Source organism: Nelumbo lutea, chromosome 2, assembly GCF_056320005.1.
Source record: "Nelumbo lutea isolate HS-2025 chromosome 2, American lotus-T2T, whole genome shotgun sequence".
Classification (NCBI taxonomy): Eukaryota; Viridiplantae; Streptophyta; class Magnoliopsida; order Proteales; family Nelumbonaceae; genus Nelumbo; species Nelumbo lutea.
In genome coordinates, this window is record NC_142685.1 from 14,383,924 (window position 1) to 14,441,780 (window position 57,857).

Sequence of the window (57,857 nt, forward strand, 5' to 3'; positions counted from 1 at the left end):
TTGTGGTTTCGCATTTTATATTTTTATTTTGATGGGGGCATTCACTCTCTCTGCAACCTCATCTCATCTTCCCATGAGCCCATGATCTCTCTCTCTCTCTCTCTCTCTCTCTCTCTCTCATATACCAATACCAGTCTAACTTTGACCAAGTAGACTGGTTTAATAAGGAATTCTAGAACAATTGACCCAGGTTTTTTCAATATTGTTATAAACATAGTGTGAACAGTGTACTAACCTGAAGTGGCACGGCTTAAATATAATGGCCAGTGTCAGAACATGGCTCACATGACAGCATGTGGGATTAAAACGTTAATGTGCTCATATCACATGACTACCAAATAATTAATTGACTTCAGAAAAGATGTATGAGTTGGAAAAAACTCGTTAATTTCTGTTCTGATCATCACCCTTCTTTTTCTTTTTTATACTAAGCCCCTCAAATTTTTCGTGTAAAAGTAGGCCTTATTCACGGGTAATCTCCTGCTGTGCCAGTTTTTATTATTTTTAAAAAATAAAAAAATGGTGGTGGAGTATAGTAATAGTATCCCTTTTCTTCCCATTTTGCTTGAGTTAAAACAAGTGGTCGAGCCCTGATCCATCAGCTAGGAATTGGTAGGTACATGTACCCAAAACCATTATGATTATAGAATTTTCTGCACTAGTTCAGGCCCAGCCCATTATGAGGCTGGATAAGATCATAAGACCCTAAAGGCCTGACCTAGTCCAGTCTATGTTCCTAACACTAGGGGCATGCAGGATTGACATACCCATCCTCAGCAGGATAACGCTCACCACTTGAAGAACACCACAACACCCAACTCGGGGACTAAATAAACTGAAAAGAAAAAGGCTTAATCGTGGCCGGTTAATCATCGCTAACACCAAATTATTGTTCAGGTAGAAATACGATCATTTGATGTAATCTGGGTGTGCTCGTCGAAAGGCAGGCATATTGTTAGTGAAAGGGAATGTGATGAAAAAAAAATCGTCATTTAGATCTCACAGAACACTCAGGACAAGACCGTGTAACGACATATCTTATCTACTAATCCTTGACATATCTCATATGGGGTCGTAGGTCGTTGTGCTGGAATCAGAGTTGTATCTAATCCAACTTATCTTAAAGCTCAATGGTTGAAAAACCCAACCCCATGGACCCAATATCGTGGCTTCTTTTCTTATTTTAGTTGTTTATATGCATTGGTCTTTTTAAGCCTTTCTTTATCATTATTAGTTGCTTTATATATATATTTGGGTTGGTAATATGGAAGGATTTATTCTCATGAAGGAATCCAATTATTACAGTTAGAAGCATTTTGACGAGTCAAATCATCTAATCACATGGCATGAGACCAACTAAAGAAGTTTTTAAATCAAAGAATCAAAGTGATGAAAACATGGAAGATGAATAGTTATATATTGAAACAGAAAGCCAGAACAGAAAAGAGCCTCCCTCCATTGAACATGGCGTATTTAAAGGGGCACTGCGTTTGAATTTTCAGGGTATCCAAATTAATTTGTTTTTTACTATAAAACCTGGTAGCTTAACTAGAATTGTTAGGTGACCCAGTGTGAATTGGTGTTCTAAAACCATTAGAGGTTATTGTATGAGACCAATCTTTTTCAAGCTTCAAGTAGTGTATCTACACAAGGAGACATGACATATAATACATGTCTTTCTTTCTGGGTTTAGACTTGGAATCATCTATTCTAATCAATTTGTGAACTGCATCAAATTTGGTTAGAGCTTTTGGGTCTGTGTGTGTGTGGTAATGGGTTTCTGATCAGTAGGTGACTGCATTGACAGGTTGGTTCAGGTTGCAACAAGATCAAGATCCACCATCACATGGACAAAACTTAGGATTCATATAAAACAAAAACAAACACAACAAATTGACAAACGATCACTTTATCATTGTGCTTTCAGTAATCCAATTTCTTGTTTCTGCTGTAGCTGTTCTGTAAGGAACAAGATATTGTGTCGCTTGATCTGGTACGTACTGAGACTGGGCTACATTCATTGTTGCTATATATCACTCAAAAACAATGGATTTTGGAGAATTTATGTCTCGGACCAAATCAAATTAAACCCCTATACATAAGAGATCACAAACCTCTTACGTACGTACTTGAGTTTTCTTATGTTCTATTTTAAATTTGAAACGACGATAACAATTCAGAATTGGGGTACCGGATAATAAGAAACTTTGGTTTGGTGTTTCCAGAAACCCAGAAGCCTTATGGTCCACATGGTCCTTGTGCAGGCCATTCTGAATGCTCCAATTTGTGAATTTTAATTAGCTCTTAACTCATACAGCACCCTCTTAATGCATATATAAATAAAGCTGCTCAGTGAATCACCGACCCATTCATTGAATGATCCTCAGGCATACATCACCATCCAGATTTATTTTTCAATTTTTTTTTTAAATAAACCACTTAAAGAGAAGCTAAGAATCATCTTCTGATTAACTTCTTGTACTGAAATGGTAGGCGAGGCGGCTGAGGTAGTCCGTAGCCGTACAAGTACAATGCAAAGCTGCACTGATACTCTAGTACTCTACTGTCTACAGTTCACTGTCCACAGTCCTGCCTCCTGGGTTCGTTCGGAAACTCATTTCCATGCCATTAATCGCGCTTCCACAAAAAAAAAAAAAAAAAGCAAATGGACTTATTGGACCCAGTCCACATCTCCCCCGGAACCAGATTCCTAGTGAGTTAGTTCCGCAAGCACCCCATATCCAACCCTACTAGTAACCAGTAAGCATTTCAATCAATGGTTTCGATTCTTCTGAATCCTGGTCTTACAGATGCAGAGTCACACCTCCAGGTCCAGGTCCACCACCCGTGAGGAGCACTAATCCATTAAGAGAATCTCACAGGGAGGGGGAGAGAGAGAGAGAGAGAGAGAGAGAGAGAGAGAGAGAGAGCAAAGCTTTATCGTGTGGTGAGTGGTGAGTTGTGCTTTCCGCGTTCCAGGTAACTGTTTGATGGTGCAGTGTACCCTCTCCAAACATTGAAAGTCTTGTTCTTTCGACTGGCGGGTGGACAGAGAAAACGTTAAAAGCTTCACAATAACAATAACAAGCGTGGTAAAGACTAAAGCAATGTGTTCTATGATTTTATCAACTGCGAGCGAGCGAACGATCGATCAGCGAGCCAAGGCCATACCCTTCCCTCCCTCTATCTTCTATGTTGATTGTTGACCACAACTGATGCTAGTGCTGACGAAGACGAAGACTTTTGGTCCTACTGACCACAGACACAACTCCCCCCCTACTTTACCGACCAACACGTGTGTTAAGCACGTCAGCATCTCTAAATTGGGAATATTATTAACCCACGAGGATTCCGTGCTTGCCCCATCTGTCAACCGTCATTTCCGAATCACGACTACTCCATCTGCTGCCAGAATCTCGATCTGGTTCTAATCAAACGGTTAACGAATCGACAACCTTCTCATCTATGTGCTTTCTGTCTCACTACTCTAGTCACTCCCCCTCGTCCTCCAAGTACATCAATTAATAAGCAAGCCCTTTATCTGTCAACCGCTTTCTACCGAGCGGTTCAAGCCGGAACAGTGGTGTCCTTCACTCCTTCCCCCATGCAGTAGGCCAGTACTTAAGTTGGAGGGAATAACTGGAGAAATTTTTTTTTTTTTCCTTGGGTAATGTCAATGCAAGAAAGAAGCGGTGCATAAAAGAGGGAATAAACTGGTCCCCAGCCAAGGGTCTTGAATGATGGATGTATCATCAAGATAGGCCCCGGGCAGCTCTCCTCTCTAGCTTTGACTTCAATGTATCGATCGAACTGCCTCGCGGCATCACTTTGCTACTTTTCCTTTTTGGCAATGGCAAACAACACTGCACAGAGACTCCACCACACCCGAGCCCACAACCCCCATAAACCGTGGGCATGCATTTGCAACCCAAACAAGCTGGTGGGTGGTGGCTACTGGCTATCCCATATCAAAATAACAACAGCCTACAGGTTTTGTTTTCACACAAACGCCCAATATTCAATTGTTTCCTTGTTAACTTATGTGGATGTGGGTGCAAGTTTCCAACATTCAAATCCAACGCCATAATGTCGTCAGTATCATTACTTCATCACCTACCTTAGGTAGCAGGTAAAGACCACAGGGAATTGGAATTTCATCGGGTGCAGAGACTGAGACATAGAGAGAGTTGAGTTGAGTGATGTGCGGGAGGCATTTCGTTACAACTTACAATAGGGGTACCTGTCCCTGTTCCATAGGCAAAGGCAACTATAAAGGATTAAAGACCGAACCCGGCCAGCTAGCATTGGCCATTGGATCATTTCCCCATCTCATCTGATCCCCCTTACTAATAATCCATCTAATGGGCAACAGCCACCCAACACCAAGTGTATTATGTTGTAATACAACCAATTAATTGTAGGGTACTATAATCAACATTTGGGATTTGGCGAATTAATTCTTGGACAGTCCGCTACTCCTGAGTTACTTACGATAGACGAACGAGGTGATTGACATTATCAGACGGTACCCGTTTCGCAAGCGATTGGCCGGTGGCCCAGCAAAATGACAAACAGTGAGATCCTTTCTTTTGTTGTGCTGACATGAGATCTCACCTCGAAACTAGATAACTACGTCCATACTGTTACACAAGAGTAGATATGGTGTGAATTCGGATCCCATACCCTTACCCCACTTTCTGATGTACGCAACATCTCTGCCATCCACTACCAAGATGGGCCGGGGATTTACCAAAAAATTCGCACTTGGCACTCATCTTAACCCTTGGACGGCTCTTCGAAATTCGAATGCAGCTGCATTGAATCGTTAATGTGGAGTTCTACTACCGGATTGGATTACCTTGCTTTCAAGTTTCAACTTTCAAGTGTGAATGTAATGTATATCAAGTAAGAAAAGCAGCTTTAAAGCTTTAACTATGTAACACAGTGGAATCAGAGTGTCTGACCTGACTTTAAGCTTGATTCGGTAACGGTTCGTCTTCTTCGAAGGCGGCAGGCCAGACATGTACACATGTTCATGACTTACCCGGTGAGAGATGTGACACCGTGGCACTGTGCCTGTAAAAAGGTGAAAATATTTTCCTCTACGCGTCATTCGTATTCTGCAACTGGTTAATGCGTTGCCTTGCTTACCGTTACTCACTTTCTCTTCTCTACACTTAATTTTTTTTTTCTTCTCCATTCTCCAATCACCATTCCCCACCATTTTCTATTTTTCTTTGCTTTGCAGTCAAATTCAAAATTTACACCTATTCGCCAATGTGGGATGCTCTGTAAGGAGTTGCTCTAAATTAAGTAAACTTCCCTCCTAGTCCTAGCGTGTGTGGACGTTGGTGCTGTGCATCGGGAACATTGATATTTTTTTTAATAAAAAAATAATAATAATTTTAATACGCATTAGAATTAAAAAGGGAAGAAAAAACAAAGTGGGCCTCCCGAGGCAAACCGAGAAGGCCCAGATGATGGCCACTGCCACACGGCCCACACACCCCACCAATCTGCAAACTCTCTCCTTTTCCTTGTTTATAAATACCCATTTTCAGCCTCATCAGTCTCATACTGTGCCCCTCTCCGTGCCTGTTTTCCTCCCCGTCTCCCCTTTCCGCTGTGTGTTATTTATTTTTGCTTTTCTCAGGCAAGAGAAAGAAACGAAAAGGAGCAAAGAAAGCCAGAGGTCAAACAGGATCCTGGAAGGAGGAAATCTACCGTTCGAGAATTCTTTGTTTTGCGCTCATCCATCTAAACAGTCTCTGTTATCATGGCTGCTGCTGCTGCTGCTCCTACTCAGTTCTACTTTGACGAGAAATGGAAACTATCGAAGAAAGAAATGTCAAGGAGCCATTCTTCTACCACCTCAACCTCTCCCTTTATGAGCAGTACATCGCAAAGAAGGTGCTCTTTTACCAGGAAGTGTGCGAGCTTGGTGAAGGAACAGAGAGCTAGATTTTACATCATGCGACGCTGTGTTACCATGCTCATCTGCTGGCGCGAGTATGGCGACTCTTAGAGGAAAGAAAGATACAAGGATGGAGAGTGACAAAACTGGGACGATCTACTCTTTTTCTTCTACCTTCCTCTCCCCTCTTTCTTTTCTTCGAGATGGATTTTGGGTTCGCCTGCAACTCGGTGAAGTTTTTTGCCGTCCGAAGACGAGGAGGAGATAGAAGAACCACCGGAACAGAAAAACAAAACAAAGGATCCACACATGTATAGATTTTAAATTCCTTTTGTTATTCATTTTGAGATTTTTTTTTTTCTTTTTGCCTCCAACGGAGGAGTTGGATTCTTGATGTTACTGTTATTCCAAGTGATTACCCATTTTAGAAGAGAGATTACAATGCAACGTTAAAAGAGATTTACATCACAAGCCAATACTAGAAAGATTTGAGGTTTTCGTTTTGGTGAATAGAAAGACTTGATTTTGATCTCTATCGTTTTCTCTTCTCTTCTTTTCTTGGACTTTTTGTTCTTCTGGTCTTGGTGCTCTGGATGAATGAAGTGATGGGTCTGGTCTCTCTGATCTCTGTGTTAGAAAGATTCCCCTCTTCCATCCTGCTGCCCACTGCTCTTCAGTGGAATCCGATATGCTTTGGCTGATGGAGACAATTTTTTAGTTCGTTTTTTTTTTTTTTAATTTGGAAATGTTATCTTTATTATAATCATGTCTGATCGATGACGAAAAATTAATGAAGTGAACCGCGTCGGTGGACGCAAGTGCTGAACAGGAAGATGCACCATCGATGGCTGCTCTCATACTCCGTTGGCTGTTCATGAATATTTTAAAAATTAAACCCCAATAAAAATTTTTGATTATTATGAAACCCTCCTCAACTCTCAAGTCTCAAGTCTATTATCTCTGTCATTTCTACAAAAAAACTAGGCCGATAGTGGTAGCTGGAGCAGTAAGCAACGCTAAATGACCAGAATACCCTGCCATCTTGCCAACTTGTTTTCTTTTCTAATCCCTGCAACTGCAAAAGCCATCTGTTGACGAAAGATAGCAACAATAAATTTGAACCCGCACTTACATGATTTCGAGGGCAGTGGCGTCATTATGTCACCAAAGATTGTGTCATCGCGGATGTGGAAGATGGGATCCGACTCTTGACTCTTCGTTAGCGATGGATACCTTTGGAATTTTAGGATCTGCTACGACTGGACACTGGTGACATGGGAAGAAATTAAAAAAAAAAAAAAGAGTTATAGAAATAAATAAACATATAACAAGAAGCGAGAGCGTGAGGACTGAGGAATGGCAAGTGGGTACTATAGCTGACTAGGCAGCACGGGTGGAACACATGGGAAGGTCTCGATAGCGCCAACGTTCACAGAAACCCAGTTGTTTCTCTGTACTTTTTAATTTATATTTGGGTGTAATGAGTACAGAAATTAAGGTAAAAAAATGGGTAATAGTCCCGAGAATTTTTTTTATTAAGCTGGGCCTTAAAAACTTGCCACGTACCACTTTTCACGAAGGCTGACGCGATTTTGTAACTTGTGATCCATTGTCTTCTGGCAATAATACAACCCCCCGGAATTAAGGGTTTAAAACTGATTCACTGGATCAGAACAAATGGTTTAATCGCATTGGTTTGGATGGTTGAGATTGAAAGGTGGCGGGCAGGGTTGAGATTCCATGAATTAGTCACAGTGGTAATTAATTGCATGTGATCCATCCATCATCTTTTGACCTATAACATCTGTTTAATTAAGGTGGGCCATAATGATGATTGGTGATTTATTTTCTATTCGGTACAGTCTACGGTCTACATGTTGTTTCCCATGCGCAATTGTAATAGTAGTTGATGAGTACAATGCCAAGACAGTCTCACGTGAGCTTGCCAACCAAGCAAGGGCGAACGCGAATTCCTTTGTTCTTGAGTCTTGACCGCTATTGCTTAGGACTAGGACAAAACTCTTTTTATATGGCTAGGGCAGTGGATCAGAACTGGGCCCAATGGTTTCGTAAGCAGTTTGAGGTGCTTCCGATAAACCGTCTATAGAAATTGAAGCAGAAACTATCGGGTTGCTCATGATCCAGCTTACCAGTCCTGTAATATAAACAAAACCGTGGTTTTTAAAATCGACCCGGAGACTGAACCGGTCAGGGGTCTGGTTATCAGGTCGAACGGTCTAGCCGTTTGAACCAAATGATTAGCCCGTTTTGACAAAAAATAAAAAAGTAAAAAAAAAAGAAAATTGGTTAAAATCGTTCGAACGGTTAATCGCCCAGGTCAGCGGTTTGCTGACCAAAATCAACAGTACTTGTGAAAAATTCGGTTTTGAAAACCAGAATCGATTACCTGACCGGTTCCCAGTTTTTCTGATCCGATTTTGAAAACCGTAAACAAAAGTTACAAAATTATTACTTTACAGGACAGCCACCATCCTCATTGTATATCTTAATGTTTTATCAATGAATGCTTATTGAGTTTTCTTTTGGAAAAATCTGCCCTAGATTTGGAAAGAGTTACAAAAATGTTAAAATTTGAGAGCCATAATTTTGATTACATTTGTTTATTGAAAAGAATGAATAACATAAAAAATTATTGCTTGGGATGATAATATTGTGGTTTCAGTCATGAATCACCGAGTATATTTAAAAAAAAAAAATCTCCATCAGTTTCCAATGTCACAAAAATGCTAAAATACTAATAATCGGTGAATCATGACCGAAATCATAACTTGAGAATGGTCATTCTAATTAGCATATATTAGAATGAGTATTAGTATTTGAGCTCTTATTTGGCATTTTAATAAGAGCTCAAATACTAATACTCATTCTAATATATCTTAGTTTTGAATTTACCAAACCGACAATGGCCAATCGCAAGGTGCTGGTTGGCTGCAGGTTCTCCAAATGCAAGGTGACCCATATTTGTTGCTCGGGAAATAAGTGTTGGAAAATAGAGTCACTGAAATTTGGAGGAGAAGTTTTGAGGTGCTTCTGAAGACATTGTCTTTAGAACGTTATTTGCCCTCACTCAGTTTCACTGAATTTGTTGTTAGGTTGCAGGCAACCGTTTCCAAGATATAACAGAGCCTTAAGCAAAAATCTTTAACCAACAAAGTTGAAGAGTCTTCGAAGAAACCTTTTGTGAGACTGTAGTAGACTAGATTAGAGAGAGAGAGAGAGAGAGAGAGAGAGAGAGAGAGAGAGAGAAAGTGATTTTCGTAAATGTTTTTGTGTGTGTACAGATGCTTGATTTGTGCTCCTTAAATAATCTCTGAAGAATCATGAAAGTGCTGGTTCAAAAAAGGCACATTGAACAGTCACAATTTCAAACATTGTTACTGTATAAAAGGTAGTTAACAATTAATGACTGTTAACTTTGAATTGTGCTCTTAATCACACTCGATTGAATCGTGGTCGTTGATCACATCAACGGTGCAACGAAGCACTTTGGAGGCATACATTGCTTGCACTTCGTGTGCCGCAAAGGGCGGGATGTGCGGTAGCAAGCCTCCATACTCTCATCTTCTATTTTTAAGGAGTGTAAATCAGTTATTATTAAAAAACCCGAAACAAAACTTGAAATTTTTCAATGTGGGACAAGTTAAAAATTGGTTTTTGTAAGAAAAAAACTATTTTGTAAAACAATTGTGCAGGTGTAACTTCTCATATAATTGACCAATCAAACCCATTGGGTTTAATCTCTAATGAGATTAAAATCCGACAATAAAGTGCATGGACTGGCGTCATACTTTGAATTATATGTTACAACTCACAATGCACTTGGGTGCTATTGAGTGACGAGATCTGCTACTCACAAATGGGCGCCTCACAAGCACATCCATTGTGCATTGGGAACATTTCTCGAGAATAATAACTAATAAGTACCCAATGCATGGTATGATGTGCGTGTAAGGTGCCTATGAGGTGCTAGGTGTGAGGAGTAGATCCGGTCTCTGCTGTTGTAACTTGAGCCCAGATCTTGGCACAATATTGTAGGCACATCAAATGGACATGCAATAAATATTAGGGTATACATTTGTGTAAAAAGTTGATTTTGATTTTTTTTTTTGGAAAAGTATGGATTTGTCCAATGCAGATTTCTTATTTACACTACAGGGCTATAAACATTCAAATGGATTGATACCCACACTCTATGCTCCCATGATCGCCGTGAATTGGCATCAATTCCAAACTGACACCTACCCCGACTATACATTGAGCCTACAAATTCTGACACTGGATATTGGTCATTCTCCTTTTTTTAATGGAAAGTAGGCATAGGCTGGGGTATTTTAAGGAACACGTGTCAAAAAAGTCTTTTTAAATGCTTATTCGGCGTGTTCATAGTGTGTAACCATCTGATCTGGACGGTGTAACTTTGTGTCTTCTGATCTGGACCCATAATGCATTATGCCATCATCTGTTTCTTGTCGTGACACATGGACTTCTATCATATGCCTGATTTTCTAAGGAATGTAAATGAGTGAAAGTACGACTTCAGGGATAAATTGTTGAAACTCTCTCTGGAACACTTTGAATCACTGATCAATAGAAAATGCTAAACCATATCGGCATGGGCAAAGCAACGATGGCAATACCTAGAATTTAGGGAATCCGGCCTAAATGTGCACTGGGAGGAAAAAGTTTTTGGCGTGGCTCATGGGAGGATAAAGTTTTCAATCTCTTGTTCATCCTAACCGGACCATATGCATCAAGGTTTGGATCGACTTTTGGACTCTACTTTGCATGTCAAGTTGGTCAAGTAGTGGTTTTCTAATGTTACACTTACACATTCAGCTCTAATAACGAGGGGAAAATTATAAAACAAAGTAACGTTGCAAAATAAGGCGGCCTGGCGGGAAAGAAACGAGTCTACCAAGTTAGGGGACCGATCCCAAGAATTGAACAACTGTCTGCTACCTAGGAAATAGAAATTGGTTTTACAGTTTTACACTGTCAGTGTATGAAACCTTTTTTTGGGTAAAATACAAAAATCTCCCCTGAAATTTTTGACAATTATAAAATCCTTTCGTAGAGTTTTACTTTAGCAAAAATCTCTCCTAGATTTTTAAATAATTCAATAAAAACCTTACTTCCATCAATGACCATCACAGAAAATGTTAAATCGATTAATCATTTTTCTCAAATACCTATTTTACCTTTTACAAATTTATTTACATCTATTTTTATTGAAATAATACCCTTCTTGGCATGTTAAGCTCTTTCCTCTTCCGTCGACCTCTTTATCCCTAAGCTCCACCGTCTAAAGTACTTATGTTTCATATCTTACATTTTGTTTTTGTGTTTTTTACATGAACCTTGATCAAAACCATGTAAGCAAAAACCAAGAGGAGAGTTATTACTGAGAACGGGGATGGTGGAGAAGACATGACCGTCCTTGCACAACACCAAACCCACTATTCATCTCTCTCTATTCTTTTCCTTCCTCATCACTGTCCCTATACAGCACTGAATCGCTCCCATACAGCCTGAATCTCCACCGTCACAATTACAGTTGGAATACTACTGGATTAATTTCATGTTCTTGGGGTAAAACTAGAGAGCTGGATTAATTTCATGTTTCCTTTGGAATACAGCACCAAACCACCCCCACACAGTGGGGGTTCCTGATGTTGCTCAATCCGAGGTGGTGCACGAACTGAGGAGAGCAACCAGATAGTCTTGGCTGACAAGGCGGGGCCGACTTACAAGGACAGGGCTGCGCTTTAAGACCTATGATCAAGGAAGAAGAAGTCAGAGGCCCGAGGAGTTATCCCCGAGTAAGTACTCTGACGCTTATGTCAGTAGGAGGTGATAGGTGGTCGGGCCGAGCTATAAGGATGTTCGTCCGAGCTAAATAGCAGTGTGGGTCTCAGAAGTTGGGATCCCTTACCATTTTATAGCCGAAGATCCGTGTCTTGGTCGGATTGAGCTTCTGGGGTTGTCGGGATGAGGTTAGCCGCCAAGGTATTCGGTATAGAGTCCCATTTCCCTGAGGAGTCGTCTTCCTTATTCCTCTTTATCCGTAGTTGTGTTCGTGTAGTTGATGTGGCTGAAAGATGGGGGCCAAAGTAATAACGTAACTCGACCAAGCTATGTTGACATGACCGAGCTATGCCGACGTGGCCGAGCTAGGGTGACATAGTCGGGTGATAGCTAGGTGGCCATGTGTCTCGTAGGGCCAACTCAGCCATGACCCAAACAGTTTCAATGGAAGTTCATAGTTTGTTGTTGTATAGGGATGGTGAGGAGAAAGAAGAAAAGAGAGATCAAAACTAAAACTTAGCTAGCTTCTTGATACCCATCAAAACTAAAACCTTCTTGAGGAATCCTTCTTCAAGTTTAATGAGGCAACTTCAAACATGATTACCATGAGAGCACCCTTACCATGAAACCATTCATAATGAAAAGAGATCGGTTTTTACTTACAGCTACAGGTGGCGAAAAAACTATTTTTGATAAGATCTATTAGCAAAAATAGATTTCTAGACCAAATCAACACAGGAAAGAAAATCATGTTAGAACCAGCCTTCCTCCTCCCTGTTGGGAGAATCACGGAACCAAGAAAATTATAATCAAGTTTCAAAAATAGCGGAAAAAATATTTTTCTCCCTCTTTGTGTGAATCTGTTAGGAAACAATTTAATAGAGCTTAAACCAAAGAACAAGCACACAAGAGCACAACCAAATTACATGGAAAAACCTTCCCGGTGTAGGAAAGAAAAAACCACGGTTACCCATAAACTTTCACTATCAAGAAAATGATTGTACAAGGGTTCTCTCTAGATAAAACTAGAGGCATACAATCAGCAAATCATCAGGAAAATCATCAAGAAAATACCTTTCTTGGAAACTAACAAATATCTCAAGATAATGGAGAAATCTCACCCAAAATGGAGATACTGTTCGCGGACTCAGATCTCACAAACTAGTGATACAAACCAGATCTTCACCGTTCAGATTGAAGAACATTAAGTCGTGAATATGCCTGCAAAATTTCAGCTCAATCGGACCACAAACAACCTTCGATCGGAGCACATGATGAAAAACTGCGTAGACTGGAATTTAAAGAATCCGCTCATTTTCTCTCTCCGTTTTTGCACGGGATTCTCTTCCCTTTTCTTCTCTTATTCTCCCAATCTTTTTGGCAACTAACACTCCTAAAAGGTTATTTCCTTTTCCTATTTTCATTTTGTACTCTGACCGAAGGTCGTTTGTGGTTCGATTGAGCTAAAACTTTGTAGGCATGTTCGTGACTTAAGGTTCTTCAATCTGAACGGTGGAGATCTGGTTTGGCTCAATGGGTTGTGAGAGCTGAGTCCGCGAACAGTACCACCGTTTTGGGTGAGATTTCTCCATTATCTTGAGATATTTGTTAGTTTCCAAGAAATATATTTTCTTGATGATTTGCTGATTGTATGCCTCTAGTTTTATCTAGAGAGAACCCTTGTACAACCACTTTCTTGATAGTGAAAGTTTCTGGGTGACCGTGGTTTTTTTCTTTTCCACATCGGGAAGGTTTTTCCACATAAATTTGGTTGTGTTATTATGTGCTTGTTCTTTGGTTTAAGCTCTACTAAATTGTTTCCTAACAGATTCACATAGAGGGAGAAAAATATTTTTCCATTGTTTTTGAAACTTGATTATAATTTGCTTGATTTTGTGATTCTCCCTACAAGCGGTATCAATCATGAGCAGAATGATGCCCATCAATCATGAAATATACGAGAATTTTCTTTTCATGAAACCCAACCATTAGTAGGCAAAGAAAATTTGAGTTGTTAATACTAAGAGAGCAATAAATTAGTAAAAAAAGAAAAATTAAAACAAAAAAATGAGAAACAAGGGTTTCTTCTTTCGGGTTCATTGACTACTATTAGGCGAAGGCAACAGACAACGATCCTATCTTCCAAGCGAGAACATTTAGAAACACAAAGTGGAAAAACCGCCCAATGAAGAGAATCTCTTGTTGAACTACTGGTCCTCTACGCACATGCACATACTCCTTTGCCCCAACACCCAAATCCTCAGTATTTGCCTCTACAAATGGAGCTTCTTTTATGTTCTAATCACAAATACTAAGAGCTTATCCAAATTAGGGTTTTGAAGTTGAAGAAGAAAGAGGTTGACTAGAGAAGAAAAGGGGATAACATGCCAATAGAGGTGTTCTGATAAAAATATATGCAAATAAATTTGTAAAAGGGTAAAATAGGCATTCGGGGAAAGTGATTAATCGATTTAATGTTTTCTGCCATGGTCATTGACGGAAGGGAGGTTTTTGTCAAACTGTTTAAAAACCTAGGGGAGGTTTTTGCTAAAGTGAAACTGAAACTATAGGGGTGGTTTTTATGATTATCAGAAACTAGGGGAGGTTTTTGTATTTTACCCTTTTTTTTTAGTCCCGTGGAATTATTCAACATAAGCAACGTAAGCAAGTATGCTCAACCCAAGTAAATCAGTTGGCACATGGCAAGCTATATGCTTGATTGTAGCAGTGACTGCGATTGATTCCTTCCTTCACTTCTTTTGAATAAAATGACTTTAATTTTTAGATTTAAAATTGACAAACCAAGATTAATTTATTTTAGAGAAAATTTCCGTTGAGTACCCTATACTTTGGGTCTAGTGCCACATTGGTCCCCAAACTATAAAATGCAACAATTTAGTACTTGAATTTTTAAAACGTGACAATCCAATACCTACCGTTAAATAGTTGTTAACCAACCGTTAAGTGGCATTTGAAAAAGACACAAATGCCCTTCCAGTGTTACTTAATTTTCTTTATCAACCATATAAACGTTGATAAAAAAATTAATAGTCTCAAATCCTTGCATTTTTCATGCAAGAAAGCTGGGGTCACGTTTGAGTGGGCATTCTGGTGACCCCAACTTTCTTGAATAGAAGAGGCAAGAATTGAGATTGTTAATTTTTTGTCAATGTTTAGATGGTTGATAAAGAAAACTAGATAACACTCAAAGGGCATTTGTATCTTTTTCAAATGGCACTTAACAGTTGGTTAACAACAGGTACCGGATTGCTATATTTTGAGAGTTTGGGTACTAAATTATCGTATTTTAAAATTCAGGGACCAAAATAGCACTAGGCCCAAAGTATAAGGTACTAATCGAGAATTTTCCCTTTATTTTAAATAAGACTTGTATAACCATTAGACACATGGTGGCCACACTCTCAACCTTAATCTAATCTAAAGTTAAAGTCTAATTCAGTTTTTTTTCTTTTTTCCGATACAAACCCTAACTCCAACTTCAACTCAACTTTTTCGGCTCAAAACTTCAGGATATCCTGGTCCAATAATTATGATGTTTTAGGAGACGGGCTACATCATTTACATTATAAAAAACAAAGAAAACAGTTTCAACCAGGTTTTTCTTTCTTCCGTTCGTCAGTTGGCCTCCATGCCGATGGCAGCCCAGGAACTAGAAGATCCATTCAGGTCCTGTTTTATCAGATGCCCTGTGGAGTATTATATGGTAGAAAATACTCGCATATTTTAACCCTTTTCTCTTGAAACAATAATCTCTGTAACAAAAAAAAAAAAAAAAAAGAGAGAGAGAATGGCTGTTTTGCCAGATGGCAAATGACAAATGTGGTGTAAGAAGTGGGTTATTTAAGATGTGTTAAATCACATTATCTGCCACCTTACAAACCATAGACAGAATTGAGTAGAAGAATATGATTCCCTATGTGAAGAGTAGATGCGTGAGGACAAATTAAACTTGGGCCCGGGACCCTTGTGTTGGTAGGTATATACGTGAATTTATCTTACTAGTGATCGAGTTGGGATCTCCTCTCAACTAAAGTCGTCCCAATAGGAATATATCTATACTAGTAATTAAGTACATATATTGCATGTAAACAAATTTCTTCATATTAATTACTTGAATTTCAGATGTATCATAGTTAAGATAGAAGTTGAAATTAACAAAATTAATAATGAGTAAAAATAAACGTAAATGATTGTAGTAAATATGCATGTGCATTGCACATGTAAAATTTAAATTACATGAAAAATTATTATTATTATTAGTAGTAGTAGTAGTAGTAATAAAACTCCCAATTAGTACCCTGTACTTTTGGGTCTAGTGCCACTTTGGTCCCCAAACTTTGAAAAGCGACAATTCAGTGCTTGAACTTTTAAAACATGACAATCCAATACCTTCTATTAACTAGTTGTTAACCAGTCGTTAAGTGGTATTTAAAAAAAACACATTTGCCCTTCAAGTGTTATTTAATTTTCTTTATCAACCATCTAAATGTTGATAAAAAATTAACAATTTCAAATATTTGCCTTTTCCATTCAAGAAAGTTGGGGTCACATTCGAGTGGGCATTCCGGTGACCCCAAGTTTCTTGAATAGAAGAGGCAAGGATTTGAGACTATTATTTTTTTGTCAATGTTTGGATGGTTGATAAAGAAAATTAGATGACACTCAAGGGGCATTTGTGTCTTTTTCAAATGCCACTTAATGGCTGGTTAACAACTAGTTAACAGTTGGTACTGGATTTTCATGTTTTGAAAGTTTGGGTACTGAATTGTTGCATTTTAAAGTTTGGGGACCAAAGTGGCACTAGGCCCAAAGTGCAGGGTACTAATTTGTGTATTCCATTTGTGTCCATTTTAAAATTGTTAGAGCAAAAATTATTTTTATTTAATATGATATATATAACATTAGAAATGTTCTCAAATGTTTTTGACAATTTTTTGTACATTTTCATTTTTTTTATGTTTTATCTTTTTTAAAATATTTATTATTCAATTATGGCATCATGAGTTTCTTTGAAAATTTGGATCATTGACACCATCTAGATAAGAAAATAGCTTTGCTTTCAAATCAGTTCTAAATTATATAGTTCATCTATATTTTATAAATATTGTTTACTTATTACACCTAATTTTTGTTTGACATTATATATATATTCAACCACCCAAAAAGGAAAATACTTTAATTTCTAAGTTGACATTAAATTTTATATTACATTTCCATCATTGATAAAATTATTTCTTATGTATAATTCTTATTTTTGTTCAATATAATGAATTTATAATAATAGAGATGTACTTAATATTTTATTTTATTTATAAATATATAACATTAGATATGTTCCCAAATTTTCTGTTTTTTTTGTGATTCTTTATATTTTCTATTTAAAAAATTATTATTTAACTATGGAATCATTTCATTTCTAAGTTGATTTTAAAATTGGTATTCCATTTTCATCATTAACAAAGCTACTTATATTTTATACTTATTTTTGTTCAGTATAATGAATATACAATATTAGAGATATGCCCAATTCTTTTTTATTTTTTGTATGATATTTTATATATTTTAATTCTTTATTATTTAATCATGGTATTATTTATTAACCTATTTGACCCTAAATGGTTTATTGTTTACTGATGGAGGGTGATTTGGCCTGACCTCGAGGCTCAAGTACACGTAGGCGTGACCTAGCTCAAACAGTGACTCAACATGACAGCACAACGGACAAGAGCACAGCTCGGTGGGGAAGTCCCACCGAGTTCATCACGACAACTCGGCAGGTAAACTACTCGCCGAAAGCCGCCTCGCCCGCACCTCCTCCCCGGGGTCAAGGGACTTTGAGGGGCCCCGAGTTCGGGCCACCCTGACCCCTTTTGAGACCCGAGCTCCTCCCAATGGACCTCGGGCCACTCCCAAGCAAGAATGCATTGATTCTTCTTTGGATGCCCCGAGGCACAAAGAACTCGGGTCGGCTAGCTCAGCATAGCCGGCTGCAGGCAGTTCGTCAATTAAGGGATGGCCTAACTCAGGGCAATTTGCAGGAGAATAGCTCGGTATACCATAGGAGGGCTTCCTGCGCGACCGCCGTACCTGACAAACCTACGAATTGCAGGCATGTCCCCTCGCCGCGCCTGCCACCTTTAGGAAAGCGTCCCACACCTGACAGACATGTATCATGCACGACGGCCCCGTGCGTGCCACCTCAGCCCTGCCTGGAGTGACTATGGTAGACTAACAGTGGCAGTTATACCTGCCCTATCAGAAGTCAGAGGCCCGCGAGCAACGGAATTCAGCTATAAGGAACTTACCCTCAAGGAACAAGGTATCTGAAAATCACTAGCGCAACCAACACTCTTAGCCTTCGTTCTCTCTTTTCTTCCTGTATGTAATACTAACTTAAGCATCGGAGCGTTCCCGCTGGGAAACCCCCCGGGAGTTCTTCCTCCTTCCTCTCGTTTCAGGTACATCTCAGGAGCCACACGAGCGCCAGTTAGGAGTGACCAAATTGTGCTACATCATTTGGCGCCGTCTATGGGAATCGCTTCAAAAAGCCTTTCTCTCTAAACTTTTCTAGTTCCATCTTCTTCCTTGAAACAATCCAACGCTCAAGGCTTCCTCTAGGAATGTCGGACGAAGCACGGAGATAGATAACTCTAGGTAACAACCCCAACTCCCTACTGTCTATATCGGATAGTTCACCATCCCCCTCTCAGCGGACGGAATCCCCAGCTTGAACGTGCCTCTCACAATGGCACCTGTCATCGCCCCACTCCCCGCTACAGTCGAAACGACGTTTACCGAGTCTTCGGTCATGCCCCCAGCGGTCAGCCCGAACCAGCTGGAGGACCTGGTGCAGTGCATGTGGGCAATGCAGGCTCAAATGCAACAGTTCCAACAACTTCAACTTTACCAACAGCACGTACTGCACCAGGTCTCCCAGCGACAGTATCAGCAGCAGTTCCCCCAGCTGCCCCAACCTTAGCTTTAGCAGCCTTAGCTCTTGCCTCACCGTCTAGCTCCGCAGTAAGCCAAATCTCGCCGCCAGAGCGAGCACTCAGGCCGAGGAGAGGTCCCCCAAAATCTCCCAAAAAACCAAGCCTCCCCGCACGGCAGACAGGATAGACCGGCTACCCCAATCTCACCGCGGGCGGACAGGTCGGGAGGACCTCGGCCCGGCCGGTAAACGTCGCCCTGACAGTCAAAGTTTGGAACCCCGATCCTTGAGAATCGGTTCGAAACCCTAGCAGCAGACTCCATGCACGCCCCTTGTGTCCATAGCCATCACCGGCGGATCGGGCTAGCCTCGGTGCAAACTGTTCTGGATAGCGCGGAAGTGAGCAGCACAAATGTCGAGCTTGTTAGGAAGTAGAGGCGCCGATGCCGAACTTGCCGATCTGTCACCTGCGATTTGCCCGAACTCATGGGCAAAGAAGAGGTAGGCTCGGCCGAAGCCAAAGCTCCCCTTCTCTCAGTTCCGTCCCCCTGTCTTTCGAACTCATGGTAGTCCCGATGCCCAAGGATTTCAAGCTCCCCCCTCTTGATAAGTACGACGGGTCGTTCGACCCAAATGATCATGTAGATGCCTTTCAGCCACAGATGCACCTAGCGCGAGCTAGTGAGTCGTGCATGTGTGTGGCCTTCTCCACTACGTTAAGGGGAGCAGCCCGCACGTGGTATCGGAACTTGGCGCCCGGGTCAATAAGAAGTTGGGCGCAGTTCACACAAGCCTTCACGTCGCACTTTGTCACCAGCAAGCGGTGCCCGCGAACTGAAGAAATCATCTTCAACATAGCACAAAGGGAGGGAGAGCCCATCAGAAGTTATGTCAAGCGGTTCAATGACGCTTGTATGCAGATACCGCACCTAGATCCCGTTGTATGCCTTGCAATGGCCAAGAAGGGCATGAAGCACAAAGAGTTCAAGTGGCACATGGTCGTCAACCAACCCGCGACCATAACCGAGTTTCTAAAACTTGCGGATAAGTTCATAGCCACCGAAGAGGAGATCAACCAAAAGGGTGAGGGCGCACCCCAAAAAAAGAAAAAGAGAAGAGCCTTCCAGTCAAGGGGACACCCGAAGAAAAAAAGGAAACAGTTCGGGGTGCGAAGCCGGGTCAATTGTTTCGAGCTCCTGCACTGGACCGAGCTGATTACACCCCACTAAACGCGAAGCGGGCCAAAATCCTGATGGAAATCCAGGACGCCCCATACGTGAAGTGGTTGCCCCGTCTAAGGGGGAATCCCAATGAAAGAAATAAGTGTTTGTATTGTAGTTTTCACAAAGACCACGATCACAGTATAGAGAGTTGTAAAAACCTCCACGACGAGATAGAGGAGCTCATCTGTCGTGGATGTTTGAGAAACTTTGTACAAAATAATAATAATAATAATAGTAATAGAACAGGTCGGCAAGGGGAGCACGATAAATATGCTCCCGAGTCCAGCAGCAGGCCGGCTGAACAACCGTAGAGGCAGCCTCTAGAGGAGAGGCTAGTTCGGAGGACTATCCACATGATAGTGGGAGGTTCGATCGTTGCGGGTTGCACCTCAGCAGCAGCTTGGACGTCAGTTCGTGAGGCCACCCGGGAAGAGCAGAACCCCCCAAAGCGGCTGAAGACGGGAGGTCCAATTTTCTTCACAGAAGACGATGCATGAGGGGTCCACTCCCCACATGATGACGCACTCGTAATAAAGCTAAGAATCAACGACTTCGAGGTCAGGCGCATACTCGTGGACTCAGGCAGCTATGTCGACATCCTCTTCAAAGTTTCATTTGACCAGCTTCAGTTGCAGAGAAGCGATTTGAGGCCTACGGACACCCCTTTTGTGGGCTTCAGCGGAGAGGAAGTCCGCCCCCTTGGGAAAATAACAGTACTTGTAGAGGTCGGCACATGGCCTTGTGTGGCCAGATTCGAACACAACTTCCTGGTGGTAGCGACCCCCTCTCCCTACAATGCCATAATAGGCCGACCGATCACCCATGTTCTACGGGCGGTGATCTCCACTTACCACTTGGCTATGAAGTTCCCAACAGATTTTGGTGTGGGAGTAGCGCGGGGCGACAAGCTCGAGTCTCGCAAGTGCTACGCTGCTGCCCTAAAGGGGAAAACCAAGGTGGTCGATGACCTCGAACTGGAATGACCCACAGAGCAAGGCGAAGAGCGAGCCGTGCCCATAGAAGAAACAGTCGCGATCTCAACATCAACAGCAGACCCAGCTTGGATGCTTCAGATCGGCGCTTCCGTCCAGAAGCCCCTATGATCCGAACTGGTAAGTTTTTTACTTCAAAATTTAGATATTTTTGCATGGTCCGCGGCTGAAATTCTCGGTATAGACCCCAAAATCATAACTCACAAGCTAAACATTAATCCTATAGTTAGGCCCGTTAGACAGAAGAAACGCAACCTAGCCTCGGAACGGTGGAAAGCGGTCGACGAGGAAGTCGAGAAGCTCCTCGCAACGGACTTCATAAGAGAAGTCCACTACCCGAGCTGGGTAGCCAACCCCATCTTGGTAAAGAAGGCCAATAGCAAGTGGTGCATGTGCGTCGACTACACCGACTTGAACCGGGCTTGCCCGAAAGACTGCCTCCCGCTCCCCAGAATCGACCGTTTGGTGGACGCGACCTCAAGGCATGAGTTGCTAAGTTTCTTGGACGCCTATTCGGGCTATAACCAGATCAATATGGACCCGACAGATGAAGAAAAGACTGCCTTCATCACGGAGTTCAGCCTATACTGTTACAAGGTTATGCCCTTCGGGTTAAAATACGTAGGGGCAACCTTTCAAAGACTTGTAAATAAATTGTTTGTGCCGTTAATCGGCAGAAAAGTAGAATGCTATGTAGACGACATGGTCGTCAAAACTCAATTCTCACATGAATTAATAAAAAACTTGCATTATGTTTTTGAAATTTTGCGTAAGTTTAACATGAGATTAAATCCGAACAAGTGTGTGTTCAGTGTGACCTCAGGTAAATTCCTGGGATACCTCGTTAACCGGCACGGCATTGAAGCCAACCCGGATAAGGTTAAGAACATCTTAGACATGAGATCACCCCGTAAGTTGAAGGAGGTTCAGAGGTTGAATGGCCGCATAGCCGCCCTGAGCCGCTTCATGTCTAAATCGGCGGACCGCTGTCTGCCGTTCTTTAAGGAAATCAAGAGCAAAGGGATTGAGTGGACCCAAGACTATCAGCTCGCATTTGATGAGCTCAAGAATTACCTCACTAGCGTGCCAATCTTAACCCGACCCGAGGAGGGTGACATTTTGGAACTGTACCTCTCGGCGAGCGACGAAGTGGTCCGTTTGGTACTAATAAAGAAAGTACATCGGGTCCAACGACCCTTCTATTATGTTAGTAAAGTATTGTAGGGAGCAGAAACGAGATACCTAGAGATGGAGGAGCTAGCATACGCATTGATAATTGCATCTCGGAAGCTCCGCTCGTACTTCCAAGCTCATACTATTATCGTCCTTACCGACAAACCTCTGAGGCAATTCTTGCTTAAGCCCGAGGTCTCAGGTCGGTTGACAAAGTGGGCCATTGAGCTCAGCGAGTACGACCTCCAGTACAAGCCGCGAACTGCCATTAAGGCCCAAGCCTTAGTAGATTTCATAGCCGAATGCACATTCACCTCTGAAGTTTCCAGTCTGGTTGAGCGCGAGGCTCCCACCTCAGGAGACCCTGAAGCTCCCGGATCGGTCGAGTCCGAACCCCGTGAAGTAGTAGCCAGTGTGACACCTCTCCTAGCTCGGCCAACCGTGAGCTGGGATGAGTAGCCCTGAATCCTTCACGTAGATGGCTCCTCAAACCAATAGGGCAGCAGTGCTGGAATAGTTCTGCACGGACCAAGTAGCATAAAACTGGAGTACACGTTACGCTTCGAGTTCGAGGCATCCAACAATGAAGCAGAATACGAGGAGTTGATAGATGGACTAGCTCTAGCCATAGAAGTAAAAGCCAAGCACATCGTTATCTGCAGCGACTCCGAGCTTGTGGTCAACCAGGTCACCGCGCGAGTACGAAGCTCGCGAGCCAACCATGATCGCTTACTTAGCTAAAGTCAGAAAGGCCCTACTCAACTTCTAGTCACACTTTATCAGACAAATCCCTAGGTCAAAGAACGCTAAGGCCACCGCCATGTCCAAGTTAGCCAGCACCAGCGACATCACCATGAGAACCGTATACATAGAGGACCTGTCTTGGCCCAGCATTCTCAGGGGGGCAGAGGAGGTCGCTCCCGTCGTTCAAGCAGAGCCGAGCTAGATTGATCCGCTCGCGAGCTTCTTACTACACGGGACCCTCCTTGCAGACCGCAATGCGTCTAGAAGGGTGTAGCGCTAGGCAGCCAAATATGTCATGATAGACGAACAACTATATCGGAGATTTTACACGCTCCCCTACTTGCGCTGCTTGTGACCTACCGAAGCCAAGCTCGTACTCCGCGACATCCATGAGGGTCTGTGCGGTGGGCACTTGGAGGGCAGGGCCCTCGCCCAAAAGGCACTTCAACAAGGGTACTATTGGCCAACATTGAAGGCAGACGCTATTGAGCTCATTAGAAAATGTGACAAATGCCAGAGACATGCCAATATTCACCACCAACCCGCTGCCGACCTCAAGTATCTCACCAGCTCGTGGCCCTTTGCACAGTGGGGCATCGATCTATTCGGGCCATTCCCACCAGCAACGGGTGGAAGAAAGTTCTTAGTAGTGGTGGTGGACTATTTTACCAAGTGGGTAGAATCCAAGCCCCTCGTGACAATCACAACCCGAAATGTCCAAAAATTCTTTTGGAAGAACATTATATGCCGCTTCGGACTACCTCGGGTGTTGATTTTCGACAGTGGCAAACAGTTCTAGGACATCAAATTTCAAGATTGGTGCCAAGACATGGGGATCCAACAAAACTTTACTTCAATCACGCATCCTCAAGCAAACGGCCAGGCAGAAGTAACGAATAGAGCCATCCTCCACGGACTAAAGGCATGGCTGTACCGAACTAAAGGATTGTGGGTAGATGAACTACCCAGTGTCCTGTGGGCCTACCGAACCACGAAGAATACCGCTACGGGAGAAACACCCTTCAATCTCTCCTACGGCACCGAAGCAGTGATCCCCGCAGAGATCGAAGTACCTGCGCTATGACTAGAAGAATATAGTGATCAGACAAACGAAGATGAGCTACGTACCAACCTCGATCTAGTTGACGAAGTAAGGGACCTCGCGTACATTAGGACCGCAACCTACCAGCAGAGAGTAGCTCGGTACTATAACGTCAGGGTCAAGAAGTGGAACCTCCCCGTTGGCGACCTGGTCCTTCGTAAAGTTATGGTACCTGAGCCCGGCGCTGGCAAGCTCGGGTCCAACTGCGAAGGTCTTTACCGAGTGAAACGAGTGCTCGGGGAAGGAACATACGAACTCGAGACCCTCAAAGGGAAACAAATACCTCGAGTTTGGAATATTATCAACCTAAGACAATATTATTTGTAAGAATCGAGTAGGCCACGGGCCACTCCCCAAGCCTAAGGGCCAGAAATACCGAGCTAACATGACCTCGACACATAAGACCCAGCCACCACTTTGGCCTGGGTGAAATCTAGGAGCGGACTACGGGTCCCTCCCTAAGCCTAAGGGCCACAAGAAGACCCCAGTCGCCACTTTGGCCTGGGTGAAACCTAAGAACAGACTACGGGTCCCTTCTTAAGCCTAAGGGCCACAAGAAAACCCAAGCTTTGGCATAGCAAACTGACAAAAACCTGGTTATCTCTAACCCTTAAGGGAAAGACAACTCGGGTGTGAATCCTACGGTGTCTATACCCTTCCTGCTCTTACTCAGCTCGGTAACCCGCGCAACCTGAAGTAACACAACTTCACTCAGTCACCCTTACCGCCAACTCGGTGGCTTGACAACTCGGGTAACCCATACATTAAATTGACCAGCTTGGAGTCTGCTCACACTTAGAAGTATTTTTGCACTCAGAGATACTCGAAAGAAACTATATTTCATTAAAAAGAGAGTTTAGGTACAAGAGTTTTTACCTGAGCTCGAAGGCTCAGGATGGTACATTCACAGTTCATAAAGAAAAAAAAATTAAGTTACAAATATAAGGAGCAAACTACTTCGGGGACTCGCTGCCTCTATCAAGGACCCCCTCGGGGACAGTGTCTGGACCGGCGTCCTCTGCTCCATCTTCGGAACCTTCATCCTCGAAATCGGGGTCATCTTTTGACTGACGCACGATGTCATCAGTGATCCGCGAAGTAGTGATGGCGCTCGTGTCTAGCTCGGGGTAGAGCTGCCTAATCAGCCACCGGTTGAGCTTGAAGCCCTTATGGTAGGCCTCCATCATCACATCATCGAATCTCGAAAACTTGACGTAGTCAATGACGACTTGAGTCTTGGCCTCTTCAAGATAACTTTCAAAGATTGCAGTCTTCTCCCTTATGTCCTCCTAGAGGTACCCCACTTCATGCTCCAGCTTCCCCTTCGCTTCCTTGAGGCCTTGCACCTCGAGCTTCAAGGCATCCCCCTCAGCCTTGAGGCTGCTCACCTCGAGCCCTAAGGCCTCCTGACCGACCTTAAGGCCGTTCACCTCGGCCCTCAACTTGTCCTTGTCTCGGGCCAGCTCCCCCTTCTCTGCCATTAACATCTCGATGAAGCTCTTTTGAGCCAATGCGTCACTCTCTAGGCAATGAACCTGACAACGAGCTGCCCTCAACTCAGTATGGGCTACGCGATACGACTCCTCAGCCTCCAGAGCCCGCCTCAGGTGCTGATCTGATTGGAGGGTCAAGGCATAAATGGCGGTGTTCACTTGCGAAAGGGAAACCAGTCAGAAAAAAAAGAAGAGAAGGAAAAAGAGAAAAAAGAAGAGAAACTCACCACCATAGTATGACTGGCAGCTCGGGCGCCGAGCTGACCAGGAGTGAGTTCGGCCCACTCGCTGACCTCCCCCGGGTATGCAGCAAGTGTACTCTTCTTCAGGCTACACTTGGGGTTCAGGACGGATTGGCTCCCTTGACCCTCCGAGCTGGAAGTCGTCATCTCCACATCACGAGTGGAGCTCTCGGAGGTCTCAGCAGCATCTTCAGCAGGATGAGCCCCGGTAGTAGCGGCGTTAGCCTCGGTGACGCTTTCCCTGGCAAGTCGGGTAAGCTTAGCAACGGGCTTCACCGTCACCTCGGGCCCCTTCGGCACAGCCCCCTCTTCCAAGTCTATAAAGGGCACGGCTGCCACCTCGGGCCCCGAGGCGGAGGTCTGCGGAAGTCGAGGCTCTACTGAAGCTGGCAGGGACCCAATGCGCGCCTTCTTTACCACACGTTTCTTCCTCTTCATCTGGTGGAAGAGTCTCTGGTTGTCTATCTTTTCCGCCTCCATAGGACCTGCGGTGAAATACGACATCAGTAACTCGAAGCAAATATATGAGCGGAAAAGCCAAAGTGGGAAAAACCTACCCGGACTCAAGCCCGCTCGGACGAGCTTCGCCAATGACTGGAGCTCCTTCTTGGTCTTCCCGTCCAGGATGACACCAGTGCCTTGAACGGCTATCCTCCAATCGGTGGGGAAGGGACACCCCGTGCTGCTCTGGACTACGAAGTAGTCCCGCTTCCAAGTTTGGACTTTGCTCGGGAGTTTGTGCATGAGTTTAAAACCTGGGCGGGGGGACAGGTAGTAAGACCGCCTATGCCCGAGGAGAGCGCCCGAAGCGCTCTTCTTTATAGCCAAGATCGTACCAAGAACATCTAAATCTATGGAAAGGGAACGGTCAAAACAAAGAGAAAGGGACCCCACCACATTCCGTATGGAGTTTGGGTGGAGTTGGTCTAGGGTAATGTTAAAGTGTACCAACACCTCAACGATTAAAGGGTGAAGTGGAAGTCTGAGCCCGGCTATCAATTGCTCCCTGAAGATCACGATCTCGTTGGGACCGTGCTCCCATGGGAAGTTGCCGGTACGAGTACTCGCTAGGGAGACAGAAACTCTGTATGAGGTCCTGAAGCCTCTCCGAGGTCATTATGGAAGGCCCGAACTGATCTGGTTCCCGACCTCAGTGGGAGGTAGACGCCAGATGACCCGAAGCCACCCATACTTCGGATGGCTAGGTAGCAGAGGGGACATCCCGAGCCGAGGTACCTGCCTCGGGCTCGTCGATGAGATCATCTACACTAGACGACATACCGGACTAACAGAAAGAAGCGAACTAGAAGGGAAAAGGAAGCTCGGGAGGACTCACCAAAGAAACGCAACCGGACTGGAAGAATAGAACAAACTGGAGGACCCGAGCTAAGAAACCCCTGGCGCGAGCTCAAATGCTAACGATGAAGGCTTTGTGGTGGAGAAAATGGCCAAGGGACCCCCTATTTATAGCTGTAACCGCGGGTTCTTCGAGGCGAAAACGATTTAGCGTGTTTTTGACGTTCGCGAAGTCCAAGTCGTGTGAAGTACGCGCGTAACTCGGACGTGACCCAAATCTCTTTTCAGTCGAGCCAAGCGCTAGACTGGCATAACTGGACGGAATGCACGACGACGCAGCACAAACACCGACACCAAATCCACCCGGCGCGTCATAACCTCCCTGCGCTGGGTCACCGCCGCCAACGCAGGGAGTGGGGGGCAATTGATGGAGGGTGATGGCCCGACCTCATAGCTCAGGTACACGTAGGCGTGACCTAGCTCAAACAGTGACTCAGCATGACCGCACAACGTACAAGAGAACAGCTCGGTGGGGAAGTCCCACTGAGTTCAGCATGGCAACTCGGTAGGTAAACTACTCGCCGAAAGCTGCCTTGCCCGCACCTCCTCCCTGGGGTCAAGGGACTTCGAGGGGCCCCGAGTTCGGGGCACCGTGACCCCTTTTGAGACCCGAGCTCCTCCCAATGGACCTCGGGCCACTCCCAAGCAAGAATGCACCGATTCTTCTTTGGACGCCCTGAGGCACAAAGACCTCGGGTCGGCTAGCTCGGCATAACCGGCTGCAGGTAGCCCATCACTTAAGGAACGGCCCAGCTCAGGGCAATTCGCAAGAGAACAGCTCGGTATACCATAGGAGGGCTTCCTACCCGATTGTCGTACTTGACAAACCTGCGAATTGCAGACATGTCCCCTCGCCGCGCCTGCCACCTTTAGGAAAGCGTCCCACACCTGACAGACACGTACCCTGCACGACGGCCCTGCACGTGCAACCTCAACCCTGCCTGTAGTGGCTACGACAGACTGACAGTGGCGGTTATACCTGCCCTGTCAGAAGACAAAGGGCCGCGAGCAATGGAATTCAGCTCTAAGGAACTTACCCTCAAGGAACAAGGTATCTAAAAATCAATAGCACATCCAACACTCTTAGCCTTCGTTCTCTCTTTGCTTCCTGTATGCAATACTAACTTAAGCATCGGAGCATTCCCGCCGGGAAACCCCCCCGGGAGTTCTTCCTCCTTCCTCTCGTTTCAGGTACATATCAGGAGCCACGCGAGCGCCAGTTAGGAGTGACCGAATTGTGCTACATCATTTACCCACCACCAGAAGGGAAGAAAATGGTTTTGTTTTCAAATTATTTTTTGAAATATTTATTTTTATACTATTAAAATTAATGTTATAGATTTAATTATTAGAATTTAGTGATGAGAAAAAAAATATCTTAAATATATGATTTAATGAGATAATATAACTTATATATGAGATTTAATGAGAGAGAATAGGAAAATAGTTTTATTTCTAATTGGTTTTAAATTTTACATTCCATTTCCATACTTAATAAAAACATTTCTTATTTATTATACTTATTATTGTTTAGTATGCCAAATATATGATGTTAAAAATGTTCTCAAATTTTTTAATTTTTTATAGTTTTTTTTGCATTTTATCTATTTTTGAATTTTATTATTTAATTGTAGCAACATAGATTGACCCATTTGACCAAAAATGGTTTAATTTCTTATCACGACTTAGATGAAAAGGATATTTTTTCAAGTAGATTTTAAAAGCATATGTTTGTATGTTATTGGAGTTATTAAATTATTATATATGAATTTAATTAATAGAATTTAATGATAAGAAGAAACAAAAAATGTCTTAAATATATGATTCAATTAATGTAAATGCAAGTTAATACCTTAAATATTGGATTTAATGATAGAGAATTGAATGAATTAAATATCTTAAAATTACCTCTTTTCAACTTATTTAATATCAATAACTAATTATCCTATTTACCCTTATTTTTATCAATAAATTTAAATATAAAAAAGATAAATTTTATTATTAAATAATTATAAAAATAACCTTGAAACATTAGCTATTTGTGCTTTTTAAAATGATATAGATAGATATACTTGATGCGGATGGACTCCTCTCTCAATCCAAAAGGTGGAACCACGCCCATCCAATTAACTGATTAAGTGACACCATCTCTGAATGCTATTGGACTCCTCAGGTGAGGCCTCATGCCTCAGGCCTCAGGCCCTCATCCTTCCAAATTAAATAAAGTGATATAAATAATAAAATTATCCAAAGTTACTAATCCAAGTACCCAATGCAATGAATCGTTCCAAACTCACTTGCCTTTGAAGTTTAAAAAAAAGGGGGAGGCGTTTGGTAAAAGGTCACATCGCCCCGACAGGGTGATTCCCAGAGGCTACGGCACTACCATCAATTTTGCATATTTATTTATTTTTTAATTCTCAAATAATACCACGTGTGACCCTATTATTAAGCATCACATCCCAGATAAAACCACTGGTGCTAAGTCTCTGCTAGTTCCAGCCCATTTCATCACATGGCGTGGGACCGTCGGCCCACGCACACGGCCCGCCTTGTCACGTGGGCTGGTGGGCCCCTTTTTGTTTCGGCCTGGTGAATGCCCATGTTACATTTTCCGGTATTTTTTTTTTCACACCATTCCCAAATGTCACAAAGGGAGGAAAGTATCCAATATTACTTGAGAGAGAGAGAGAGATTCCTTGCAAAGCAACCTAAGCAATAATAGTGAAGTTCACTTAAAATAAATGGACTATACACCAAAATGCAAATGCAAGATCGTCCCAAAAGACCAAAAGTTAGGTCAATGCATCAATCAAACTTATACAAGGTATGAAAAGAAAGAACCCTGCTTTTGTTTCTTTCCCTTATTTTCCTCGATCCTCGCTCAACCAACTCCATCACAAGTCTATCATTCAATTTAACATACAAACATACATAACATCAACAATAATTGATTCTTTGATTAGAGCTGTCTCTTCTTGCATAATCAATTTTAGAGTAAATTGGCTCCAAGTTGCAGTTCAATCAACATCAGCATCATCAATGGAAATGGAAGTAGGAGAAAGGAGACATTACTTGTTAACATCATTATTGTGGCTTTGTGCCCACATAAATGGTATGCTATTTGGTTCTCCAATTAATCCACCTTACATTTAGATTTTGGGTCTTTCAATTGAATCAAAACTTCCTGTAAAAGACTAATGTGGCTCATCCAAACGAAAGCTTCCTGTAGAGTATTGCAATTCCGCCTAGCCAAATGAAACTGTTCATCTCAATCAAAACCAAGCAAACAGCGAGAAACTCTCCGTATACTTGCTTTTGCGTTGCAAATGTATTGAATGCATTTGATAATAGCGTTTTCACTTCAGTTTCAACTTTAACGTAATAGCCTCTAACTGAGGTTGATAGGCCAACCCCACTCCACAACCCACTAACGACTACTTTGTATTATCTTTCCATATGTCTATGTATGTTATTGTAATTATGATTTGTATTTGTGCGTGAGTGTCTTTTGTACAAAGTTATTTTCTCACGTCTTTAGAAGAGTATCTTTATTTATTTATTTTGCAAAAACCAAAGCAAAATTTCATTAGTTTATATAGTTTCATTGGAAAACTTTCATTGATCCCTTTCAGCCCAGTCCCATTGTTACTTCTATTTTAACAATTAAACTGATATTTTCTTTGCTTAACAAAAAAAAGAGAACAATTAGCAACTTCTTGAATAAATCAAAATACCTTACCTCATGATGCAAATTCTAAGCATTGACTGTTGCATTCCTCCAAATGGTTGAGTAGACCAATTAAAAAATGGCATATATTTAGTATGGGGCCACTAATTTGACCTTATTCTGTTTCACACCCATTATCTATACAAATTTTGGTTATATTTTTTTATTTGATTTTTTGTAAAGGATTTTTGGTAGATTATTCATATGATTTAAGAGATTAAATCAGCTTTTATTTGTTGTTAATAACTATATGGAAAAATGGGTCCCAAACCATTTATTATTTCGTTTGAGATTCATTACTTATGCTTATAAGGTATCTTTGATTTGGGTTTCTTGTTTAATTTGGTAAATTAAATACAGTTTATTTTGTAATTTATGATCTGTATATTCCATTTAAAAGAATGAATCTCTTATATAAAAATAGGAAATTTTATTAGAAAGGTTAGTACAGATCACACACCATTGAAGTGGTTAGCTTTATTTTTTATTTTTTCTTTTTTCTTCTGTTTTTTATAGATAGCCACTTGTGTAAAATACAAGCCATCCACACTTGGCCTTTCTTCATCCCAAAAACCTTCTCTTTGTTACTACTCAAACTCAAGCAAATTAGCAACTGGAATGGGCAAGCATGTTTACATTATTTCAAATAGTGATGTTTATACATTTAACTTGGAACTTTTCAACAGAAGTAAGAAAGGTTGATGCTGGGTTTCAATATTCTACCATAGAATCTAGATCTGATATACAACAGATAACTACGAACTTCTTTTTGTTACTCAAAGGCTAAAAATACTACCCTAATATGTAGAAACCGGATCTGCTACCAATATGTTGGTGGCAACATTGGTTCCAACATGATTTATGGCCGCACTTCTCAAATATGTTCGTTGTTTCAACAATATAATCCTGTCCGGATCTACTGTCCACACAAATTCTGTCCACATCTACCCACGTAACATCACAGCCATACATAGAAAACATTTCATCCTCTTACATTGTATTATATAAGGGGAGATATTCTCAATTCACGGGGGCAGTGTTTTGCGAGTAGACATGGGCAGAGTTCTCATAGGCAGATGATCCAGAATCTTATTAGTGGCATTGTTCAAATCCAAAGCATGTTTGAAATGTGCAACTATTGATAATATTGGAAATAAGGGTACAAGTCGGGTACCTGTTTTGAAGAATTGACACTACATTGGGCCTGGGGGCCTGGGCATTTTGACTAGGTCCATTGTTAATAATTCCCCAACTTGAGCCCGTTCAAGTAGCACCTCTAGGTGGAAGCAAAGTTGCTACTAACATGTTTGTAGCAAATCTGTTCTCAGTTTTGTTGTCATTTATGGGGAGTTGTTCCTGATGTGTTATTATTGTGTCTTTTGTACAATTTGTGACCAGTGTTTTGTGGTTAGCAAATCTGAATTTGCCTTTGTCAGAATTGGTAGGTTATGGGTTTCGGGAATGGGCCACACCCTTGTCACAGTCTGGCACAGGCTTAGCCTTGCCTATGCTTGGCGGGCTTACGTTAAGGGACACCATCGTCATTTTTGCTTGTATGATTTTTGGGATAATGCATGTTATTTTCATGTAAAACACCAAAATCTTAACGTACTCTTTGAAAAGGGTTGGTTGACTTCCTTGGGTGCCTAACCTTGGCACTCTTTAGACCAACATTGCTTGTGGGGCGGCCTTGGTTAATGGCTAGCATGGCTACCAGGGTTCCTCATGGGTGCATGCATGCTCATGTGGATAGTGCATGGATCGGCACTACGCCTCCGCTCACTGAAGGGAGGCTTGGCATGCAGGTCTGGCTTAAGTATGTCCTTACACCTCGCCAGCCCCTTGCCCAAGCTGATTGAGCTATTCCATTGCCCATAGCGCACGGGTGTATTCGGACCAGCTGTTGCCTATCATCATCGACACAATAGGTGCCTACGTCATTGACATATAGGAGTCCCTCTCATCGGCGCCTAGTCACCTCTCATCATGGCCGTCCCCCTTTAGCACATAAGAGGCATCTCCCATGGACCGACCAGAGCCAACGGAGAGCAACTCCTACCCCTAAGTACACATTAGGCTTGTCCTGGCTTCCCTTGGCTTGGATGCCGCATGGGTTTCTTCCGCTGTAGAACTACCCCCTTGACACCCTAATGTGTGAATGTGTGATTGTTGCGTATTCTACACAAGATGTGGCTTGTGTTTTGTGGTCGGTAGATCTGAACTTCTTCATCAGGGTTGGTAGGTTATGGACTTGGGGATGAGCTCCCCCTGTTATAAAGTCCCATGGAACTACAAAAAAAGTTCTTCCACTTTGACATGGCAAAAACGAGAAGACTCATTAGGATTTTCTGATGAATCCAAGCATTGTTTATCCCAAATGGAATGGGATAGATGGTTTTTTGGTTATTATTATTACGGATGCTCATGTTCTGAATGTGTGGCTGTAATGTCTTGTGACTATATGGGTAGCAGACCCGGGTCAGTTTTTGCATATGAGTGTGGTCAGATGCTATGAGTTTAGTCCAATTTTTTGGACACCGTCTATCTAGCCGAGACCAATATCTCGAGTTCACATTGGTGTCCATAGAGCGCGCCTTATATGCACATCTCGGCGTGTATTGGAAACATCTTCTATACTTGTCATTGAGAGATGTTTCCAATACATGGTTGGGATGTGATGCAGGGCACTCCAATATCTCCAATTGGATAATAGTGACTAATGAGGGAAGGAGCATACATTGCCCATCACGTGCAGCCATACAATCATTTACCAATGGTGGAATACTGGAATTGAAGAATGACATCTGGAGCCTTGGTTTGGAAGGGCTGAAAGCCCTTGGATTTCCTGCACTCACTTTGGTGTGGTGTGTGGTGCACTTTCAGTTAGATTCAACCATGTCACACGTCACCTGCCTCCCCATCTCACATGTGTGGATTGAGTTAAACGGCAAGTTTAGGGCCTTATATCCCCAAAATTTAATTTTTGAAACATGAAAGATGTGAAAAAAGGAAATCATTTTTTAGGGACAGATTGTTCTTTTGTCAAGAGGCAGGATAGATCATTCTTCAATCAACCTAACAAAGATGAAATTAACAAGTGGTTTGCAGGAACAAATCGTTCTTCTGTTAAGAGGCGGAAATCATTTCGTAGGAAACGAAATTTCTTTTTCACTGTTTCGCTCTCTTCTTCTTTGGGAGCCATTAACAAGAGATTTATAGGAAGTTGTTTTACAAATAGATCCAAAGGACAAAAATTGTTTTGCATGGGTATGAGTTTTGCAAAAACAGCTTATAGTTTCTTCCCACAAAAGTCCTTTTAAGAGCTTTAATCATCTCAAACGGGTCCAAAAGAAATTTTTTGTAGCTTGATGTTGCAAAATACTATTGCTATTGCTTCACTTGGAAAAAGCGGTTTCCTCATCGAGTGAGAAGAAGAAGAAGAAGCAAAAGAAACACAGACGAAATCAGACGATTTCTTGTAAATGGCATTTGCCTTTGGCTAAAATTTGAAGAAGAAAGAGAAATCTGCAAATCTTTTGTTAATGGCACCCAAAGGGGAAGAAAATGAAACAGTGAAGAATCTTGCAAAACGATTTCTACCCCTTGACCAAAGAATGACCTGTTCTTGTAAATTGCTTGTTAATAATGTCTATTCATCTGGGGTTTGGAAAACAAGTGGGCTTGAGTACAAGCCCCACTTGAGACCGGTTTCAGTCAGTACAAGGCCCGTTGAAATACCCTTTACCGTCTTGCATTGAGAATATCTCTGTACTTATTTACTTATTTCATGGAAGATATTCTCAATGCAAAGTTGGAAGAGGTTGTTTGAACGGTGTGAGCATGGGCTTGCACTGATTGAAGCCGGGCTCAGCCTACACCAAAGTGAATGCTGAAAATCCGGGTCCCGCCCCACTCCATCGAGCTCTGCAATTTAATAACCCTATTAATCTTGGCAACCCGCAAATAACCTTGTCAGCCCACACGCAGTCCTCGAACCAATTTTTGGATGATGGAAACATCACCAAAACAGGGGGTATAGGGGTCCTTGACCTGCGTACTATGAAGCACAAAAGAGGCCGACCTTTCGGATTCACCATCAATGAAAGTCAGCACAACCTAATCACAGTTCAGAATGGCCAGTTAGTTAACTACTTCCTAGAGCCCATACAAGATCTTCATAGAGTATCAGCGGAAGAGGAAAAGTCACAACTCCAAATTGATAAAGAGCAAGAAAACCAACAAGAAAATGACATATGCTCATTGGAAACTTAGGCAGCCTCGTGAACCAGGAGCTCGCAAATAATGATGTGGTAAATCAAATGGTAGAGCTGCAGTGGATGAACTCTGTCCTTGCTGGCAAAACCGAAGAAGCTATCCAATATTTGCAACCTACAGTCCCTCAAGGTCTCACAAAGGTACGCCATAAATTACACATCATTCTGTTACTTTGCCCTTTGGCTAACTCTTCTTACTGGGTTTGCATATAACTGCATCACACTCACCATGATCATATTAGCTTGGAATATCAGAGGCATAAACAATCCAAAATCACTGAGGAACCTTCAAACTCTGTCATAAAGAAAAACCAGACACCTTGTTCCTCAGTGAAACCCATCTCTCTCAATCCAAAACTGCAAACCTAGGGAAAAAAACTCCACTACAAAAACTATAATGGTCAAGCAGCCCTAAGCAAATCAGGAGGATTCTTTTGTGGATGGAGGGATAACTTCATGATAACAATCCAGAACACTCACCAAAACTTTATCCACCTAACAGTGAGCAATTACCCTGTCCATCAACAATGGGATATCATTTTTTTCTATGGTCACCCACAAAAATACAAACGGAAAGAGCTATGGGACACTCTTAATAAGAAAATGAGTACCATAGAGAGGCCTTGGATACTCATGGGAGATATAAATGGTATTTATTTATCCCATGATCAAAAAAACTATCAAGGAAGGCCTCATCAAACATCAAAATCCATGAAACATTTCATAGACTCATTTCAACTAGTGGACTTTGACTTTGTGGGCCCTCCCTTCACTTGGACAAATGGACAACAGGGAACTCACAAAATTCTAAAGAGACTAGACAGGGTTCTGGCCACACCCTCTTGGCTACAAATTTACCCACAAACAACCCTTTTCACTTACCCAAAAAACCATAGTTCCACTACCAACCTTTCTGGACAAATCATCCAGATTGCAGATTCATTGTTGTAGAAGCTTGGAATGCCTAGCACTGTAACACAATCCAAAAGCAACTACAATCCTGCAAACATGCACTGAGAGCTTGGAACAAGTCCTCCTTTGGCTACATACAGCAACACCTTCAAACCCTAACCCCCGAAATAACAGAGTTGCAAACCAAACTCCTATCGGCCTGGGAAGAAGAACAACTGCAAGACCTAAAAAAACAATACCAATATTAGTTACAGAAGGAAGAACAACTTTGGAAGTTAAAATTTAGAGAACTCTGGCCGCAAGAAGGGGATAGGAATACAAAGTTCTTCCACCACATGACAAATTACAAAAATATTAAGAATGATATAGCCTGGATCAAGAAGCCAGATGGAGAGTGGACATCAAACAAGCAGCAAATAGCAGAAGTATTTAAACACTCAATTGAGGCAATCAATGGGGTTCGGGAGGACTTTAACCCAAGCTTGCTCTCCCAACACTCCTCTACCCTGTATATCACAGGAGTAGGCACAATCCCTCTTACACCCTCCTACAATGGAAGAGATTACAACTATAGTTCAGCAGATGTACCCACATAAATCACTAGGGCCAGATGGGTTCACAGCCCATCATCAACATCACTGGGATATTGTGGGTAAGGACATCCACCAAATGGTCATAAATTTCTTCAACTCCGGAAAATTACCAGAAGGAATTAATGATACCAACTTAGTGTTTGTCCCCAAAAGAAACTCACCAGTTGATGCCTCTTACTATAGACTCATCAATCTTTGAAATGGCAGCTACAAGATCATCTCAAAGTGGTTAGTCAAGAGAATGCAGCCTCTATTACAGGACATCATTTCCCTATACCAATCAGGGTTTCTCAAGAATAGACAAATCACAGACAATATTCTGCTAACAAAAGAGATATTACAACGGATGAAACTATGAAGCTGGACATGTCGAAAGCTTTTGACAAAATGGGGAGGAATTTCGTCTTGGAGGTACTAAGAACCATGAAATTCCTTGAGAAATGGTGCATTTTGATACATCAATGTGTACCTACTCCAACATTTTCAGTTAAATTGGGAGGTGAAACATTTGAATCATTTTAGCTCCTCAGAGGGTTAAGACAAGGAGATCCTCTCTCTCCATACCTTTTCATAATAGGTATGGATGTCCTCTCCTATCTACTACAAAAAGCTACAACCCTCAACCAAATACAGGGAATTTCATTAACCAAGGTTAGCACACCTATAACACATATCATGTTCTGCAGAGCGAACCTTAATCAAATAAGAGAGCTCACCAAAGTCCTTCATCAATTTGAAAAACTTTTAGGACAGAAATCCAATCCTGGTAAGTCCTCAGTGATATTCAGCACAAATGTGTTGAGACATCATAGGAAAATAATAAGCTAGGTCCTCAAAGTGAAGCAGCCATTACTAGGGAATAAATATTTGGGAGTGCAATTGCTGATACAAGATAGAGAAGCTAGTACACAAAAGGAGCTCCAGCAGAAAATAATAGCAAAATTCAAAACTAGGAGTTCAAATCCACTATCTCAAGCAGCAAAACCACACTTGTCAAGTCAGTCTTACAATCCATCCCACAATATCAAATGTCAACAGCATTATTACCCCAAAAATTCCATAAAACACTAGACAAATCAGTATGGGATTTTTGGTGGAACTCTCAACCGAGACATAATCTCTTGGAGTAAGTTGTGCCTTCCTAAAGCTTGTGGTGGACTTGGCTTCAGACAAAGTGCACTAATGAACAAAGCCTTATTTAGCAAGCATATATGGAGGTTGCTGGCTTTCCCAAACAGCTTGTGGAGTTCACAGATTAAACAGAAACACTTCCCTACATCAAATTTGTTTAATGCAAGAAAACCAAAAAACAACAGTTCTCCTTGGTGGCGGCACACCCAGAAACTTCTGTCCACTCTCAGACCAAACATTTTGTGGATGATTAAGGATGGTTTTGATATACTGGCTTTTGAGGACTCTTGGATCCCCACCTTAAATGGAGGGCTGCCAAAGCCAACTCCAAATACACAGAATAACTCATATATGAGGGTGAATGACTTACTAAGGCCAGATGGAATATGGAACCAAACAGCACTGCTTCGGTTTGTAGACCAGCATTCAATTCCCCGCATATTAAACATCACTCCAAACAATGAGATTGATAGAGACACACCCATCTGGAAGCTAACAAAATCAAGGAAATTCACGATAAGTTCAGTATATCATTTCCTCTCCACAGAGGTGTGCTCATCATCATCATCATTCTTTCACTGGAAGCAACTGTGGAAGTTGAAAATCCCATATAGATTTTAATTTTTTGTATGAAAAATGCTATGAGAAGGAATACCCACGAAAGACAAAAACCACTAGTTAGCTCCGTCAAACCTAGCATGTGTGTTGTGTTCAAATGAAACAGAGACTTTCCATCATCTTTTCTTCCACTGCCACTTTACCCGAGCCATATGGTGCTCAGCCCAAGTCAGGCTAAACCCAGAAGCAATAACCAATCAACCTGCCCACACAATCCTTCTACATTGGTACCAGAAACTCAAGACCACACATCCAAAGGAAGAAGCCTTGGAGATCTTGGGAAGAGGATGCATAATATTTTACCTCATCTGGAGTGCTAGAAATAGAAAACAATTTGAAAACATCACATACACTCCTCAGAAAATTATAAAAAAATGGAGAACTTATCAATCACAAGAGGGGCAACAAGGCTTGTGCAATTATGTAGATGTTCAAACCTCTGAAACCCCCCTAACGGAGTGGCTACTTTACAAATTGATGGTTCAAATGACCCTGTAACAAGAAGTGCAGGACGAGCTTTCATCATTCAACGATCGCCAAGAGATGAAGCTATCTTTGAAGGTAAACCATGCTGGGCAATCTGCCCTTATGATGCAGAGCTAAAAGCGTTAATTTTAGGTTTAGAGGCAGCGAGAGAGCAAAAAGTATCTACGATAGCAGTATACAGTAACTCCATGCAGCTCAAGACCTCTTTGCAAGATATATACAAGCCGAACCTCTAGATCGAAAAGCTACATCAACCGCGGATGGCCAAGCTTTTAAAAGCTTTCACTAAACTCTTTTTGGTACATGTAAATAGAACTAACAATCAAGCTGCTCACATTTTAGCATACACAGCTTGTAAAGCAGCTTTATCAATAGTCTCTACCACAGACAGTAAGTTGTATGTTTTATTTAAGCCACATCAATGAATGATAGCTGCCTCTCTTTCTTTGGAAAAAAAAGGGCAACGGATGAATTGAGGTTTCCTAATAAAAATTGTCCCAACGCGCTTCCAATGTAATCTGTCCGCACATCTCATCTTAGAAGACTGGGACCCGCCATGGTGTTGGAACGGTTTGTTTTGTTAGGAGGAGATTCGGAGTCTCAGCAGATAGCTCAATGGGTCTCTACTAGGGGTGCTCACGGTTTGGTTAACAAAACCGTGGGGTATTTTTTTAAATGGAACTGATCTGATCGGTTTTTTAAATATCCAAATCGAAATCAAACTGATGCAATTAGTTAATTGGTTCACCAGCTAACTGCGGTTCAACTTTTCAGTTTCTTTTATGCACTTAAAATATAAAACAAAACCCTAAAATTGTCAATGGTTGCTATCGGTGCTGAACTGGTTGGTGCCGGTGGTTGCTGGCAGAGCCGCAGAGAGGAGAGGTGGGAGAAGGATCCCGGATGCTTCAAAACCACCGCCCATCGCCTCATGGTCCCAGATGCTTCAAAACCACCACTTGGTGGTTGGTGCGGACCGTGCGGCAGTCTGAGAAGAGAATGGAGAGACTAAAGAGATTGAGAAGAGAACGGAGAGACTAGAGAGACTATGAAGAAAAGGGAGAGACTAGAGAGGTAAGAGAAAAGACAGAGAGTGAGAGAAGCTAAGAAGAGAAAAAAGGCTTGAGTGGTTCCAATTTTCGAAGAGAATCTGGTAGTGGCAGACTGGCACTCTGCCAGACTGTTGAACTTTCAATTGGTTCAAAGAGAGGCTGGAACTGAAAGCCTCTCAGACTGTCGAACCTTTTTGAAAAATAAAAAATATAATATAATACATATAATATTATATAAATATATATTTGTATATCAGTTAATTCGATTAATCACCAGTTTTTTTAAATGGTTAATTGAAACCTAACCGCAACTGATGGTTTTTTAAGAATATTAAATCGAAACCAAATCGACCGATTTAATTAATTAATTTTTCAGTTTGGTTTTTCAGTTTTTTTGTTCAGTCCTAGTCTCTAGGGATATTTTCAACAACCATAGGCACATAATTTATAATTTATAGGCCGTTCATGTGGAGCCCACCCGAGACGGAATCTCTTTAAAAGGTTACATAGACGCGACGACGTCACCGTTAAATTACTGGAGTGCTATGGCCGTTACTGATCACTGCAGCTTCTTCCGATATTTCGCTTACGTAACAATCCGACAAAGCGAATCCTCCTTTGGGGTTCCCATAACCTTCTTGTTCTTATATTTCCCCGTTTTTGTTGGTCGATTTGGATCATCGTCGCTCCGCTGATACCAAAAGTAGGTATATATCAAATGCATCACCGTAAACCCTAGTGCGACGAATTTGATTATTTTGTACTACAATTTGAACTCTGTTTTAGGGTTTATAGTCTCTTCTTTGCTTATTTTCTTTTTTAAGATCGAATGAACCTAGTGATTCGAGAGATTTTGCTTGTCCTGACACTTGATTGTTTAGCAAGTATGGAGCACTGAGTTTTATCTTTTCGTTTGATGGGTAGATTTTAACTTTTCGTAATTGTGCTTAAATGATTGTGAGGTATAACCGTATGAGATATTTTTAAATTGTAATTGATTACCTTATGTTTTCCTGTAGCTTTGGTTGCATGTTGTGCAGAAGTACAATAAAGTGCGAATGAATTTGTCTTTGCTAGTACTTGAAATTATAAAACACAAGTTATAGCTTAAATACTTACCGCCAGTTGCTTCCTCAGGCACAAGAGTTCTAAGCTTATTAGAGCAGAAAGAAAATTAATCCATACAAGGGCAATAGGAAGTTACAAAATCTGCTGAACAATTTTGTTTCTCGCCATTGATGACATTACAATCAAAATGGGGCTGCTTAGTTTTTGGTGTTTGATATCAATGTTTCCACAGATAACATGAGCCTTCTAAGAACTTTTCCTCCACATCTGAAGTTTCAAGTCTGAACCACTACATATAAACCCCCAATCAAATTCTTGATTGCAGGGATTGATATGTTTTCTTATGAATTCAAGTTCAGAATGGCACTAGAAGAACAAAGTAGTTCCTGTTATCATCCCAGCCCCAGGCACTGCAGAAAATGTATCTTGATCAATACCTTTCCATGAACCACAGCCCAAGTAAATTACCCAATTGAATTTACAGTTTATCCACCAATTATGTTCAAAATGTATAGAAATAATGACTAGTTATTATTTGGATAGTAAGATGAGCTAATTGAATTTATGATCATGTATGGAAATTAAAATAAGATTGAGAAAGTGCCAATTAAAAATGTTTTAGCAAGTGATGATATTGGCTCTACTGAAACATTGATCTTATAAGTTTGACTTCTAGAATTCTTTGCGAATAAACACCAAAGAGATGATCATGGCATGCTAGTCTGCTCTCCCAAGTGCCACATACCTTGGCTGGTATCAATTTGAAAAATGTGGCTCCCTTTCATTCCAGATCACCCACATATTTGTGAAAGTTGTAGTCATTCATAGAACTTTTCTTGCTTGGCTTCCTTATGATTCAATTTTACAAGATATCAATATTAAGAAGTACAAGTATATTTTTATTCCCAGTTTTTGAACCTTTTCTTGAAATTTGACTTGGTGCATGTGGAGCCGCATGATATTTCACATTATTACAGGAGTAATATTCTATGAGAGGGAAATACAATATTTACTTTCAGATTAAATTAGGCACAACAGACGCTGGGAGCAAATGCTGATCAGTAACAATGATTGGAATAGCTTTTATGAAATACAAGAGAGAAAACAACAAAGAACAAAGAAAAGTGAAAACATAAATGCATTTAGGATATAAATGAAAGAGGTGGATCCAAGGACTGTCAGGATGGTCATGTTTAAAGTCAAGAATGGTGGAGTAAGAAGTTAAAGGTAGAAAGTTCATTGGACGGTGATGATATTCGGTGCATGAGTTGGTAATGGAAAAACAAGTGCATTTCTTTACATTTCCCCCTTCCTCATTTTTACTTTTTTCATTTTCCATTCTAATTAGGTAGAGGTATCTGTAGAAACTACATTGTTACTGAGTTTTCTTTTTCCAATTTATCTTCTATTGGTAATTAATTTGTGTCTGTTTTAGTCTCCATCCAAGGTTATTGTGACTTTCACAATTATGGGTGATCTGGTTGATTTAACTGGTGATGGAGGTGTAATCAAGACAATTGTAAGGAGAGCCAAAGCTGATGCAGTTGCCCCAACAGAGAACCTTCCACTTGTTGATGGTGTGTTCATATTTTTGTCCACTCCTGGTTTAGGTGTATTGGAACACTTTGGTTTTACATTGTATTGAATGTTCATGTTGGGTTGGGTGATCCATATATTGAGGTTCAAGGTCTTGATGTTTCCTCTTAGTAGGATCCTGCTTTTTTGATCATTTTAATTTAATAGAAAATTTCAGTAACTGATAAAAAAGAATAAGAATCTTTCAGCATTAATACCATGTTTAGTTTGGTGTTGAAAATTTTTCATGAGGTGATAGAGAAAACAAAAGTTAAATGTATATTTGCTTTACACATTGCATTTGATGGGTCCTAGCTTGTGGATGGGTCTTAACTCAATTCAATGTTGTGGTTCACTTGTTTTCTCAAACATCATAATATAATGTATAGGTTATACATTTACAATCCTCATGGATGTGACCAGCGATATATTCTATGGAAGAAAGTGAATCTTCTTGAATAGATTTTATGAAGTTTGTAAACCCCCAAGAAAAATGAAGTTTAATTGGTCTGGATATTGTATAACTGATTTTTCTTTGATCAGTAATGTTCCCATTTTTTTATCATGAACTAAAGAATGGTGAACAATATAGAGTGCCAAGTACTATTCTTTTCACCTTCCTTATTTTATGTATAGGCCACAGACCTGCAATATTTTGCTTGATCCACTCTACTATTTTTTGGAGTCTCCCTCCACCACTGTATTGTAGTTTAGAGATTTTCTGAATCTTAGACCATGTAGTACAACCATTAATTCTGCCATAGCAGAATCTCCATAGTCAATGGGACCTGAGAATAAGGCCACAGTTTGACCATTGTGGTCTTTACACACCACCAACTTCAGAATTTCCTGGATTACCCAATCAGCAACTATCAAAATTCAACTTCAATATAACTAGTAGTTGGGGGTGACCGAAGACTATTACTAGTTAACCTTGATAAGGATGAAGAAGCTACCATCTGCCAGTTTCTAATAGTGCTACCAATAGAGAAAGGATGGAAAGCATCTAGAGTTTTTACCCAATTAGATGCCTGAACAGAAATGCTCTCAATAAGAGCATCTTTGTCTGGATTTTATCTTTGAAAATTCGGGCATTCCTCTCTTCCCATACCACCCACAAAACTGCTGCTCTGGTGCGTCTCCATGGTTCTGTCCCCTCTTCTTGTGTGAGAAGTCACTGTTAAAGAATCCTTTCGTGTCTGTTAAACAATCCTCTTCTTGTTTGTCCTTTGACTCTTATCCATGTAATGTGGTTCTCTTTATTTAGCAAATTATGGTCTATGGCAGATTATAAATCTTCAGTTGACTCACCAAAATAAAAAGAAAAAATAGGCGGGGGAAAATGTTAAAATATGCATTTTTACATCCTTTTTGGAGATTGACATGAAGAAATGTCAATCTTCACATCCAATTGTGCCAAAGCTGTTGTTTTTTCTTTGTTTGTTCCAAATAAGAACCACTCTTTTGGGAGCATGTATCTGGTAGTTGATTTTGTTGACTAAATCCTTTCATGATCATTTGATCTTTGAATTATCACTATATGCTTTATTGGGAGTATTCTTCCCTGTTGGTATGTTTTTCTTTAGGCAATGGCCATTAGTAAACACCTTCCAATGTAAGTGCCATGGTGTTGGGAAATAGAAGGAACAATCTTTTAGCTTGTCAACATGGTCCAACTCTCTTGCTTAAACTTTCTGACTTTACCCATGAATTAAATGACATGGGTATATATCATGGTAATCTTGCATGAAGGGAGAAAAAAGAAAAGAGAAAAGAAAAAGAACAGTTGTTTTCTGACAGAAATGAAAAAGGAGTTGGCACTAGTTCTGTGTTGCTGCACTTGACCACCAAATAAACAAATAAAAAGAATTGACTTCGTTGAGGTGTATGAACATGAGAACTGTTAAGAGAACATCAGAACATATTGTATTCCACAAGGATTATAAGGCTCCTTGGGGCTGTCCACTCTGAGGTTGTTAAGCCTACTATGTATTGTGCCTTTAAAAATAAAATGTTGCATACAAATTCAATGAAAAGATATAAGCATTTGGTCTTGTTGTACTACTGTGAAATCAAGCTTATATGATATCACTATTTTAAAATATAAGGTGCATTGGGTTCATAAAACTTTAACCATAGTTCTTAGGCATATTTTCTATTGTACAAAAGTTTAAAAATCAATTAAAATGGAAATATTGTTTGCATCTAATATGATTTACTATTACTAGATTATAGTGCAATCATTGTAGTGTAGAATTTATTATTGAAATAAATATAATTTAATATAACCATATTCTATAAAATTCTAAGCTTTTATGATTTCTTGGATGAGGGATGGATATGAGGGCCCTTCATTTCTGCAGCACTTTATTAGGGATGCAAAATTCATGGTAGCTAGAGGGAACATTTCATTCCAATGGATCCACAGATTGGTCAACTGACTACTTTTTGGCTAGGGCCTAGGGAGATGCTTGCCATATTGGAGGTATAATGGGGTACAACCTCCCTTGCTAGTTACCATGGCTTTTGTTTAGATTGAGTCTTTTGTATACATTGTTGATTTTTGCTTCTTCACAGTGGTCTTTGGGGCTCCGGATCTGCTACCCACGTTGTTCTCCTCACAGCACCCCATATTATGTTAACATGCCACCTGTCCTCTAACATGCACACCTGACTCACATGTGCGAACCTTCAAAGTTAAACTCAAAACCCATAAATCTTTTCCAGTTTTCCTCCTTTCCATTCAAACAAGTCGCCCTAACCCTAACATCTTTTCTCCATTCAACCTGTTCTTCCTTGAGCTTATTGGTGTTTGATGGTCTGTGGAAGCGTGCAAAACTCATCTCCTTAGTCAATAGAGAAAAAAATTCATGCCAGTTTTATGTGTGTCTCCACTACATTTGCAAGTCATTAGTTCTGTCTAGAAGCTTGTCTTCTCTCTTCTTCTACACCAATCTCATCTCCGAAGACAACACCATGGTCTTGGGAGACAATCCGCTACTCCAAACTTCCTACAGATCCCACCTGATGCCACACCAATAAGATCATTGGGTCACCTGCTAGCCGAAGGCCTTATTATTTAAATTAGCCCAACTTTAAATTGGATTAAGATCAATCTAACTACTTTTCCCAAGAATTTCTCGTGAGAGTAAAACCCATCACACCTCCCCATCCTATATGTAGCATATATATTTTGGAGGTTGATTTCTTCAAGGAATGCTCAATTAGGAAAAATTCGGTCTTCACCAGAGGAACAACAAAACCAGAACTGTTTAAGTATTTTTTTAATTGGTTTCAAGGATGATCGATCTGAATGGGTTCTTAGGGAAAAACAATATTGCATCAATAACAGCTAAAACTTGTATCTCTCAGTTCCATAAAGTAAATAAAGTGTTTTGTGTAGTATGAGACTTGAGACATTTAAAATTGAGAGATCATGAGCAGTAATTGGTCACATGTGACCATGCAAGGCAATGTTCCTTTACTTTTAGTCATTCTCACAATTAGCCAGTTAGGGGAAGACAAAACCTAGAGACAATTCTCGACTCGATACCCGATTTACCTTTTATTTTTTTTGGTACATATTTACCTATTTTTGTTCTAACTTGAAATTGGATTACACTTGACAAGCCACTGATCTCACTCCTACTTGACATCACTGTCCTCAAATCCTATTTGACATGTTCTCTTTCACCCAACAAATTCAGTTCAGGTGGTTGTTTTCTATGAAAAGGGGTGGATTTGAGTCGAGCCCAACTGGATAGCTAGCTATTTGAGCTCTGCTTGCCAAGAAAGTATGAGGCTCGAGCTCGGTTCAAGCTAGAGACTTGAGCTCGAGTCAAAAGCTTGTAAGTTCGAGCTCGATTGTGAACCAAATGTTTTATAAAAATAAAAAAAAATATTTTTATTTGATATTTTAAAAAATAAGAATTATAATAATTAGTTATTATTATATATAAAAATAAAAATATCTTATATATATAACATTTTTATATTTATTATATATATGTGTGCACATATATACATATATATATATGTATTAATATTATGTATGTATGTAGAAGCTCGATTAGGTTCGTGAGCCTCACGATCCAAGCTTTATTAAGCTCGAGCATGGCTTAATTAGAAAATGAACTTGTAAATTGGGCTCAACCTTGGCTCGGAACTTGGTTTAAACCGAGCCGAGCTCAAATAGCTTGTGAAAAGCTCGGCTCGTAGCCACCCCTCTCTATGAATGAACTTGGAAGTTGGAACAAGCTTCGAATGCCACTAGTGAAATGACCTTCGAATGCTGGTGAGTTTATAGGGACTCAGGAGGAGAAGAACGAAGGGAGAAGAGGAATTAGGGTTTAGGGCGTATTATCCGGATGGAAAAGAGAAAAAAGACTTTGGGTTGAGTTTGGGTGTAAAGGTGCACACATTGGGGGCTGGGTGCACATGTTGGTGTAATGTGGGGAGAACTATGTGGCTAGGGTTATCCTTTCCTTCCTGATTCTTTGTAGAAAGCCAAAACATGTATCTTGCCTAGAGTCTTACCCATCTTAGAGTACCAAGTAGACCAAACATGGTAGGACCTGAACTTGATTAAATCTGCCTATATGGGCATTTAGTTTTTCTTTAGTGAAAATAAAGTTGGGTGGTACAAATGTAATCACCCAGACACTTTAACTTATTATTGGATGGACCGATTTTGGGCCTAAGGAAATTGAAGGTTGTGGTTGGCCAATCTGAGTCCAGTTCATTAGCTCCACTGTATGATAGTCTATTTGTTTTTCCCTGGGTAACACCCATGAAGAACAGACTTCATGGGCAATGGTACACAAGAATGCTACAGAGTGTGCTTGATTTTTATCTGTTTTATAAATCAAATGAACTACATTCTAGCTTTTACATTGGGCTGCCACAGACTGCATTATGTTTATAAATCTCCACGAGAATCAAGGCTGCCAATGCTTGACTCCCCGAATCCAGTTCATTAGCTCCACTGTATGGTAGTCTATTGTTTTTGACTTCTTTCCCTGGGAAACAGCCACTGAAGAAGGAACTTCATGGCCAATGGCCCACAATAATGCTACAGAGTGCTTGATTTTTTTAATCTATTTTGTTAATCATATGAACTACATGCTACCACAGACTGCCTTATGTTTGTAAACCTCCACAGCATTACTCCTTAATTGCAAATTGACTGCTTAACCATGATAAGAATAAGAACAATGTTAGTATACAATTTTCAACTCTTCTTTGCATGGGGTACAGGGGTATCTTACACTGATATCTGAAACATTATGTGGGGGACCTATCTGGACTAAGTCCTACTGGCATTCCTTCTAAGATAAATAACTTCGAGAATCCATCTATTTTTTTATCATGACACCTTGTGTTAAACAGTTCATTATGAAGGTGTCCTTGCTGAAACCGGTGAAGTTTTTGACACTACACATGAGGATAACACTATATTCTCTTTTGAGCTTGGAAAGGGCACTGTAATTAAGGCGTGGGACATTGCCTTGAGAACAATGAAAGTAAAAGATTCTTTACCCATTTAATTTACTCAATTTTCTGAATTCATCATTGTTCATGGTTCACCCTATTGAAGTCTGATTTGACCATGCATATTTTCTCCTTTTGATTTTGTTCAGGTTGGGGAGGTTGCAAAAATCACTTGCAAACCGGACTATGCTTATGGAAATGCAGGTTCTGCACCAGATATTCCCCCCAAGTAAGACACTGTCCTCTTCTGGACTTCTGCAGTATCCACTACCTATTAACAGTTGCTTTCCAGACAATATAATGATGTTGAACCAATGAGGTGGTGATATATATTGCAAGCATGCTGGTCGGTGGGGGAGATTATAGAACCTAGCAAATAGCAACGAATGGGTCCCACATAGGAAATTCACACTATAAGAGAGAAATGTAAGATTATTCTCAATTTCTTTACCATCTGGTTGAGAAAAGAAGTTGCAGAATATTAATTATTGGCCCAGCCAAGATAACACTTGCATCAATATAGTGACTGAAATCACGACTGATATCACGGCCAGTATAAGATGCCAATTGCACTGAAATCTAAGGCCAACATGATTAAGAGGATGGAACCTTGGTTCCTGGTCATGACTGATTAGGCTGATTAGTGGTTTTGCTTGCTATTTTATTGAGGCACAGCAAAAATACAGCTGTGTGCAGGATAGTTTCCCATCCAAAAATAATAATATGAACTTGAATCATAGACTTGTCTGTTTTTTTCCTCGTCTTATTTCTGTTGACAAGCAGACACCAGAATATGTATTTGGATGTAATTTTATCTTGATAGTAGTATGCTTATCCTTGTTGCAAATTTGGTAGGAAAGCTAGTTGGCCAGGATACTGAAAAGTTGTGGCTCACATCATGCACATACATACTGCTACATGCTCTACTTGAGTCATTGTTTTGGAGAATGTAGTGATTGTTCTTGAGGTATCTGGCAAAGCCCTCATATTTTTATTGCTGTCATACAGTGCAACTCTTGTTTTCAAGATTGAGTTGGTGGCATGCAGGCCACGCAAGGGTTCTAGTCTTGGCAGTGTTTCAGATGAGAGGGCAAGGCTCGAGTGAGTTTTTTCTGCCCTAATTTCCTTTTTATTTTCCTCAAGAATATCACATATGTTAGGAACTAATCCAATGTTCTTTCGTGGGCATGTGTTCAGGGAATTGAAGAAGCAGAGGGAGATGGCTGCAGCAATCAAAGAGGAAGAGAAGAAGAGGAGAGAAGAAGCAAAGGCTGCTGCTGCTGCCCGTGTGCAAGCCAAGTTGGATGCCAAGAAAGCCCAAGGCAGGGGGAAAGGCAAAGCGAAATAGGGTTGTTTCACATATTCTAGTCAGATGCACCCATCTTTGTTTCTTTATATAAGCCGTAAAAGTGGTACAGCCATTGTCAACATGGGATCATTTAACATGTACATTCAGTTGCAGACATTATTCAAAAGCTGCTACAGCATTAACATAGAAAAGTACTGCTCAAATTCTTGATCAATTGTCGGTTTCTTGGTACCTAGTCGAGCCTCTGCGTCCAAAAAAAATGTGAAGAAAAAAGTTATGACAACTTATAGAAAAAGCAGTAGAAATGAAAACATGTGATTACTTGAAAACAAAATAAAATAGTTTTTTCTTTCTCAGCGTGCATTGGGAACATCTACCGAAGTTGTCAGTGGGAGATGTTCCCAATACACGGTTGGGATATGCTGTGGGGCGTAGATGTGAATTCGTTGGAGAGGGAGTGAGGGACAGTCTCCCGTTCTAGAGTTTGATTTGAAGGTTATGGTATTGGAGCCCTACCACATTGCTCCACCCCACCAAGCAGATAGTTATCATCCAACTTGGTGAATGGTGAACGTTTAGAGATCTCCCATAATCTGTCAGTCTAGTAGCGGGTACACAGTGCTCATCACTGTATACATCCGAAGACCAAGCACGGAATAAAGCTTCTAATATCCTATTACGAGTTACCTTGGTTGACGCTCCATCGTCCTGAAGAGAGTACGAACAAATTAGACGTGGCCCCATTGGAATAAAGCAGCATATCATCGGCCTCTTCTTCATCCAAATATTGCTGAATGCCTTCGTCCCCAAATGCTGGAGAAATGTAATCGACATATTTTCCAAATTCTGGGAACTCTGTGTCAATGCTCTGAGATACTGATTCGGACTGTTGTCCATTCGCGAGGTTTGGGAGATTAAGTTTACCCATGACTATCGGTTCATCTTTACCAAAGCTTATTTCTTTGATAGTTTTATCATCTAAGGGAAGAGCATTCTTGATAAATTTGCTGCTGCAACTATCGGATGAAGTGGAATGGTGGTCATAGGTGTAGGCCTGTATTTCAAATTCAGTATCAGTGTAAGGGGAAATATCAAGGTCGGATTCTCCAACAAAGCTATTGCTATCTTTTGTAGATTCCTGTTCTGATCCATTTTTGGCAAGCCCTCGAACAGTTTTTTCTTTCAGTAAATGCATCTGTGAGAATTCTGGTTCTTCTGGAAATGGATATTCATGTTCAGAACTCGAGCTCCTAATCCCGAACTTGTGCTTTGATAGAGGCAAGTTCAGGTGTTCTTCTTGTAACTTCCTTTTCTTGGTTAGACCAAAACCGTTGGTTTGACGCATCACCTTGTTCACATAAAAGCTGAATGTAGCATATAGATCAAAGGAAGAAAATCAACCATGAGAAAAATTATGTATTTGCAAAACATAAGCAAAAGAAGAAAACCCCAAGTTAATCTGACAGATCAAGATCCTACTTGGGAGAAAACAAGGACAAATTAACAATAAATTGGGCTGAAACTTGATATTAACTGGACTCTAGTTATCATAATAGAATTAGAAGCTCATTTCCCAGAGCGGTATTGATTAATTTCTGTTATTGAATGATTTGGTTTTTGTTCAAATTCTTGGAATCATTAAGACCCATAAGTGCAGGAAGTTTCTCTAAAAGATTGTAGAAGTTAAACTCAAAAAGAAGAAACAGAAACAAAACGACATTAAACGTTTGCGTACCAACCTGAATTCAGAAAGTCGTCTCTGACTTGTCCATCGCAAATAACTCAGATATGTGAATTTCACATAAACAGATAAACTTGTAATCGGTAGGCTGCGGAAATAAGCAAATGAATTCAACCACGTCGAGGGGTTTCAAGCTGCTTCAGATGGAACCATGGTGATTCTATGATCTTCTGCATAAGGTTCCACTCCTGTTGTATAATCTTCCTCTTCTCAAACTCCTAGTTAGCTGGTTTTGTTAGTATAATTAAATCAACGTCCTCTCTCTCTCTCTCTCTCTCTCTCTCTTCAGATTATTACCATTACCAAGGTAATTTAATTAGAACATGTTCCAGATTCTTCTATGGTTCAAAGCTAAAAGCTTCTTACCACATGATGGAGATTGATATCACTCTATTTTCTCCGGCATGGGACCTGCAACCGTAAGTGTTTAGACAAACTAAAAACATTGCGGGGTTAAGATTCTTCTGTGGTTGTAATCCTCAAAACCCAGAAAGGATAACAAAACAAGGAAAGATGGACCTAACGTCCTAAATTCATGATTGAGCACTCCCAAGTCCCAACTCCCAATTGATTCATTTCTCTTCTCTGCAACCCAAATTTTTATCCAATTTGGTGAACAACCCAATCAATCAATCAATTCTAACGTTGATTAGGGAACTTGCAAAACCAGTCGGGTTCTACTGGTATTTCTCATGTATATATTGTTAGCATATACTGACTGCTGTTATAACAATGTAACAGAAAGCCTCTTGCATTCCAACAACCACCCGACAGCTAGCCCTCAATCACTTGACAGTTGGCCAAGTTGGTCCACTTGTCCAAATCAAATATTTTTGTATATATATTTACCATCTATCTTAATGAATTAATTCAGAGTTTCTTCCTCTGTTTTTCTCGCCTCTGATAGCATTTTACATGGTATCAGAGTGGCGCAAGATCCTTAGGTTTTCGTTTCTTCAAGATTGGTAATGGCGTTCGAAATCAATGGAAGCTCACCGTATTTCTTGCAACCATCGGACAATCCAGGAGTGGTGTTGGTTTCATCTCCACTCGTCGGAGAAAACTTCCCAACATGGCAACGCATGATGAAGACAGCTTTAAAGGCAGAGAACAAATTCTGTTTTGTTGATGGATCTTTGCCATGTCCTAATGCTGCACCGCCGGAAGAATCAGCTTGGACGAAATGCAATGTGATGGTTACCTCGTGGATCCTCAATTCATTGTCCCGTGACATATGCAACAGTGTAACATTCATAGAATGCACAGCTGAAATCTGGAAGGAGCTCGAAGAACGGTTCTCGCAGAGTAACGCTCCTCATATACATCAACTGAAAGGGGACCTGGCTCTTCTCCAGCAAGGAGATCTCACAGTCACCAGTTATTTCACCAGACTCAAGACACTTTGGGATGGGTTAGGAACACTCGTAACCATACCTGAATGCTCGTGTGGAGCAGCAAAGATTCTTGCTGCTGAAAGAGACAAGGAGAAACTACATCAGTTTCTCATGGGACTCAATGACTGTTGGGAAATGGGGTCACTGTAACTTTGGAGGAGAAGCTCTGAGGCGCGTCTGAAGACACTGTCTTTAGAACATTATTTGCCCCCACTCAGTTTCACTGAGTTTGCTGTTGGGTTACAGGCAAATCCGTTCCCAGGATACAACAGAGCCTTGGGCGAGAATCTGCAACCAGCAAAGTTGAAGAATCTCCAAAGTGCGCCTCTAAAGCGCCTCATTGTGCCCCCATACTCTCTTCTACTATTTCTAAGGAGTGTAAATCAGCAACTATTAAAATACTGAAAACAAAAGCTTATAATCTTCCAATGTGGGACAACTTCAAAACTGGATTTTGTAAGAGAAAAACTAATTTTTCAATCAAGTGTGCAGGTGCAATTTCTCATGTAATTGACCAATCAAACCCATTAGATTTAATCTCTTATGAGATTAAAATCCAACAATGACTCCTTCAATTCAATTAGATCTGCGATTCTTGGATCTGATCCACTACCTAGTATGAGTCGTGCATATGCTCTTGTCACTCAAGATGAAAAGCATTTATGCACCGTATCTCTGTGCAACTCCTGGTCAGCCAGAAGCAGCAGCACTTAATGCCTCTACTAGACCAAGTGGACAAGGATCGGATTCAAATGGACAAGCCAAGCAATGACCGCGCTGTGATCATTGTAAACGGAATGGTCACACCAAAGACCGTTGTTATGAGCAAATTGGATATCCGGAGAATTGGGAAAAGAATCGATCAAGCCGACGGTCTAATTCTAAGGGTCCACCACATCAACCTCGATCTACATCATGTGCAACTACTGAATCTTCAGAGACTACTGCTAGCTCTCCCATCCCAGGGCTCACGATGAATCAATACAATCAACTTTTTCTCTTCTTAATAATGACAGGTCTGAATTTGCTTCAGCCAATACCTCTGGTAAGGTTCTACCTCCTCCCAGTTGGATTCTTGACAGTGGTGCCTCTGACCACATGCTTGCATCCAAGTCTATGTTTACAACATCTCAGTGTTTGAGTCATAAGAGGCTTGTCAGCCTACCAAATGGAACTTCTATCTTAGCCACTCATAAGGGGTCTGTGAATCTTGGTTCCCATACTATACATAATGTTTTGTTTCTCCCACAGTTTAGATGTAATCTGCTCTCTATAAGCAAACTAACCAATCAGCTCAACTGCGCGGCTATATTTTTTCCGTCATTCTGTGTTCTTCAGGACCTTGCCTCCAAGAAAGTGATTGGAGTGGGCAAGCTCTATGATGGCCTCTACCATTTTACAGCCCCTGCACAATCATCTTCAGCACATGAGTTGTTTCTTCCGCTGTAGATAACATCACATGGCATAGACGTCTTGGCCATGCCTCACGACAACGCATCTCACTCATCAGCGGCATACCCGTCACACTGGGAGATTTTTGTTGTGATTCATGCCATCGTGCTAAACAAACACGAATTCTATTTCCAATTCGGGTATCCAGCACCACCGCTCCTTTCCAGCTTGTGCACTGTGATATCTGGGGAGGTTACCGAACTGCATCTCACTATGGAGCCCATTTTTTTCTCACTGTTGTTGATGATTTTAGTAAATGCACTTGGGTTTATCTCTTAAGGAATAAATTAGAGGCTGTGTTTTTTCTCATTGCTTTTTGTGCCATGGTAAAGCAATAATTTAACTGTGGTGTACAATGCATACGTTCAGACAATGGTTTTGAATTCACTTCAAAGGCTATGCAACAATATTATACTACTGAAGGTATCATTCATCAGAGATCTTACATAGATACACCCCCACAGAATGGTGTTCCTGAACGCAAACATCGCCACCTACTTGAAGTCGCTCGAGCTCATCAATTTGAAGCTTCCCTCCCTACAACATTTTGGGGGGAATGTCTCCTTACAGCAAATTATCTCATAAACTTGCTCCCAACACCGCGATTATCAGGCAAATCACCATTTGAGGTACTCTATCACAAACCCCCTGACTACGGGCATCTTCGTACTTTTGGGTGCTTATGTTGTGCCCAAATTCGTCCATGTCCAAGGGACAAGTTTGCTAGTCGAGCCACTAAAGGAATTTTTGTGGGTTATCCTCATGGGCAAAAGGATTACAAAATTTTTTACCTTCTCATCCCATTTTCACCTCTAGAGATGTAGTTTTTTATGAATCCACATTCCCTTTTCAGAACATTGACATTAATGTTCCCATAACCTCTTCCACATCTGTCGTACCTTTACCACAACCCTCAGATTCATTAACTAAAAACTATCCACCCGTATCAGCACCATCCCAAGAACCCACTAATATACCAATTAATGAACCCACCATTACTACCACCGTCATGCCCGTAACTAAGTCTACTGCTGAATCGATCCCTGACCACAATTCCAACACAAACAGACTTGACCACATTCATGAACAAGTCACTACGCCTCAAAGAACAATTCGATTACCTTCACATTTCAATGATTATGTTGTACAACTCCCACCTTCCATTTCAGATGCAAACACCAATGTCGTGCTCAACACTGTAATTAGTACCAACGCCCATGAACCCACTACCTTTGCTCAAGCTTTTTCTGACCCAAGATGGAGAGAAGCCATGGCCAAGGAAATTAAAGCCCTTGAAAAGAATAACACTTGGACCATTGTTGACCTACCACCAGAAAAGCATGCTATTGGATCAAAATGGATATATAAAATCAAGTACAAAGTTGATGGTAGCATTGAACGATTTAAAGCCCGACTTGTGCCAAAGGCTATACACAAGTTGAAGGTCTTGACTCTCATGACACATTTGCTCCAGTAGCAAAACTAGTGACTATACGATGCCTATTGGCCGTTGCTGCCATCAAACAATGGGAACTACACCAACTTTATGTTAACAATGCCTTTTTACATGGTGACTTCCATGAAGAAGTTTATATGACCACCCCTCAAGGGTTTGCCAAAGAAGGGACTCACAAGGTTTGCAAATTACAAAAATCTCTCTATGGTCTCAAGCAGGCTTCAAGAGTGTGGTTTGCCAAATTCACTCAAGCCATCCTCTCTCTTGGCTTTAAACAATAAAATGCAGATTACTCTCTTTTCACACAAAGCCAAAGTGATTCCTACACTGCGATTTTGGTTTATGTTGATGATATCATCATTGCAGGCAACAATCCGTCTCGCATTTCTTTCATTAAGCAATACCTCGATGATTAGTTTTGCATCAAAGACCTTGGTTCACTTCAATATTTCTTGGGGTTGGAAGCTACTCACTCCCCTTCAGGTCTCTCTCTCACTCAGCACAAATATCTCAAAGATATCATTGAAGAATGTGGGCTGACAGATTGCAAACCCTCTCCCATACCCATGGAGCAGCAACGTCACTTCATTGATTCCACTAGCCCTCTTCTTGAAGATCCAACCCGTTACCATCGCCTTGTGGGCCGTTTAGTTTATCTAACTGTCACAAGGCCTGATATTAGTTTTGTTGTTAACTGCCTTAGTCAGCACATGCAAACGCCAAGACAAGAGAATCTTGATGCCGCCCTCCGTGTTGTTCAATAACTGAAGGGTACTTTCATGAATGGCCTTTTTTTTCAATGCTACGAGTGAACCCATGCTGTGTGGATATTGTGATTCTGATTGGGCTAGTTGCCCACTAACCCGGAAATCTACTACCGGATATCTTACTTTGTTAGGCACTTCACCACTCTCATGGAAGACAAAAAAGCAGATTACTGTTCCTCGATCCTCCGCTGAAGTTGAATATCGTGCCATGGCCACCGCCACTGCTGAACTCTTATGGCTGAAAAGAGTCCTTCGTGACTTAACCATCAACATCTCCGTCATGCATTTACATTGTGACAGCAAGGCGGCACTTCACATAGCTGCTAATCCCGTGTTCCACGAACGTACTAAACACATTGACATTGACTGCCATTTTGTAGGCGAACATGCCCAAAATGGTGAAATAAAGACCTTCCATCTGCCTAGCAACCCTCAACCAGCTCGCCTCTTTACAAAGGCTCTTGGATCTGACAAGTTCCATCATCTAGTGCCCAAGTTGGGCATTCAAGTCCTTCATGCACCAACTTGAAGGGGAGGTGTTAGCATATACCGACTGCTGTTATAACGGTCGTAACAGAAAGCCTCTTGCATTCTAACAACCACCCAACAGCTTGCCCTCAATCACTTGACAGTTGGCAAAGTTGGTCCACTTGTCCAAACCAAATATTTTTGTATACATATATTTACCATCTATCTTAATGAATTAATTCAGAGTTTCTTCCTCTGTTTTTTCTCGCGTCTGATAGCATTTTACATATATGAAATCACGGATCTAGCAAATAGATAGAGAAAGAAAGACTGGAAGAGTAAATTGGGTAGGTGAATTCTATGATGATACCAAAGGAGTTTTGACCAATCAACCTCCACCTCTCACCCCCAGGTGAATTTTGCTAAATACCATCTGATTGCCTAGCACTTTTGTGATACCGGATGATTGGTTACAAGTTTTTCCGGTATCACAGTCGAACCTCCTTCAAACACCCAAAGAAATCAATTATGTTACTGAAGAACAAGTTTCCAGAGGACGTGGATCAGTAAGTGCACTTACAACAATTACCAATTTCAAGTCACCATCTTTTATGCCATTAAATCTACTTACGTTTTCTCGTCTAAGAAGGAGGAGGTGCAGAATTAAAGGAAGTCTAAAGATGAATCGCAATACAACCCAAAAATGACTCTAAGCAGGCAAAGCGCACAAGAAGTGTAAAACATTGGTTGAATATGAACAAATCATGATTTTAAACATAACAAAAGAATAGAAATCCAGAAAACAAACCTGTTAATCTCATAAGAATCCTGGCTATCTTCATCCATCTGGGATCGAAAAGGAAAGGCAAAAAGCTAAGAGAGAGAGAGAGAGAGAGAGTGAAAAAAGGAAAAGGAGAACGCAAATAATCTGCCCGCTCACTGTATATCTCCCCCTCCCGCAGTGAAGACCAAACTAAGCGAAAAGAACAAAAGGGACAACAAACGAAGCTCTGTACATCATGGGATGGGAATCATTCGACATTATCCGAGACACACGCACTCTCTCTCTTACGGTGCGTCCGTGCCCACCGTTTTCGTTGTGGAGTGCTGATTTGGCGTCGAGGCCATACGGGGACACGTGGGTAACTCCGACTTGGCGGAATGGATCGCAACCTTCTGTCTCTCTCGGGTAACACGTGGACCCCACTGTTCAGAGTGATTGACTCTTAACCGTTTCACCTCCATCCACCTGACCTGAATCGACAGACTACTTTCACCACAGTAACCGAAAAAGAATAGAACAGACTGTGACATCTAGATAGAA

General features: G+C 41.2%; 2 protein-coding genes and 1 long non-coding RNA gene across 6 annotated transcripts; 1 reads left to right on the top strand and 2 right to left on the bottom strand.

Moving 5' to 3' along the window:
* Window positions 1-37,460: 37,460 nt before the first annotated feature.
* LOC148868715 (uncharacterized) lies at window positions 37,461-38,951 on the bottom strand. The gene is made up of 2 exons (XR_016107581.1): window positions 38,713-38,951; window positions 37,461-38,591 (listed from the first exon to the last, which is right to left on the bottom strand). It is a non-coding gene; the product is annotated as an uncharacterized LOC148868715 (long non-coding RNA).
* A 778-nt stretch (window positions 38,952-39,729) lies between these two features.
* On the top strand, window positions 39,730-49,469 carry LOC148868716 (FKBP-like peptidyl-prolyl cis-trans isomerase family protein). 4 transcript variants are annotated; one of them, XM_088971591.1, is made up of 6 exons: window positions 39,730-40,520; window positions 42,317-42,458; window positions 47,845-47,978; window positions 48,096-48,175; window positions 48,955-49,047; window positions 49,144-49,469. In XM_088971591.1, exons 2-6 carry the CDS (start codon window positions 42,350-42,352, stop codon window positions 49,292-49,294), a joined length of 567 nt encoding a protein of 188 aa, XP_088827717.1. In that variant the 5' UTR covers window positions 39,730-40,520; window positions 42,317-42,349; the 3' UTR covers window positions 49,295-49,469. The 4 variants fall into 4 exon arrangements, with proteins under 4 accessions (XP_088827717.1, XP_088827718.1, XP_088827719.1 ...); XM_088971592.1 differs by having other exon boundaries at window positions 40,337-40,516; XM_088971593.1 differs by having other exon boundaries at window positions 40,504-40,697.
* Window positions 49,309-57,620, bottom strand: LOC148868717 (uncharacterized). The gene is made up of 3 exons (XM_088971590.1): window positions 57,342-57,620; window positions 49,943-50,619; window positions 49,309-49,499 (listed from the first exon to the last, which is right to left on the bottom strand). Exons 1-3 carry the CDS (start codon window positions 57,377-57,379, stop codon window positions 49,426-49,428), a joined length of 789 nt encoding a protein of 262 aa, XP_088827716.1. The 5' UTR covers window positions 57,380-57,620; the 3' UTR covers window positions 49,309-49,425.
* Between the last annotated feature and the right edge of the window lie 237 nt (window positions 57,621-57,857).

Bases quoted from the DNA above. Each gene is read 5' to 3' on its own strand.
- LOC148868716 (XM_088971591.1), top strand. From the start codon at position 42,350: ATGGGTGATCTGGTTGATTTAACTGGTGATGGAGGTGTAATCAAGACA. The intron at 42,459-47,844 runs GTGTGTTCATAT...TGTGTTAAACAG, and splicing joins GAACCTTCCACTTGTTGATG to TTCATTATGAAGGTGTCCTT. The intron at 48,176-48,954 runs GTAAGACACTGT...GCTGTCATACAG, and splicing joins GCACCAGATATTCCCCCCAA to TGCAACTCTTGTTTTCAAGA.
- LOC148868717 (XM_088971590.1), bottom strand. From the start codon at position 57,379: ATGGATGAAGATAGCCAGGATTCTTATGAGATTAACAG. The intron at 50,620-57,341 runs GTTTGTTTTCTG...TGCTACATTCAG, and splicing joins GATTCTTATGAGATTAACAG to CTTTTATGTGAACAAGGTGA. The intron at 49,500-49,942 runs GTAACTCGTAAT...TTTTGGACGCAG, and splicing joins ACGATGGAGCGTCAACCAAG to AGGCTCGACTAGGTACCAAG.